This window comes from Etheostoma cragini, chromosome 24, assembly GCF_013103735.1.
Source record: "Etheostoma cragini isolate CJK2018 chromosome 24, CSU_Ecrag_1.0, whole genome shotgun sequence".
In the NCBI taxonomy this organism is placed as follows: domain Eukaryota; kingdom Metazoa; phylum Chordata; class Actinopteri; order Perciformes; family Percidae; genus Etheostoma; species Etheostoma cragini.
In genome coordinates, this window is record NC_048430.1 from 7,587,434 (window position 1) to 7,656,826 (window position 69,393).

The window sequence follows — 69,393 nt, forward strand, 5'->3', positions numbered from 1 at the left end:
ATTTCAAAATTGTATGTGAGGTATTATTACTTTTACTTAAGGATCTGAACACTTCTTGTACTTTCATTCCACTGGGATTATCTGACAGCTAGACTACGTTTTTATATGAAAAACAAAGTGCTCATAAAACGCATTGTTAGGGTTAGGCCGCCTCTCGCATTGCCAGAACTATCTCCACAGCGCTGCGGAGGAGGGTCTGGCCAGTCCACACAGCATTATGGGATGGGAGTAAAACATGCTCTGGTTTATTGGGATTTCTTTAAACCAATCACAATCATACGGTGCAACGGCACCTCTGCAAAAAAGCCTCGGGAAGAAGCTTGATTTTGTGGAACGTGTACGCTCCAAGGTTGTTTTAGTAGTGCAATAGAAAACCATAGTCCTCATATGTCCACCGGATTCCAAGGTTATGGACTTTCTGCCTAAATGAGACATTCAACAGCTTTTCCAGTTTCACCGGAGCAATCCCAGAAGTGGAACGTCGTGTATATAGACTAAGCTGGTGTGACAATTTCATTCTTCTGTTTCTTTGTAACCTTTTCTGATTTCACTGGTTTCTATGTTTACTCTTTCTATTGTATGATATGTGTTTTTTACTCTTGGTTTCTGATGTTAAGCACTTTGGATACCTGCTGGTTGCTGTAAAGTGCTATATAAATTCATTTTGATTGATTGGTGAGCCACCTACAATATGACAACTTGTTAAAGGCGTGTCTACATTTAACAACTGCTTATTTAGCCCACTTTTATCTGTGTAGAAACAGGACTTCAGATTTGGATAATGACATACATAACCTTCACTGTGCAAATGATATTTCCCAGAGTTTTAAAGGGACACAAGTTGGGGGACTTACACAAGATAGATAAAAGAATAGTTCTCATTTAAGCCCCCAACACAGTGGATCCTACATTTCCCATAACACAGCTCAATCTTATCTATTTAAAACATGAATGAGGCTTACTCATTGACAGATAAGCAATCCCTACGCTGATGATGTTGCCCGATAGCAACCACATACACACACACACACACACACACACACACACACACACACACACACACACACACACACACATACACACACACGCACACAGAGCAAACAAAGTGGACATTAAAGAGGCCACATCATCCCCATCTCCCCTTCAGCGCACCGTGCATCCTCTGAAACCGCACTGCTGTGCAGAAGGCCGCTCACGTTTGCAAGCTAGGCAGACGGTGGAGTTAAAAGAAAGGGAGAGAGGAGAGGAAGTCAGCTTGAAGAGGGTGAACCACAGACACTGCCAAGAAATGATGATGTCACTGTCAAGGTGCACAGACTGAAACAAGACTCAGAAATGAAAAACGAGGTGACGGAAGAGAGAAAGATTGTAGTAGAGCATTAGATCTTTGTCATTGCAGTGTTGTAGCCGGGTCAGCGCCTAAAACTGGGGGGAGGGGACCCCTGACCTGAGATGTTTTACTGCATTGGACCTGAAACATTTAGAGAAGCAAGACCACCCACGACCTTCACTCCCCTCCAGTGCGCTCACAGCCCCTCCTGTAAAAGGAAAAGAGGTAGAAGGGAGCGAGCAGAGAGTAGAAAGAGGAAGCAGCATGTTGCTATCTAAATCCAACCTCGGCTTCAGTACTTCTCGGTTTTGTTTAGCCATAAAACGATGTGCTCGGAGGAACATTTCTCACTTGGATTGGCTGTGACTGCGAGATGACTGGAGGTTTTCTGAGTGTTCCCATCATGAGGCCTCACCACTGCTGGACCGTCCTGCATGTGTCCATCTTGGCAGGGCTGCTTCTCACCTTAAACGCTGACAGTAGGTTATTATTGGTTTTGCATATTGTCCTGTCTCAGTATTTGTGTTAGCGTTACCTTTCCTCCCTCTGCAGGTCTGTTATGTGTTAAATCAGGACTTTGGACTTAAAAAAAACAGCCTGGTGACCATTATCCAAATACGCTGGTAAAGGTTGGAGGCCTGATTTCTGTATAGGTCATGAATTCTAAAACGCTGCAGGTACATGTCTACACAGGATTTAGATTCAAAATACAACTTATATGCAAAGTATGCAGGCAGCTTATAGAGTTTTAAAAGGACGAAGTTGGCGTGTACAGCAATCTCCCAAAGCCAACAAGTGGCTCAGTTTATTGTAAAAGTTGTAACCAACATTAGGTTATTCTTCTTTGAACAAGCCACATAATAATCTTATTATATAATTTACTTTGAAGGTATGTCAGATATACCTTGTTCAACTGACTAGTAAAACCCATTTCAAAATGTCGGTTTCAGGTGTTAAAACACTTTCGGTTAAAAGGAGGATGTATTTCGCGCGTGTGGGAGCTTGATGGAAACATTTAAGAGTTTTCAAACAAAAATGTAATTTTCAAAAACATGGAACAACAAAAAAACTATTTTTCTAGAGCTTACTCATTAGCTTCATCAGTCGTCTACCCACTTCATTTTCCTTGTTTCTATCCACATCAGCTTGCAATACGTCCTGGCAATAGGAGTGGCGTGATTTCTTATAGTAAAAAGCTACATGGCTGAGTGAATTACTTTATTTACTCTCACCAACCACAGTGTCATTCACATATTTGTCTACAAGGGTATGGTGTGGTTTCCTGTCTCTAATGTTTCTATGTGGTTTGGGGCCAGAGGACGTACAATATTATTTAATAGTGACTCATATTAATGTCAGTGAGCAACCAACATTTAAAAATGGACTTTCTTCATAGAAAAATCATAATCATCCATATAGTATTACCACTGTGCAACAGTATAGTTAACTTATCAAAAACGCCATTTCTTTGCAAACAAAGTCAAGAACAAGGCTGTTTTTGTTTTGCAGATACATATTTTTCATAGCGACAAACCCAGTTGTCATGGAGACATAGATGTTGAGTTTTTTCTGAGCATTTTAATATTGGGATGTGTGAAAGGTCCGGAACAGAGGTTGAACTGAACCGATTAATTGTTTTGTCGACTGCTGTTTTTAAAGGTTAAGAATGAACTCGAGCTCAACATTCATGAGCAGTGGAATATGTTGTGTTGCAGTTTTCAGGGATTTATGCAAAATAAATTGGGGATTATCAGGGTGAAATTCAGACATGTGGGTTTAAAGTTTCCCTCAAGACGCTGTGCTTTGGGTGGGAGTCACTCTCACTTCTTTCTCATGCAAATTGTGTTTCCATTTTAAGTTGACTTATCTCACATTATCACATATGATGCTACTTTTTCCATTTTAAATACTAATTATGTGTGTTTTAAATGTTTGGTGTCCTTTTCCAGTATAACAACTTACCTAGACTGTTCGCTTCAGGTCTTGCAAAGTCTTAAGAGCCCTAGAATGCATTAAACACCTTATTTATAATATATCAAATTTATTCAAAAGTCTTAAATGTTTTATCTTGCTTGCAGTGAAGAGTAATGCTAGTTGGTTCCTGGCAAAAAATGAATTAACTTAATTAATCAATTTTTCTTTGGATAACCCATCCATTTTCCTCTGCTTATCTGGGTTCAGGTTGTGTGAATATAATTGATTATATCTTTGGGATTTATTGTCACATGCTGCTGAAAAGTACAATAAAATGGGATATAAATGAGTTATTTTGGCCGGTGTGTACCAAACCAGTATGAAATTGTATTTCATGTGGTATTGAAAAGGCCTACACTGCTACACTGTTTTCAGTATCTAACGTCATATTCGTTCATCATTAGCTGGTATCAGATTCAATTGCCATTAATGCAATTGCCATTCCATTATAATAAAATTGTAAAGTTAAGATGAATTAACCCATGCTGTATGTGCTTTGTGTCATTTTCTTTTTGCAGGTAAGGATTCAGCTTGTGAATTAGAAATTAGAGTACACCATGGCAAGGTTTATGAAGCTGTCCCTGGGGAAGACTTTCGGATTCACTGCCCAGTTACTTTCTGCAACAGTTCCCCACCGACAGTCTCCTGGTATAAATATGAGACAACTAAACAGTTCTTTGTCCCTGTCGATGTCAGCAATAGCAGTCATATTAAAAAAGAGTGGACTCTTTCAAAGCCTTTAGAAGGGATATCGTATTTGATCTTCCAAAAAATACTCAGAAACGACTTGGGTGAGTATCAGTGTCGAGCTGGAGGCAGTATGAGTCATAACATCAACATCTCTGTCCATGGTAAGTGTAAAATTTTTCACAAATTTAACCCTCCTGTTGTCCTCGGCTCAAATTCGACACATTTTCAAAAAGTTTCTATTTCAAAAATATTTGGGATTTTTTCAAATAAATTGTCAGAAAAATAACATGGATGGTTCCCTACAACACTCTTCAAAAGTAAATTAACGGAAGAACGTTAAGAAAAGCTCAAGAAAACGCAGATAAAAACATTGGAAAAACTGACAAAAACCTTGTAAAAAGTAACAAAAGTATAAAAAAAGATGACCAAAACGTTGAAAAAACTGTTAATATTTTTAAATTTTGACCCAGAAACACAAAAATTTGCATGGTCGACGGTAAGACTGTACTAAAGTGATCCCAAAAAACCTGTGTTCGTATTGTACAGCTCATATTTCTAACTGCTATTAACAAAATGTCTATCTTTGTATCATTAAAACCTAATTCTGTATTATGTTATAGATGGTGAGAGTAATGGTACACGGAATGGCACAGGTAAGAAAAGCTTATACATAGTGTTGTGCTGGTATTCCACATGCTTCAAATGTCTTAATTTGAATCCTTTCCTTGAGTTTAATTGAGTCAAACTTCTTTTTATTACAGACACAATGCATTCATATCCTGAAAATCTATGGATGTACATGTACTTTGCAGCTGGGATTGTGCCATTTGTCATCATAGTGATCATTTTATCTGTTGTATCAATGCGAGGGTGTAAAGGTGAGATCTTGTACAAATATGCCATGTGCCACATGCCTGTGTCTTCAAAAACATAAACTAATTTCATCAAAATGCCATCATGCAGGGAAGCCAAAGAAAGAGTTGCAAACTGAAAATCAGGTAAGATGAGGATATATTTCAAACTTCCTGTCCATCCCATTTACCCCATCTTCAACACTTTAATGCAAAATGCTTATTTTGGGATGTTTTCAGTACATGGCGATGCCCATGGTGGAGCAACCCGTCCCACACGCCAGCCTCCAGCCCTCGCCAAGAGGAACCCCCTCTGCGCCGCAATCTCGGAGGTCCACCCGGAGGACTACACCGCCCTCACAACCCCATGAGCTGCCAACACCAAGAGACAATGAGGAAGAGGGGAGTTCTGTTGTGTATGCTGCTCTCAACCATCAGCTTCCAGCAAGGGCTGCTGCTCGGCCGCCACGGAGACAACAGCAGGAGACTTCAGAGTACGCGGCTATCCGGGTTCAAGACCCATCACCCAATATAAATTACTTCTAAGTGGACGACAGCTCACATTAGCCGGAGTAATGTGCGTCTTTGATGTTGGGGAGAGTGAATGGGGCGAGGACCATGTTTGATACTGGTGCATCCCAGAGGAGCTCATCAGAGTGATTAAAAGGAAATACAGAAAACTCGCCCTGGACAGTTTTTTCCAATTGCGTTTTTGTTAAAAAAAAACTGCTTTCTTATCACGAACATGCAGGGAATACATCTACCTGAGACTCTAGACATCCACCCTTTGCTAACAGCATCTCCAAAAAGACCTTGACCTCTGTCCAAGGTGAAGTTTGGCTAGGCGGAGCTGTGCTGGGACTTTGTGAGGTCATCATGTACCATAACGAATGGGTACGCCCTCAACATGCCAAATTAAAATGGAATGTAACCAAGTGGTCTCCACTCCATTTCAATTCAGCCAGAGGACCAAAGAACAAGGTACCTATACTGTGTTGCTATAACGTTGCCTTGTTTGCATGATCAAACAGTAAAACCTTTTACTTTTCCTTTCGTGGAAATGTTGCGGACATTATCCCGCTGGAGACATGTTGCAGGATTTCTCAAAATATGCGAAGCTGGGAGTGACCAAACTGCAGATGAGCTGTGTCACTCCCCGATGTTGAGTGCAGATTTGAGTCGCACATACATCACTAGCAACGAGTGAAGATGTGAGTTGCGCATGCGTTACTTTGCATCAAGCAGCATACAAGATGCTAACGACAGACTTCTGTAATGTCATACAGTGAAAATGGACCTACTTAATGAATTGGTTCACTGCTGGCTACAAGCTAGCATCAAACACAAAGGCTGTCAGTTGAATGGCGTTTTGAGCTAACTTTAGCATCAAACAACTATAGATAGCTAAAATGTTTTTAGAATGACTGCTAGCTTAGCTACAAGCTAGCAATCAAACACAACAAAGGTTGTCACTTTAATGGCATTTTGAGCTAACGTTAGCAATCAAACTACTACAGATAGCTAAAATGTTTTTCTAATGACTGCTAGCTAAGCTACAAGCTAGCAATCAAACACAACAAAGGCTGTCAGTTGAATGGCGTTTTGAGCTAACGTTAGCATTTAAACAACCATTGATAGCTACAACGTTTTTGAAATAATTCCCATCTTGTGTTATTGGTTGTAATGAGAAAAGTTTATGATGTCGTTTCACAAATTTCAGTATGACATGTTATGCTGTAAATTGTTTAAATCTGAGCATGCGTGACTCAAATGTGCACTCGACTCACTTCGGGGAGTGACAAGCTGATCCAACACTCGCGCTTATTATAAACAGACAACAGACAAGTTAAAGAGTAAGGCTGGGGATACTCTGGGTTTTTATTATTTTATAACAAATACCATCAAAATATTTAAAAAACACATACTCTCTCACTATCCAAAACTAATAGAACTTGTGCACATAACTTATATGAACTTCTAAAAACACATTGATGAACCTCACTTTTGCACTAGGTGACATGTTTCTTTACCATGAACACACTATTTATTTTGACTCCCACATATACTCACAAGAACACCAAGTATGTATTAATTAGCAGCTGAAAATAGTCTTAAAAAATTAACAAATCACCCTTTTTACTCCTGTGTGAGTAATGTCTGTTAAAACCTGCAGTGCCCAGCTGTTTTAGGAAATTACTTTTCCAAGTTTGAAGTTCAAATTTGTGCTTCATTCTTAAAGTTTTGTCTTCATAAGAACCAATCAGCTTGGGGTCAAGTGCCACAGACAGGATGGGGAGTCAGACAGTATTAAAATATAAACTAATGTGTTGGATTTTGGTATTTCATTGGATTTGTTGATTATAAGAAAGCCATAGACTTACACCAGCCTTATCCTCTAACATGCAACTGGGAATAGGGCTGTCACCAGGCTGAGAAGTCCTCTATCTCTAATTCTCCAACAGTAGAGGCTAAACGTAGCACCATCTCTTACCAAATGTGTTTTTTTAAGGAGAATTCGTTTGTGACCTTGGTTTGAATGTTTTGTGGCATACTCTCACTGACGGTTCAAACCGTGGCCTTGTGCCGCTCCACTTCCGAGACTTGACATCTCATCTGATAACAGTAATGGTTTTATGAGATTACAGGCTGTATACCACATCAACTATTGACCCACTTTCTGACTATGTGAATGACGAATGAGCTTCTGTAGTTTTGCTTTTCAAAACTTTTTGTAATTGTTAAATTTAACTTATGTGCAATCAAATACCATAATATGTAATCACAGAATATGTAACCACAACTGTTTGATTTGAATTAAGATTATGTGACACCATCACTGCTGAATCGCTTTTGTACTGTTTTTCATGTAAAACAACCTAATACAAAGGTAGCAAAACTGTTGAGAAGAACCCCCCCGAGTTTCAGTTGTGATGAGGTAAAAAAAAAAGTGTGTGTGTGTGTGTGTGTGTGTGTGTGTCTAAAATGTCCTTTTTGGGCTTTGATATGCATGTTGAGTGTAATGGGGGCATGCATATGCCAAAGACCGGGTAATAAGCAGGAAGTAAAGTACACCACTGTGATCATTAGAGCAGTCCTACAGTGACAGCTGCTCAACACAAGTGGGTACAGTAGCTGGTTTCCACCATGAGACTTAAATACTACCCGACCATCCTTCATGTGTCCATCTTAGCGGCGCTCCTTCTAACTTTGGATGCTGAGAGTAAGTTTTCGTTATTTTATCTATTGTAAATCACTCTCTGTCTTTGTTTCTCTTTTATTGATTAACATATTAAAAAATGGGAATAAGTTAAACAATGTTTTGCATGTTAAAGATGATCAAGACTGAAAAGGTTTTATATACATGTATTATACCTCACACAGACGTACAGACACTCAAAGACTCAAGAGCGCAGCATTAAAAACTTCAAACTTAAAAGTTGAATATGGATGTTAAAGAAAGTTAAAGACAAGAGTTTACTTTGTGAAAAAAAACAACCCCAAAAAACCAATGAATTCCTATTAAAACGTCAAAATCTGAAGAAATTGGGTATTTGATGTAAGTAACTTTAACTCATTGTTTGCACCTAAGGAGGATCTTCATGGAGTATCTTTAGATGTTGATGGGAAATATTAGCCATTCTTATCATACAACCATTCCAGCAAGTAACAATGACAAAGATTTAGCTTTTTCATGGTCCACCTGGGTCATTTTTATTCTGAGAATAACGATTACAAGTGAAAAGCAGGCTACATGTTGCATGGCCGAACAGCATTGTAATCAGGTAGAATCCCCATTAAAGGCATGGGAGGCAGGTCTTTTGCTGTGAAATTAAGCCTCTTGGTCACTGTTGTAGCTTTATACTTGCATCCCTTTCTCACAAGTTTCCCTTCCTCCATTGAGATTGGCAGACCCTGATCCCAACCATGGCTTCAACACCCCAAACTCGAACATTAAGTCAAGTAAACATCTTTAATTTAGATTTGTGGTTGCACAGAAAACCAACGCAAAAAAAAGTGCTTTAACCACAGAAATACCACCCATGATTTTGCTGACCTGAATTGGAAGTTTGATGGTTACAGCTGCAACATTTCAAACTTTTTTTCTATGCTCTAATTCTTTTCTTTACTACTCTTTGAAAATGTAACATAACTTTTCACTGCTTTCACATCAGCTGGTACCCGGTTGCCCCAGTCATTTCTAATCTTTTGTCATTTTTCTTATGCAGGTGAAGTTTCAAATTGTAGAGTTGAAATTAAAGTACGCAGCACAGATTTTGAAGCTCCCCTTGGAGAAGACCTGTGGATTAACTGCACAGTTGCGTTTTGCAACAATTCGCCACTGACAGTCACAGTCTGCTGTCACGTTCAAACCGAGTGTAAACCTGCAAAGCATTTAGAATGGACATTGTTTTTGGTCTTTGAAAAAATACACACAAGTGACTCAGGTGTGTGTCAGTGCAAAATGGTAGGCAGTATGAGTAACGAGAGCAGCGTCTCTGTCCATGGTAAGTGATCCTTCTGCACATCATGACTACACTGGACTGTACAGATGCTGATTTCACTCCCTCAGTGATATCTCCACTTTTACATGCATTGTATGGCTTACATTCTTGATTCTATTGATGCTGAGTCAAATGTCCTTCTATCTCGCAGAGAGCCCAGAAGATACTTTCTGGCCATATGTGTACCGTGGTGTCGGACTCACGGTGTTTGTCCTCATAATTCTATGTTTATGTGTTGCATCAAGATGCAGGTGTAAAGGTAAGGAGTTTTGATCTTTACATACAGTGATTGTTCAGCAGCAGAGGCACTCTGCAGACGTCCTTATGAAGGTCTAATCAAAAAAAAAAAACTGGAAAAAATGCCACAAAAGAATAAGAACCAATATATAATACAGGAAATATGCTATATAGATGACTATAATCATTCTGAGAACAGTAACTAATCTCTTCTGTTCTTAATCCGATCGTGCAGAAAATTCCAGGGACAAACCAGATCTGAGCTGCCAGCCCTCCCATGATGTATCGCCTCCCATGCATATCTATGAAAACGATGCATCGCCTCCCATGCATATCTATGAAAACGATGCATCGCCTCCCATGCATATCTGTGAAAACGATGCATTGCCTCCCATGCACGTCTATGAAAACAAGTAGTAGTCTCCATTTCTGTGCCTTGAAATCAACATGTTCTGCTAAAATGATTCATATTAAAACATTTCATAGTATTCATTTCAAGATTGTGTAACCTGCTTGTATCTCTTTTATTCACATTATTACTGATACTTGTTTATCAATGCTTGGCTTTGCTGTTATGTATTGTGTGTTTTATGTAATAGGCTTTGTAAATGATCAATTTGGTTGTCATGGCCTTAACATGGACACATCCATTTTTACATTGACCAAATTAAATCATGAATTGATACATTTTTGAAAATGTGTTGTGAATACTATTAAGTGTGATGGGGGTATGCATGCACCAAAGACCACGGAAAGCAGGAAGTAAAGTACACCAGTGCAGTTTCTAGAGCAGAAAGTGATAGCTGTTCTACACAAGTGGACACAGAAGCTGGTTTTTGAGTATTTCCACCATGAGACTTAAATACTACCCGACCATCCTTCATGTGTCCGTCCTAGCGGCGCTCCTCCTCACTTTGGATGCTGATAGTAAGTTTTTGTTATTTTATCTATTGTCCATCACTCACTCTCCATCTGAGCAGGTCTTTGTTTCTCTTTTGTTGAGTAACACATTTCCGAATAGGAATCATGTAAATAATGTTTTGCATGTTAAAGGTTATAGAGAGTGAAAAGGTTTCAAATACACGTGTTTTACCTTACAAAAATTCAGAACAGGCGTACGGACACACCCTAAGACTCAATGGCGCAGCATTAGAACTCGACAAGGAAGTAGAATGTAATTCCTATGTAGGAAAAAGTAAAAGACACGAGCAACCATGTCACCGTAAATACCTAACTGTGTAAAAAATGAAGAAAACAATTGACATAACTGTCTTTGTAAAATGGAAGTTGTAAAATGGGTCTGCTACTATAATGAGGATTGTGGTTCAATGTGTGCACCTTGACAGGATCTTTATAAAGTATGCATAGATGGTTGATGAAAAGGATTTTCTTACACGAAAGCATTCATAATTACATTATTTATTAACAAACTTTTTGATTTGGACGAGGTCGCACTGATCTAGAAAGTGCTTTCACCACAAAGATACCACGAATGACTTCTGACCTAAACTTCTGTTTGACGGCAGCAGCTGCAGCGTTTAAAAACTTCATCCGTGATCTCGTTATTTTCTGTCTCAATCCTATTGAAAATGTTGGATAACATTTAGCTGATTTTTGATTATGCCATCATCAGCTGGTTTTAGACTTTCCATCAAGCATGGATAAATGGTCCAATCTTTCCTAATCTGTATGTTTTTTGTCATTTTCCTTTTTGCAGGTAAGGATTATACTTGTGAATTAGAAATTAGAGTACACCATGGCACGGTTTATGAAGCTGTCCCTGGGGAAGACTTTCGGATTGGCTGCCCGGTTACTTTCTGTGACAATTCCCCACCGACAGTCTCCTGGTATAAATATGAGACAACTAAACAGTTCTTTGTCCCTGTCGATGTCAGCAATAGCAGTCACATTAAAACGGAGTGGACTCTTTCAAAGCCTTTAGAAGGGATATTGTATTTGATCTTCCAAAAAATACTCAGAATCGACTCGGGTGAGTATCACTGTCGAGCTGGAGGCAGTCTGAGTCATAACATCAACATCTCTGTCTATGGTGAGTGTGACCTTCTCAGTAGTTTAACACATCTACTGTATGCTGGACTTAACTGACCCAAGTAACCTGTGTACACATTGCACAGCTCGCATTTCTAACTGCTGCTGAATAAAAAGTGAATAAAATGTTCATCTTTGTATCTTCAAGAAATAAACTAGCCGATCTGTAGTGTGTTGATGTGAGCGTAATGTTACATTGAAGGTCATTCTTTCCAAATCTTAATATTAATCTGAATCCTGTTCTTTAACCATTTCTGTCCATGGTGAGCGAGGCTTTCTACACATCAGTATTACACCTAAACTGAACTGTACAGATGCAAAAACCTGTAATATTTCCCAAATTAATCAGACTGAACTTGATATTTCTGTGGCAAATAAACAATCTGAATGCTTTTCAGGTGAGGTCCCGCTCACCACTGTTACATGCACGACTTTGGAACCAGGTATGAAAACATAACTCGCTGTCTTACACCGATATTGTTGTGTCAGATGCATTGTACGGGTCAAAAGCTTCCAACAAACAAGATATTTTCATAAATCAACTTTTCATACATGCTCCTTTGATGCTGAATCCACTCTTTTATCTGGCAGAGAGCACAGAAGAGACTTCCTGGCCAAGTGTGTACTGTGTTGTTGGAATCATGGGGTTTGTTGTCATCGTGCTAACTGCATGGGTTGCTTCAAAATGTGTGTGTAAAGGTGAGAATTTCTTATTTATACATACAGTGATGGTTTTGCAGCAGAGGCACTCTGCAGATCCCAATGAGGGTGCAATCTGAAAAACAGAACAATAAGAAAACATGAGAAATGCCACATAACAACATGATTAAATATGTTATACAGGACCTACTGATTCAAAGCAGTCTGAGAACAGTAACTAATCTCTCCTGTTCTCAATCCAACCATGCAGGAGAATCCAGGGACACACCAGATCTGAGCCGCCAGCCTTCCCATGATGCATTGACTACCATCACTATCTATGAAAATGTTAAGTAGTATCAAGTGGCCTTGATATCAATCTGCTAAGTTGAACAAACAAAACATGTCATAGTATTCGGTTTAAGATTTGGTAACCTGCATTGTATTTGATTTCTTCAATTCTTTATCGATTTGTGTTCCTCACTGCTCGGCTTTGTTGTTACTTTTTTGTATTTTCACATAAAATGCTTTGTGAATTTTGGTTTTCATTGCCTTCAAATAAAACACATGTTCTTTTAGGGTACATTCCCACATTGTGATGTGTTTAGGTTGAAAATTGATGTTGTGCTCCTGTATTTCTGTAAATCAAGCTGTCATCACACAGAAGTGAAATTTCTCACATGAGAAACCGCTATTGTTAAGATGTACCAATGTGTGTGTGCAGTATGGAACACATTCAAGGGTAAATAGTTTTGTTTCCTGTACAGGCAACACTCTTGTGTTCACACGTCCTGTGCAGATACATTTCTTCAATGTGATTGTGTACTTGTGTGTGTGTGTGTCGGTGTGTGTGTGTGTGTGTCGGTGTGTGTTTGTGTACCTCTGTTTTTATGCTTTCTTTTGCTCAATCAAAGTAGTTTAACTTCTTTGGTACACTACCTGTTGTGCTTTTGTGAGCCGACAGACTCTGAACTGGCAAACAGGAGGCAAAATTACACACCAAGTCACATGAATGTATGTAAAAACAATAAAAGCGTGAATGTTGCTAACATATGCTAATTAAAGGGATGAGGATGATGCGAAGGCATTAGGTCAGCAGGTATTTGGTCATAAAATAAAGTAATGGAAGTGAGATTTGACCTGCTGCGTCATTAAGATACAAAATCCCATTTATAAAAAAAAAGATATTTTAGTCTGTACCAAAGCGGTAGACCGACCAACCTTAATTGCCATACTAGCATGGCCTACATTTGGAGTTAAGCTTTTAAAATAAGTCTTTAAATCATCTTTAACATTGATATAGGGATGTGTTGCGTATCAGCAGATAAATACAAAAAAATTGTGCTATTAGAGTTTTTTAGCAAGCAGATTCCACAAAGCCAATGCACAAAATTAGCAGTTTGATAAATGAAAATGCATAACAGGGAAGGCAAGTGCAATCAATACACTCTTAAACGTCGGAATATGCACATCAAAAATCATTATTTGTTCGATGCTGATGTTGTTGCATCACCTGAACATTTCCTTTGATTTTAACACTGAAGCTGTCATCCGACGTGCTCAATTCAGCAGAAGTGTTAAAAGACTTTTTAAGCAACGTGTTTGGAGCAGGCAGGCCAACACAGAGGGGAAAACCTCGTTCTTTTTCAGCCCGTCACCAGATTAACTCTCTCCACCCTGAATCCAGGAAATGAAACATTTCACTTCAGACTGAAACCAGCTACGGTGTTCATAAAAAACTGAACCAAAAGTCTCCACAGGCCTCCCCATGTGAAGTTCCACTGGAAAGGTCACTTTTACGACACAAATACTTTTTATAGAGAAAGAGAAAACATTAATTGTTGTATTTCTAAAGATGTTAGAGTAGTTGTTAAAATGTGTAGAAGAACAAAGCTGGAAATAATGGGGATTGCTGAATAAAAAATTCTGAGTATCTCAAAACATAAGCTCCTTTTAAAAAGTGGATTTAATGTTTTAGCTTCCATATGTAAAAAGCTTGACATTAAGCATGCCTTGGCATCACATTCGTATGCATGATTAACACTGCATGAGCAGCAACTTCATTTTAGAGTGTAAAGTTGTGATTTCGTGATACAAAGCTGTGACCACATCGACTGTCTGATGAGGTTTTAGCCTTTTCTAATTGACAAACGTTCTGTGGAGGAGAGCAGTTTGCAGCAGGCCAGTTTGTGGCCACAGCAACAATCCCCATTCAAAAGTGAGTGGTGGGGAGTTGGTCTCACAGGTCAGGGCTGCACGACGCGCCGCAAGCAGCGTGGCCTGTGGGATGTGCCACCTCTGTGGTTTGGAAAGTGCTAAAAGCTGTCACACACACACACTTGTTAAAGACCCCACCCAACGGGGCGGGCTCTAACTCACCCAGTAAGAGCGTCCGCCCCATGTAGACTGAGTCCTGCAGTGGCCCGGGTTTGAATCTCTCTCTCTCCCCCTTCAAATCTATCCACTCACTTCATATTAAAGGGAAAAGCCCCAAAAATAATCTTAAAAAAAAAAAAAGACCCCACCTAACACCCACGTGGAACATTGACTCTTTGCCCCTATGCTTTAGAGTTATAAACAAAGAAGTACAAAACCTTTGTGCATGTGGCTGTTTCCAGTTGTTATTACATTACATGCCAGCATCTTTAAGAGGGGTGTGTGTGTGTGTGTGTGTGTGTGTGTGTGTGTGTATAGGCTACCATCCAGTGGTGTCAAAGCAGAAAAGGGATCCAAATGTTGATTTGTAATTATTAAAGGTGCTCCCCAAACCAAGCTGATTTTTATTGTGAAGTCCACTCGAGCTCAGCACAGTTTCCTCCAGATAAGCCTCTGTGTTTTTATTAATTTTTGTTTTTGCTTTAATAACCTCACAGTTAACAATCAAAAAGAAAATATGTCAAATTTCTCGAGTCACAAAGGAGCTACTTACCCTTTCCTGTCTTTGTGAGGTTGGTGGAAACTGGAACTGTATTTCTGTGAAAGATGTTTGGGAAACCCTCGAACCCTGACCGCTGCGTCGAGGACCGAGCACCGAGCGGGACTACCTGACGCGCCTCGTGCGATACGTGATTTGGCGATTATCGCGAGACATCGCGATATCGCAAACATCCAGCTGCCGGGCTCGGTAATTGAGTTCATAAACAATTAAAATCCATTCAAGACCTATTTTTTTACATTCTATACTCAAGACTAGGCAACGTTTTCGCCCAGATAAACCGATTAACCCGAGCCTTTTTTTACCCTTTACCTAATACTGTTAATTCAACCATTTGTCCATTACTTGTATTGTTACTATCATAAAAAGGTGTGGGCCTATGTCATTATATTGTTATTTTAAGTGTTTACGTGTTACTTTTAACTTGTTACAAGGGTATTCCCATTAGTTCAACCTAAGTATTTTCCCATTACCTTTCACCATTTCCAAGTGTTTTCCCAATTTATTCTATTAAAATGTTTTCCTATTGCTTAAGCTAGATATTTTAATGGTTTTGCCCTTTACTTTAGCTACATCTTCTAAGATTTTCCTGCAGCAAAACAATTATGTGCTATCCTTTTTTTAAATTACTTAATCTTTCCTTTTGGCTATAGCAGAAGTACTGTACATAGTAGGTTGGGGATCCCACCATGAGCCTAACGGCTTTTTTAATATCATTTTGAGGAACAATGAAAGCATTAGCATCCTGTGGACTTTGAACTCACGGCTTTTTTAATTTCACGGCAACAATTATTTGACAACGTATTTTTCAAATGGTTATTTTGCCATGAAACTAAAATGTGGCCATGACTCACTCAAGTAACACCTAAAACAACTGTTGCGTGGGATGTGTGTTAATTTATGGGGTTTTTAAGCTTTAAATATTTGCATTGGTTCATCACAGATTTAAAAAAAAAAAAAAGCCATGAAACACGGTGTGTCACTCACAAGGTCTGAGGGAGAAATAGTGAAGTCACCGGAGTAGGCTGCGGAGGAAGTGAGTTTCCTACTGTAACGTTAGGGTGAGGTTTCTGCACCACCCACAGGCGTCACACGCTCACCCAACAACGTCTAAAGAGATGTCAAGGTGGCTCGGAGAGTTCAGTTACAAATGGGAGGTATGTGTGTCTTTGTATCTATCTGATATTCTTACTCAATATCTCAAAACACAGATAATTAAAAATCTTAACAAAAGCAGATAAAGTCTCCGGTTTTATTTCCACTTTCAATTCATCGCAGCACCTGTACAAGAAAGTAATGATCAACTCACACGGATACTAAAAAGGTGAACACTTAAAAAAAATAAGACACTAACACTTAAGACATTATTCAGCTGAAATAATTACAAAAACAGCAGGTTGTCAACTTAGCTACGCTTTTTAAAACTTCAATAAAAGGCATTTATTAACATTTAAACCTTATATACAGACAATTTAGTAGCTGGGTTCATTTGTTAATAGAAAAAATATATATATTTCCTGATAAACGGAGGTATAAATGATATTTTCAACAATTAGTTATACTGTGCTCAGCCCATAGGCCTGTATTCATATTTTCCCAAATAAAAAGTTATATTTAACACTGGTGGGCTAAAATATTGTACAACAATACAACACACACATACTGTATATGGAGGACACGCTCTAACTGGCTTTTCACACACACACCGTCACATCTCACACACACACACACACACACACAGTGATTCACAGCTGCAGGGTTGATCCACACAGGAATCGTTTGGGCGGTGTTAACCACCCAGCGCATGAAGGTCACAGGTCGACCACCCTTCTCTGTCCCGCACGACGCAGCAGCTATAAATAACAGACCTTTCATTCTTTCCAACTCAAACGCATCCTTTCAGTCTGAGTCACACCAGGGCCGGTTCACTAGCAGTCCCATTTTAACCTCCAGACCCCCTGCGTCTTTTGGATTTCCTGTAACTTCAGTCAAAAAAATTTGGCATGGCATCCTATCAATCATCTTTCTTTTCTAAGTTTACAAAAATGCATTGTGTCATTGACAACCACAAATACATGGTTTCCAGGTAACGATTGGAACTTAATCATTTTCCCACTGATAAATGGTGTTTTAATGTATTTCAATTTAGATTACATTAGTTGATTTTAACAAGCTACCCAACAAAGTCAAAAACATTTCAACTGAGAAAACTCTACTCAATCTCAATACATTAACCATAATTTAAAAAAAAAATATATACATTATTACAACATCTGAGAATTGACCTTATACACTGCAACACCACCGGACCGCCATGAAGCCATGACACAAGCGGTTCCAAATCCAAAACCCTCTTATTCATATTACACGGATCTCATCAATCATCAAAAAGCAACAATTCTAGTGTAAGTGTAATATCTAGCATTGAATAATGGGGTTTTAGTGCAGTTTACGTTGATGTAAAGGACATGAGGGATGTGTGTGTGTGTGTGTGTGCACTAGGGGGATCTTCCCGACCCGTGGAAGCAGAACGAGCAGCGTCGGTTCAGTTCTGTAAAAGCTCTGTTCCCTTCCTCTGCACGCCGAGCTGGAGGGCACGGTGCTGGGCAGCTAGGTCAGGCTCAGAGCTCCACTGGACCTTCATCAAAGCAGGCGGCATCCAAATCAGTCTGGACAGAGAGAGAGAGAGAGAGAGAGAGAGAGAAAGTTAGTTGGGTCAGCTTTGTCCCAAGAAACTTTCCACAACATTTTCTTTCTCACTGCTCAACCAAATCCTGTCCACCATTTTCCCACAGGTCACCTGATTTCATCTGTGAAAAAGGTTGTGCACTGAGTTTATAGGGGAACATCAGTGATTTATCCTTTAAGGCAAGCAATGGGAGTTTCAGAAAATACGCCACTGCTAAAACTATAGATGTGTTCGAAAAGCACAAATTCCATTTATTATAAAACAGGAAAAGTACATAATACTGTAAGATTCTTTATGATGAAACTTGAGTCTACAGTCCGGCTCTTTATTTTAAACTGTAGCTGAATGCTAACAGGACTGGCTCTACTCATGTTGACATCAAATCCTTTTCTACAAGTACTTATTTTCTTATGAGATAATGCCAATCTGCTACGATTGTTCAATAGAGTATATGAGGTGGAAGTAAGTGTTAAGGATGGCAGTAAGGGTTGGGAATCCCACTGTAGTTTCTCCAGTGTTGAATGAGTTTCCCCAAGTCAAAAACGCCATAACATCACAGGCAGAGGTATCATTTACTTGATATAAATCCAACCCAGGAATGCAAAAGTAAACACAGCAAGCACATACACGCGTGTAACCCCAAAACACCCACTCCCATCCAAAAAGACCACATGCACACAAATAATGAAACATTGCAGGAATTCCTTCGTCGTGAGCAAGTGACTGCCACGCCTCAATGTACATGTGGCAGCAATGGGAGTGATTTAGGGTTGGCTTATAGCGCTAAAGCTCAATCGACACATGTAGTCTAAAAGCCCGGTAGAGAGAGAGTATGAGAAGTTAAGCGTGTGGCATAGAGCTTGGAAAAAAAAAAATCAATCGACACAGCAGAGGTCAGGTGTTTTTAAAAAAGATGGCAGCTGGTGTCACTTTTATCACCTGAGGAACTCTGACCCGGAAGTTGTTCCGTCGCTTCTCGGTGAAGGCCGAGGTCAAAGTTTATTTCTATAGCACATTAATCTAACAGTCGCTACTGCCCCAAAGTGCTGTACAGATATAATTAACAAAATAATAGCATGATAAATAACCAGGAAAAACCATCTAAAAACAGAATAAAGCAAAAACAAACAAAAAAGACAGTTAACAACTTTGCTCAAATCCATAAGCATAAAATGTCACAGCTCAGCTTGTGTTAAAAGCCACTGCAAAAAGATGAGTTTTTAAAAACAGGGATTTAAAACTCTCAATAGAGCTGCTCTAATGTTGAGAGGGAGAGAGTTCCAGAGCTTAGGACCTTACTGAGAAAGCTCTGTCCCCTCTGGTTTTCAGTCTGGTTCTGGGACAGTCTAAAAGAAACTGGTCAGCTCTGACTAAGTGCTCTGACTCGATGTGTGCAAAATCAGCATATCAGATAAATATGATGGTGACAGCCCATTAAGAGACCGTCTCAAAGCTCCTATTTCTGCCCCGAGGAGCCAGCGTTGAGGAGCTATAGGCGAGGATACACGAGAGCAGCCTTCCCAGAAGCCTGGCAGCTGAAGGAGTTGCAAACTCCATCCGTACAGCTGACGAATTAATGCAATGCGTCAGAGGAAAGGACGTCTCATCCCTCTAAAAAACACATTTCCTCGTTTCCTCTCTGCACCGATGATTTCCTCCCGTGCCCCCTCAGTGGGAGGGACTAAGACGCAAGGAAGAGAGGCAAGTGGAGGAGTTAAGGAGGCAATGAGAAGCATGTCTGGAGTGCTGCTAAAGCCTATTTTTCTACGTCTAATCTCTAAGGAACAATCTGTTACCCTCAGTCCTGCCCTCATAACCGGATGTGGTCGCTCCCCCGTACTTCCTGTTGTGCTACAGATTAAAAGCTGCCACTGAAAACATTGGCTTTCATGAATAAATGGCTCTTATCTGAGGTGAACTCCCTGTCCTGTGCCCTGTAGCTGTGCCACCACTGCACCATATAGTCTGTACATCTCCAGCCGCTCACACCAAAAAAGAAAACATGGAAACACAGACACAAATAGCTAGCAGCATTTTACGGGAAGAACCTCAGTCGTTGGCCCTGCTTCCCAGCTGTGATTGAAGGCCGAGTAACGCCCACTGATCCAGAAGGAACCACAAAACACCATTTGTGGACGGCTCGCGGTACAACTTCAGCCGCAGACATCACAACTTTTCATGCCGTCCACAGTGCCGTCTCAGACACTTTCAATGCTCTGCGTCCCTCCAGAAATGGGACACTTCACCTTACTAACAAAGAATACATAAAAACATATTCCCTCTTACCTCTAGTGGTATCAACTGTAAGCAATGCACGTAGCTTTACAGTATATGTGCCAGTTTTAGATATTTAGCTGTGGTATTTGTAGATTAGTTTAGGAATTTTACATGAGAAACGTACGCATTTGTGTTTTTCCTCTGCTCGTCTTACAGGTTAGACACATAAAAACACTTTTTTGTCTCGATTGTTAGAATAGAAAAATAATTTCAGTGTAAGAGTTTTCAATGAGAATAATTCTTTGGTAGAAGGTAGTTCATAAATATCTCCCAAAAATAGAATAGAAAGCCTTTATTGTCATTTTACACAAGTGCAGTACCTGTGCAACGAAATGGATGCAACCCCTTTACAGTGTCAACACATGATATAAAAATATAGGTATTGCAGAAAAAAAGAGGGAGGGGGACCTGGTGCACAGTCCTGAGAGCAACTACATGCATATATAAAATCTTGGATGGTATAGATAATAGATTGTTTTACGTGTACTTTTTCAATGAATTCTTGGAGATGGTTATTTTGAAAAAAGGCAAGTGAAACCAAATTGATCTGCACTTTTATCAACTAAACGGAGGAAGTGAGAGAATATGTATTTTTGTAGCTCAGGTAACCCGATCCATTGATTGGATCCACCCTTTATTAATTGTGTATCACCGGTCATTGCATTAGTGTTAAATTTGATGCTAACGTTGATGTTGAGGTGGTACTGGTGCAGCGGATGTGACACATGCCTTTGGTGTGAGAGATCAAGGTTTGACTCCCACTGCGATACGTCAACCAACGTGTCCCTGAGCAAGACACTTAACCCCTAGAAGTGTCAGCTAAATGACACGTAATGTAGATGTACAAACTAGATCACTCCTATCCTGTGGGACCTGAGGTGTGAAACCCCATTGTAGTTGAGTGTGTGGGTAGTACTCACAAAATGTATGTATGTCTGTATGTATGATTTAATTAAAAAAGTTAAAAAAAAAAAAGAAATGACAACATGAATGAGGCCAGCTCCAAATAAGGACAAATGCATCACAGCTCTCTTCCCTTAAACTGCAATCTGAATCACATCACAGTAAACGCCTGTATTCCTGGCACATCTCAGCCAAGACTGGGAACTACAGTATGTTTGTGTGTGTGTGTGTGTGTGTGTGTGTGTGTGTCTGTACAGTCAAGTGTTGTCATCAGCTGGGCAGCCTCTCAACTTTGGCACTCTGTTCCTCCCTGTCACTGCTCCCTCCTCCAGGCCTCCGATGTCTTTCTAACGGTGAAGGATTAGACAGAGAAAGAGGGTCTTTTCTTCAGGCTGCTCCCTCGCAACAATAAGCCCAACCACTTGTTATTCTGCTCAGGATGCACATCAAGAAAGACCTTCAAGCAATGTGGAATGTCTCAAGCAAACAGGAGCTTTTTTTCCCGCCCTCTCTCCAGAGAAAAATCTATTTTTGCAGTGACCCAGCTGCCATGTATTCAAGATATCCCACAGATACTTGTGCAAGTTCTGGTTCCGACACCACGCCATCAATCACGTGCAAATACAGTGTTTAAGAGTGTCAAGACCGTCCCTGACTGTCAGGAGTTTAAGAAAAACACAAACACTCTTAAATCAACAGCATGATTGAGGCATTGTTGTGTGCAACCCATGTGGGCGAATGTTGGTTTTGGTGCTCGATGTATTAAAGTAGGAATTAAAAAGATGTGCCGTTGGGTTTCAGTCTTTAAAAGAAAATGCACATATGTGGCGTCTGCTTTCTTATCGCACAAGATAACAAAAGACAAGGAGAAGCTGAAGGGAAAAAGGAAACTCAAATGTTATTGAGGAAATGCTTTGCACAGAGCTGGAAGAATTTAGAAACCTTACAAGGGTCCATGCAGGTATGACAAAAATATAAAATACTATCGTGTGACTCTGGTTGGCTCATGCGTTACAAAGCTAAATTGTGCATTGCCAAATCGAGAGTGGCCGTGAGACCGTCCTGACCCGTCAGCGAAAACATTTGTTTTTCTTCCTTTACGACTTTTGTTGGCCGGCAGAAGCACCAACGTCAGCCAAAGCTTCTGTCGTGGCCGCGATAACTTTGGTTTCCCTGCCTCTTCTTGGTGGGCAGAGAATCTCTGATAAAAAAGTGGAAATGGGAAGCGGTCCACACCCCACATCACGTTGCCGCCACACCGTTTCCCTGACACCCAGCGAGGATTGTTGGAGAGGTGTTAACAGGAGTCAAGGGAGTGTTGATGACACTTCTGTAGGCATGTCACCTCTTTGTGGAAAGTCGCTGTGAGCCCTGCAATCTGACCTTTTTAGTGTGTGTTATCAGCAAAATGTGAAGTTTTTCCTGGTTTGATGACGCTCTCGGTCACTTGACCAAAATGCACCTGCACTATATTTACTTCCTGAGATTTCTTTCAAACATTACAAACTGTTTAAACAGCTGAATTTCCCATATTTCTCCAGAACAAACTAGTTAAAACAGAATATTCTTTTTTTATTTGTTTTCTGAAAGGCTCCAACTGTACATGTTTACATCAAGCAGATTTTAGCACTCACTTGGAGTTGTGTCTGTGTCCAATTAATGAATGTAAATGCAAACAACTCCCAAACTCCCAACAAAGATAGTTTAAAAGTGAGTGGTCGCACTCTGTAGCTAAAACAGAGACCCGAACACACAGGGTGAAAAGAGGATCTGCAGCAATGTGCAGTACAACAATAATTATGTAAACCATGTAGACCTATTCTGGCACAACCTCTAAATACAGTTATGAACCTGAAAATGGGCATAACATGGGCGCTCTAACTGTTTTTTTATTATTTAACATTGTTTTAGTCAGTTGGCTCACGATCCCTGATGTTCTTAGTATGCCAAGATGTTTATGTAACCAGTAGAAATGTGAAAATTCATCACAATCGCTCCACTGACAGGAGGCTCTCAAAACTTGGCCAGCACAGCAGGCCACAAAACAATCAGCAGTGTTTTTCTCCCATCATAGAGATCCAGTCAGATTGAAAATCCCACAGAAAAAGACTGATCCTGAAGTCCTCAGGCTTCTGCTGAATTCGGCTCAAAGTGCCCCTTATTCACTTTCTCCACCCACACTTTCCTGAACTGCTGGCAGCTTCAAAAGAAAATATCTACCTTCACATACTCATTACAGGAGTAACAGTATGTTGGTTACACTTCCCAGAATGCCTTTGGAAAACCACTAGAGAACCCTGTTGCACACAACTGCAGCAAACACCGGTTCTCAACCAGTGTTTTCCCGTTTTAGGTGGATTCAATGAAATCATAAACTAAATGTGGACAGAATATGTAAATACATTCCGTCGAGTCATTTAAGCGTCGGGACTCACCGTCAGTACAGATGAAGCACTTGCAGAGACACACACAGAGACACAGGAGGAGGACCGCGGCCACACCGCACACCGAGAGGAGGATGACCAAGGCAGGACCCACTGCAACACACACACACACACACTTACGTTAAAAGCAGTGTTTATGTTTGATGACATCTGGACTAAACATGTTAGGTAACGTGGTACCAGAATAACGACTTCCTTAGAGGAAAAATAATCCTTCACATATGCTGCAACATTACAGGATTCAGGAGCCCATCAAAGTAGCCATAATTACCCATGACTAGAATAGTTGAGAATACACACATGCTGAAAACAAAGATGCCACCTCAGCACCCAAGAATGGGAAATATTTTTGAAACAGTACTGATATATAATTGAATTCTGGCTTGTTTCTTGTGCTGCTGTAACAGCTTATCACAACCAAATCACTATGAAGTCCAGCTGGCTATCGGACGATTTTATTTGGGATTACACCTTATTTTTTATTACATTGTCTTTCACACACAGGGCCAGACAGCTACGATGTCGCAAGAACCGCTACAGGACATCGTTCCTTACCCTACCACAGGAAATGCAACTTTTTAACACTTTATCACAGAGTGTTTTACATGAAGACTCATATACATCACAATACTGCACTAAGTGAAAGTTGCACAAACATAGGTGTTACTTACATCTTTATAAATACTATTTATTCATTTTTATTCACCAATTTGCTTTTTTTTTTTAAATCATAATTATTTTTTTAAATCATAATTTTTTTTAACTTGCAGTGGTAGAAGAAGTACTTGGGTGCAAGTACTCACAAATATACCCCACTTAGTTCCTTTATTTGAGCATTGCACATGCGTTTAACAGTACCCTCACTTTTTATATGTGTTGAAATTGACCCATCCGGGTAAGTCTTTTCACATGTGATAAAACCCCACTGGAACAGGGTTTACGAGCTCCTCACCGTTCGTGTTGAGGGACACCGTCAGGGGTTGGTCCAAACCCGGGTGGTGCACGATGCACTTGACGGACAGGTCACTGAGTAGCGCTGATTGGAAGAGCAGCGTGCTCGTGACCACCGTCGTGCCGTCGCCCTGGTCGTAGGCGGAAGAAACGGGTGGTCCAAGCGTTCGGTTGTCCCCGCTGACGTTCCAAGTGATCTCTGCTGCGGGGCGGGACTGGGCCGTGCAGTTGGCCTCAGTGAGTCCCGACGACGAGGTCACATAACTCACTTCTGGTTTGGGTAAAACTGGGGAAAGAAAGTGGCTGCTTGTAAATAGTTTTCTTGTATTACTTGTTGGGGTAAAATTAGCATTTATGTGTTTTTTCTTTGTGACACTGCAGAGATTTGGTCCTTTGCTTTTATAATGGAGAGACAGACCACATCACCTGTCAATCTCTTTCCCCCCCCAGAGGACACAATGACACAAGTTGTCCTCTTACGGGCCGCCAGAAAACAGAGGCAAAGCAGCTTTTACTGACTCTGGGTGGTTGTGTGTCTGGGTCTTCTGTCAGTTGAGACAAAGCTTGTTTAGCAGAGCAAGAAGAAGGACGCGCACACACACACACACACACACACACGCACAAACAGGCCTTGTGTCTAGGGAAACAGTAAGCCACTCATCTCCCCTGGGCTTTCTACCAAATTAAATCACCACTTTCCCCTCAGTGACACCCCTCCCCCTGCATGCGCAAACAGAGAGAAAACAGGGTTAAATGGCGGCGAGGGACTCATTGCGCTGTCACCAAAACAGTAGTTTAATGACCCACTTGAGAAACTCTCACCTCCGGTTTGTTTATTCGCAGCGCTTCCCTTCCCTTTCCTGAGCTATGTCTGGGACTGGGACTGGGACTGGGACACACACACTTCCTCTTGGCCTACAGTGCATCTCCAGTACAATAAGTGTCAAGAACAGTTGGAAAATAATCCCTAAGGTGTACGGTCTGTGTATTGAGCCAGGAATGTGCAGTGTGTGCTTTAAAAGCTCCCTATAAATAAATACAAATGTTTTAATCTCATACAATGTAATATTGTGTTTTGTGCTGGTCTGTATGCATTTTCTTAACACTTTTTTCTGTCAATATTTTTCTGCATTTTACGTTTTTTTGACGTCTTTTCCCATGTTTTTGTCACTTTTTGATGTTTTTGTCATTTTTCCCCTACATTTTTTCAATGTTCTTTTATCAATTTTTCTTTCCATGCTATAAAATTGAATAAAAACACCCAAATTCATTGAAAGTAGTGAACCGATCATTCATTTAACTTGTGTAGAGCGTTGAATGGAACCATCCACGTCATTTTGCTTTAGAATTGGCTTGAAAGAAACCCACATTTATGATACAGAATCTTTTTGAAAATGGGTTAGATTTGACCCGAGAACAACAGGAGGAAGGAGTTCTGGTTCATATGCAGTGTGATTTCCCATGAGGACAGAGAGTCATGAGCTCCTCTATCTTTCCATGTGTGTGCATCCATGTCCCAGAAATGCTCTGGGGAGTTATTCCCCAGAGTCCTTATGTTCTTTTTTCCCCCCTGGCATGTTTCCTTGGATCAGGGAAGCACCAATATCACGGTTGCAGCTGTTGCTGTGGTCCTGCTACACGCCCTGCAATGCCCTGTTACATCATACTACGCCCTGCAATGCCCTGTTACATCATACTACGCTCTGCAGGGCCCGGTTAGGCCATGAACTACAACATACTACTATTTCTAGTCGCTGTTCCATTATCTTTTACTGTGACTGTTATTGTCCCTATTCATTAAACCCCCAACCGGCACCTTCACCGACACCGCCTACCAAGAGCCCGGGTCTGTCCCGGGTTTCTTCCTAAAAGAGTTTTTCCTCGTCACTGTTGCACTAGTTTCTTGCTCTTGGGGGAATTACTAGAACTGTTGGGTCCTTGTCAATTATATTGATTGTGTTCTAGATAGACTCTATCTGTTGTGTGTCTTGAGATAACTCTTGTTATGAATTTACACTATAAATAAAATGTTATTGAGATGGTACCCGGGTACTCACCATGAACAGAGAGGCAGGCCTTGTCCCGTCTGGTTCCGTCCGGGTACGTGTGGAACTCACAGGTGTAGCAGGCCTCGTCCTCCGTCCTGACCGCCTCGATGGTGAGTCGGGTGTCGCCCAGAGTCCGGCTCAAGCTAAACCGATCCTTGTACTGCTCCTCGACCAACCAGTGCCCACGCTTGGCGTAGGAGGCCACGGTGGTGGTGTCGCCCTGCTCGGCCGTCTTCCTCCACAGCACCTGGTGCACCCTCTCGGGGAGGCTGTACCAGCAGGACAGGGTGGCCGGCTTCCCGCTCACCGCCGTCTTGTTGCCCTCCAGGCGCACTTTACCTGGGACAAAAAGGAAATGCTCCTGTTGTTAATATCAAGACAGCGAAGATGATTTGGACGTCGGCTCTGTGTGGATTTATTTCTCTTGGCATCAAAATGTGCAATAAAAACATTTACAGGACTGCAGCTTGTGTGCAGGAGCCAGGGTAACGAGGGTAAAGAGGAGTCTGGGTGTAATAAAAATCTATGTGCACGAGTAATAGTAACAACAGGAAGTGCCAAGGCCTGCTGTGTGGGTGGGCTGTCTTCCCTGCAGGTCTGCAAGTTCAAACCACAGCCTGCTACTTCCTGTCTTATACTGTAAGGGGTCTAGTAACAACAAACTATGTGTGACCCTGATTTGTCTGAAAAAAGAACCAAAGTTCAGATGTTAGGTGTGAGCCACAGCCCTGGAAAATGCTTATTTAAGACACTTGTTCTTTAAGATAACAGGAGCTAGGGAGGAAAAACTGACCGGTAACGCTGATGCATGTGGTGCCTTCTAGCGGGCCGCTGGGGTAGACATCAAAGACGCAGCGGTAGCAGCCCTCGTCATCGGGCCCCACCCTCTGGAGGGTGATGTAGCTGGCGTCGTTGTGCGAGGCGGTGAGCTGCACGTTGGGCCCTTGGTGGCTGACGCGGATCGGCACGCTTTGTTCGTACGCCAGGAGGACCTTCCTGTGGCGGTCGAGCCAGCGCACTTGCCGGACGGTGTCGCCCGCTCCCGTGGTGACGTTGCAGCTAAGCAACAGGGAATGACCCACCTCTGCACTCAGACTGGCAGGAGCCATAACCTGACCTGAGATCAGAGACCATGTTACATTTCACTCTCATGCAGCTTCAAATATGTTAAGGTGGCAACAAAACAATGAGTTCAATACAAGTTTTACCCGGGATTGATTCATTACTATATTGTGAAATTAATACTCTCCACCCTGTATAGGTTAAAGTTAAATTTGAGAGGATGTGAGATGATTAATGAGAAAGGAAATAACAAAATTAGTCTGATACACAACTGTGTGTTCATTTTTCTAATCTCTATGCTTTTACTTTAATATGCAATAATTGTATCTCTTTGAGGCTCAAACATCTAAATATATATTTTCTTACTTTACTTGCCGTCTGTTTTGTTTATGTAAAATCTTGTCTAATCAAAAATGTGCAAGAGTAAAAAGTACAATATAGTGAAGTAGAGGTATACAGTAGAATTAAATGTAAAATGCAGCCATTGTTCTTTACTTAATAGATTTGTAACAAGTTATGCACTCCGTACCAAAAAGCAGTTACTGAATGCAGAACGTACCTTGCGTCCTGGAAACAGCCGTCGCTACGATCCAGAGCAGCAGACACAGGGGCGAGGCGGATCCACACATTGCACACTGAGGCTGGGTTATCATCTCACGCTGAGCCAGTAACACATCCAGGCTGCAGCCGCATACACAAACACCGTCAGAGAGCCTCAATCACAACCGAAAACTAGTATGAGGCTACACACAACTACAACATTATTAACAGAAACGAGTCGTGTGAATGAAGAGGCTTTGGTGCAGATGTACCCCAGTCAGCTGTTCACTGTTGGGACTTGTTGAGCTGCTGTCGGTCAGAACAGTTGTAGCTGCATCCTACGGACACACGGTCTGCTGCAATGGGAAACATGAAGCCAGAGGATGACATTAGCAGTGACAGCATCGTCTCAGCATCATAAGAGATCACACCCATTATTTACTTAAACATAGGGCTGGGTATTACCAAGGATTTTCCAAATTATTTCAATTCAATATCAATTAGATAAGATACTTCATCAGGTCATTGTACACAGATACTGAAACACTGGAACAAACCTGAGATGCCCAGAACTAAAAAGACTAAATTACAACAAATAAGTTAAATAGATAGTCACATATGATATGGAAATTGCAGTTGTACCCATATAAATAGATAGCAGGGACTAATGTGCACACAGGTTGGGGTGGTGGGGGGCAGAGGAGGTAGAGTGTGTTCATCAGGGGAACTAATGACATTGTAGTCATTGATAAGACATTAAACGATTTTAATTGGAGAATTCATTAGTTTAACACAGCCCTACTTGAAAACAATGTAGTAAAAGTGTGCACAACCTTTTTTTTTTGCCGCTTTGGGACATTTGTTGCCGATGGTAACGCAACGTGTAAGCATAAACAACAACAGCTGCTGACTCATGAAACATCACCTGGGGTGTAATGGGGGGGGGGTTTACATGATAGTCCTGACAGCATGCACACCCTGTCCTGTAAACCCGCAATCATCCGGCAGCAAAAACAAGCTGGCACACTTGGATGTCTAGACAGAGGCCGCCTCCGGATTTCAAAATCAGAACCTGAAATCCTCACCGGAAATTACAGCGGTCGGACGATGATGCAAGCAGGGATGAGGAAGCGTTAGTCAGTAAGGTGATCACGACATGAGCGATGTGGACGTAAAAAGGTGTGTGGAGGGTGCACGCACCAGCTAAGCTCAGCCATTAGCGGGCTGTCAAACATGATACATCACATAGTGTTTAGAAGACAATAGGACTTCTAGAATTCTACTCTCAGATCACTTCTCCACACCCTGGATAAAAAGGTGGGCAGAGCCGGGATCAGGCATGAACTGGCCTTTGATCGGACTTAAAAACCAAACCCCATAAAAAACCCACAAGGCAGACCTCCGAGCTTTATGGGCATTGTGTGCTCTTTTACAGTGCCAACCATCTGGCTTCAAACATGCAGCCTGCTCCTGTTGGGCAACAGTTAAATCACTTTTCAACTACAGAGAAAACAACCACTGATGTCTCACTGTGGGCTCTGGTAACATATCAGACTGAAATCTAGGCTTTTAATGTGAAACTAGCAGATAAAGCCCAAGGACGGTAGAAAGTGTCCCCATTCAGGACAGCTGAATACTTCATGCCCACCAAGATGGGGGCTGAGACAGGCTGGCAAACTGAATCCGCAAAACTTGCCCTACATCCAGATGTGCACTTGGCATTATTGCACAGCTGTGTCAGTCCCAGAGAACAAATGTTATGTGAGATTTATTCAACTGGCTGCTAAGAGAAAACCTGGAAACCACATTAGACATTTTTTCTCTCCGCATAATCAAACCAATTTTGTGGATGTAAATCTGTCTCGTGACTCGACAGGTGTACCACATGATAATCATCATAGATCGATACAATACAGACAAGTAACACATCACATGAAAATGGATTTCTACAGCCAGGATTACTTAGAAAAAATATCAACTGATTTAGAAATGTTTACTTCAAAAAAAAGGGGCAACCTGTATTGATTTAATGGCAATTAAGTAATTTATTTAAGTTTTAGTGTATGTTAAAGATTAAAGGAAGTTCATTGTAAAAAGGCACAAAACTACTTTTAAAGAAAAGGTAATTGCAACAATAATAATAAAAAACAATATTGGTTTTAAATCATCCTCATCAATTTAAAAGTATCCCACATCACCATGACGATAGAAGAACTCATTTAGGTGAGTGGACATTCCTCAAAAACTACAATAGGAACATTTCAAGTGATTCCGCATCCATTTAGCTGCAACTGCTTCCGTAATAAAAGACAATAAAACTTACCAGCTGACAGAGGAAAGTCCACAGAAGACAAAGTGAGCTCCCAGCAGTTCTTGCGGCGTCCCTGTCCTACAGGTAATGTGGATCAGGAGCAGAAGGATCCATGCTCCAGAGATCAGACCAGGACTGGCTGGACCGGGTTGAGTTTCCTGCTCCATGATCTCTTAATAGCATCAACTCTTCTTCGGCTACGTTTAATGGGAAAACAGGACCTCTAGTGGCCATGTTGTGCAACTACTGCTACCAATCTGAACCAGAACAAAATATTTTATTTAATACAACTTTATTACAAAAAAGTTAAAAGTTTCATTCAGCAAATCCATGTTGTCTAGGGAATGTTATGTTATTGGTGTATATGGGTTATTATTGTATTGGTGTATATGGGTTATTATTCTATTGGTGTCTAGGGGTTATTATTGTATTGGTGTCTAGGGGTTATTATTCTATTGGTGTCTAGGGGTTATTATTCTATTGGTGTCTAGGGGTTATTATTCTATTGGTGTCTAGTGGTGTCTAGGGGTTATTATTCTATTGGTGTCTAGGGGTTATTATTGTATTGGTGTTGTAGGAGCGGTCAGTAAAACAACGCGCATTCGTTCGTAGTGTCACAATAATCTGTTTCTTTATTCTAGAACTGCAACAGATACATAAATAAACTTGTCTTAAACAAAGAAATAAACGCTTGTCTCACAAAATGCGGTTGAAAAATCATTTTCCTTCCGCTCTCTTGTCACACGCACACACCTGGCTCAGGTGAGGTCTAAATAGGTTATTATTCTATTTGGTGTTTCTTGCTTTGTTGGAGGTGCAGTATATTCTTTTGATCATCACTTGGAGCATCCAAAAAGTAAGAGACTCTCCTTGCCATGAAACCTTTATTTTGTGAAATGTTCCTTTAAGAAAGTAATTATGTACATGATTTATATTCAGTGACTACAGTAGCCACATTTGTGCGTATTAGATGACACAAACGTTCATTTGGATTTGAGGTGTGTTTTGCAGACACATTTTTTATTTAGTTAAATGCTCTTTTACACAAGATTCCTTCACATTCTATGTTCATATTTCCATATTCCATAACCATATTTCAGTTGACACGAAAAACAAAACAAAAAGAATAAGTAGTGGATTTAGATATTAGTGCAAAACTATCAAATGAATTAGATTACAGATGTTACAAATAAAAACTTAGGTCAGAATGCTTTAAAGATAGTGGTAAAAAAAAAAAAGGACAAAAACATGAACGCCAAATCTACAGTATGCATGACTCTCTTTGATCTGCTGGAATCATCATTATGAACTGGGACAGACGTATTGGAAAATTGATTTTAAACATGTTTTCAGGCTTCAAGGCAGGTTTGTTCCAGTCCAACGGTCTTCCTTTAGGGACTCCGGCCTTGGGGGTGGTTCTGTGTCACTAAATAGCTTGACCCTTACTGTTGGAGATGGTACTTTAGAGTGGATGCGATGTTTTTTTCTTCCAGTAGACGTCCGCTGCCATAACTCATTCACTTCACTCATTAATGGTGTTTTGGGCCTTCGGATAAAAACAAGACATCAGTCAGCTGCCGAATCAGTCTGAACAACAGTGATGCAGACAAATATGCTTCCAATGAATACACAATAGTCCATGAGTCAAGGGCATCACTTTTGGTTTCATGAGTTAATAACTCATTAGTTAGGGAGGTAAAGATGCCAATACAAGTGGAAAATTGAAATAATAGACTTACTCATAAGCATCTTTAGTTGTTTTCTGTGGTGTCTTGTTCTCCTCAGAGTCCCTGTGTGGCAGACTGAAGCAACAAATATTCATTTATGGATTGTATCTGAAATAATCTCAATTAATTGTTACCAAATCAACTCTGAGACACACGTGTTACCACCAGACAGATGTTAATGTAAACGTTTGAAATTACCAGTAGCAATATTTTCTTATGAGCCAGACGATGATGATTGCAGCAACACAAACACCGGCCATCACCACGGACAACACAATGATCAAAGTGAAATCTGTGAGAGAAGAGAATTAAATTACCAAGACTTAACATTCATAAACCAACTACATATCAAAGGACTCGAGGCCACCTAAAGGTTAACTTTCTGGGACCAGAAGAATCAGCTTTATTTTTCTTTGGAGCATCGTTGCTCACAATGTGCTTACACACTCAAAACAACCAAAACAATATATACACATTAATATATACACAGGATATACATACTCTAAACAGAAACATTATAGAGGCATGAGTGCAATGAAGAGTTCAATAAAAAAATACTTAAATGTGGAGTATAGTGCAAGGGATACTGTGATAAATAGTATTATGTTATTATATTACAATATGAATAGTATGAACATTATGAACAGTTCTGAAATAGTAAATGAGAATGATTAATAAACAACAAAGAATAAGTGAGATATGAGAATGGGAATGATGAGTAAATCCCTGTTATTGAACCTAGATTTCGCCTCAAAAGCCCCAAAAAGACATGAGCAATAAAGTATGTATCAATCCATAAATCTGTCTCTTTAGAAGTGTTTCTCACCATCAGCGGACGGCTGTCGGAGCGCAGGAATCACGGTAAACACCTCGAACTGACGACCAGAGAGCACTCGCGCTGCACATCCAACCCGTGTGCGGTCGTCATGGAGACGAGGCAGCACAGCCGTGGAGGTGACAGTGACTGTGCCGTTGGGGTTGGTGACACTGGAAGAGTTGTGGTGAGGGACGGTCAGCGTAACCGTGGGAGCAGGGCGACCCGTGGCCGAGCAGGACACCACCGCCTCTCCAGGAGAGCTTGATTCTCCAACACGGAGGATGGCTTCGTGCAGCTCTGCAAAGATCCGATATATGAACCCTCAACTTGACCCGTTTTCCTATATCAGTGTTTTTAATTCTCCAAAATAACAGGATTGATGCCCAACGCTCTCTGGCAAGTACAAATCTCTACTTTCATTCATTTTGGGGCGTCTTATTGAAGTGGTTTAGAAATAGCATTGAGTAACAGTTGACATACTCCAGTCTGTGATCATCCATCAACGTCCATTCCTTTAATTTTAGTCTAAATAATTCCTAATTTCTGCTTTTATAACTCAAACATTAGGTGTAATTTTTTATAAAAGAGGTTTATTGACCCTAAATCCCCAAATCAACTGTAAAACTGAAGTTAATGAGGTAGTGTTACATAGTGTTGAAAATATCAAAAAAGTGGCAAACATTTTTAAGAAAGCGTCAAAAGTGTTGAAAAAAGGGACAAAAGCATAAGTAAAAAAAAAAAAAAAAATTGATAAAAAGCCACAACAAAAGTTGGTGATTTTGAAAGGAAGACAACCCAAGGATAAGCGGATGAAGATGGATGGATGGATGGACAACACAAGGGTTTAAAAATAGGAAGGATCACGTCAATGTCTTTATTAATGTAGATTGGGTTCTTACCATAGAGTTGGAGGCAGGTTGTAGCAGTGAGAGCACCTTCAGGGTAGGTGTTAAACAAACAGCGATAGCATCCTTCATCCTGCTCCGTCACCTTCCTGATAGCTATGGAGCTGTTCTGCAGTCCAGCACATTTAAACTCCACTTTCTCTTCAAAACCAGCATTCAATGTTTGACCAAAGTATTTGTTGTCCGTAGCTAGATTCTCTTCCCCCTCAGGTAATAGTCTCTGCCACGTGACCTGCACAACATCTTTAGATTGCATCAGCTGGCAGTTTAACTGAGCTTCTTCTCCCACTGCTGCCATCACAGTCTGCTGGCTCTCTATCACAGAGGTCAGACCTGCAGGAGATGACAGTATTAGAGGCATATTTCTTCACTTTAAATAATCCAAAAACAACTACAACAGGTTATATGGAACAAAGTCGTGAGACTGATCCTAAGTGCTGAATTTACACTTTTATGACGCTGCGTAAATCCATTTTTTTTCTCATTTGGAATGCATGTGTCGATCCTCTGGTGCGCTCAGAGCAGCAGCTGACCGTTTATCAAGTAGCCTACTGACTGCTGTTGTGTGTCATAGGACAGGATCTATCTGGAACATTACGCAGCTTTAATAACACGATGAATACAACAGTATAAAGTACACGTGCACCATGGGTATCCAGGTCACCCACCGTGCGCATGTTGAGGTTACTCGGCGTCCAGGTGAAGTCTCTTTTGTGTAGGCATTTCCTTTGCAAGATATGATAACGAATGTGATTTTTAGCGTTAAACAATGCAAACGGGACGCCCGGAAACCCCATAGGTAGACCAGGCTCGCATGTGCGGTCGGCTAGAACAAAAGGGGTTAAATGATATAGACAATTAAGGTTATCCTCTCTTTCTCACCTTTGTAAAAGACTCCCAACACACAAAGGGATTGTAAGACTGCACGGAGCGCCATCGTGTCTCATTTGAATCTACCGCTCAAATGTGTCAAAGTGAAATTGGCGCAGGTCTGAAGCGACTCCACCTTCTTGGCTGTGGCCCAATATCGACTGGAAATATTAAGGGCCCACCTGAGGCCGTACAGTGCACGAAGTGCGTGCACGTGGGCGCACAAACACGTCTGAATGTATCTGCTTCCTAAGAAAGGGACCACGTACATCTCGGCATTTAAAGAAAAGAATCAAAAAAATATAAAAGCATAGGAGTTTTTTTTGTTTTTTTTAAATATATCTGGTATTTTTGATACAGTAATTCACAGTTACCTGCATTGCCTTTTCCAGCTATTGTAACTCTTATTAAGAGGTGAAGGCATAGATAAGCAGTGCTCTGTTTGCTAGAATGGCAAGCTAGCTACATGCATTTCTTCAACTGTCTATGGCTAGCGTTATATACAGTGGAGGACCTCTATCAATTTCTATCAGTGAGATTTGGTGTTGCTCGCCCCCTGGTGGTGGAGTTAGAGCTATTTGTGTTGATAAAGTCTCCCATTTATGAAGTTATTTTGAGCTACTGCAAATGTTTTTCCGGATAAAACTTCTTCCTTTTTTAATAAATTAGGCTATACCACGTAATGTTAGGCTAGTGTAAGATATTCGCCACTGAACATTTCTATATAGAAACAACTCTGGTATTTAACGCTACTATTTTTAAAAGTTTGTAAATTGTCATTCTGGACATTCATTTATTGCACTTAATGGTTTAAACTGAATGCATTTTAGTTGCCTAGTTTTCATAAATAGTTGTTTTTGAAATGTTCTAGACGTGGTTGCTGTCTTGCAGTTTCCATGGATACCACAAACTTACTACGACGGAGCTGTGTAGTGTAACAAAACGTAGCTAGCTAGGCTAACTTATTTCACTAATTACGAAAAGTACTCGTTTAAACATCTTGTGCAGGTGAGGACATCTAAAAAAATACCTCAAAACCGACGATGTCTGGGAACTGGAATAACGGACTTCCATTTTTACCAGGATACTCTTTTTATGATGTTACGGTAAGAACTTCCTACAGGCTATAACGTTTTAAGTTACCGTTATAGTCAATTCATTTGTAAGCAAATTGCTCTTCTATTCTATATGTAATGCAAATGCATTCATACAGATAAATGCATTTGCATTACATATAGAATAGAAGAGCACTGTCGAAACTAGGCTGTATGAACTGATCATACAGTTTCGACAGTGCTCTTCAGGACTGACCGAGTTTCTAAAATCAATATTAAAATTAGCGATACAAAGTATTTCTGCTAAGGTTGTTTTTTACCGGCCACCCCTCTCTTTAAGTGGTATAATCCGTCTGCCCAGGGCAGTTCAAGATCTCCAATAGGTTAATAGTCCAATTAAGCCCAACAGTAGCAACATACAAGTGACAGTCGCAGTTGTATGCCTAACTGTTGTGTGCGTCCATTGAACTTAATTAGCCAACTTTAAGTCTCATATTAATACGGGTTTTTGTATACTCATCTCTTTTTTAGTAAGTTCCTGCTCTTCTCCACTTAGCACCTTGAGCAATAGAGTGGCTGCAGTATAACTTCCATAGAGCCTTAAAGCCTCTGTTTTGTAATTTCTCATTGTAAACACACAAGTAAGCCTGTAGTCACTGTATCTTATGGGTTCAAGCTATATAGCCTACATTTTAATGTTGATAGCTGGCCTGGCACCATTGTGGTTTTCATTGTGATTTACCAGAGCTAATGTATCCACCTGAATGATCTGTCCCTGCAGAAGTCAGTCTTCCATCGGCCCCAGACACTGGACTACAAGAATGGCTATGCTCTGCCCCGTCGCCCCACTGTGGGCATTGGACAGGATCCTCTTTACTCAGAGCAGTTAATCCAGCAGGAGCTCAGTAAACTGTATTCTGAGACGCCAGACATTACTTACGGCTCCTTTGACCAGAGTGTAGTAGAAGACTTCATCCCAGCTCATGTGGCCCTTGACAAGAAGGTAGATTAAGGTGTAGAAGACCAGTATTTGAAGATGGTTGTTTCTGTCCAGTTAAGTGTCTAATAAATTCCTTTTCTTTGTCTTTTCTTCACCCCCCTCCTGTCTAGTAGGTGCTGCGCTACTATGCATATTTTCAGGAAAATATCCTATTTTCCCCTGAAGAGGAGTGCCGCACACGCCCAGTGGTCATTTACTACTACCTTGAGGATGACAGCATGTGCATCATTGAGCCCGTGGTAGAGAATTCTGGGATGCCGCAGGGAAAACGGATCAAACGTCAGTGTCTGCCCAAGAATGAACGTGGAGATCATTACCAGTGGAAAGACCTGAATATTGGCATGGACCTGGAGGTGTACGGGGTCAAGTACCACATCACACTTTGCGATGCTTTTACAAAGGTACATCACTTACCTGGCTGTATGAATGCTCTCGCAGTGTTATGTTCTGTGCGTGTCTGACAAAAAGTTATGGATCTGTTGTTGTAAATACACTCTTTGTCTGTGTCTGTCTCTCATTCACCACATACAGGAATTCCTGGAGAGTGAGGGCATTGTTCTCAACGACCCGGAGCCGATGCCTTGCGTAAATCGTGACAAAAACCCTCGGCCTTCCTACATAACACCGTCCAAATTTGACAACAAGCAGCAGTTTCTCACCATGGATCGTAAGGTAAACGGAAATTCCGACCACTCAAAAACTCACTTTATCATTTTTATAAAGCCTAATCCAAAGCTATTAAAAAAGAAGAAGGACCACAGTAACCTCTCCTATTCAGTATAGGTCACCTAGTCTAACTAAAACCTTTTTATTGAATTTTTGGTGAAGCGCCTGTGTTTTCAATTTAATGTTGAGCCTATAGCAACAGTTACAAGTGAAGCCAATTTCATAGATTAATTGACACCTTTATGGAAGCTAAAACAAAGTGACATTCCAAACCACTGAAATGTTTTAAATAAGTGACCCTGCATAGGTAATTGGGTGTTTTTAATTGGAGATTTGCATTGGGCAAACCCATTCTAGTTTCATGCTTTTCAACCCCTTCTTGGTCAGGTGCTGCGTTTCTTTGCCCTGTGGGACGACGCTGACTCTCTGTTTGGGGAGACCCGGCCTGTAACCATGCAGTATTACCTAGTGGACGACACGGTGGAGATCAGAGAAATCCACAAACCCAACAGTGGCCGCGATCCCTTCCCTGTCCTGATGCGCAGACAGAAGCTGCCCAAGAAAATCAAACCAGAGTCGGGTGAGATGCAACGCTGTGTCACTTTTAGCTGCATTAGATCTAATAAAGTGCTTCGGTCGGGTGTCTCTTTGCATCCAGGGATGAACAGTCAAAATTGAAAGTGTCTTTAATATTACATCAGGACATCAACAACACAATGTATAGGATTTCCCACTGTAATTGAGCATTGTTTATGTTTTTGTTAACTATTTCTGCACTACAGAACAATCTGAATTGTTTTAAACAACATGAAATAGATTTAAAGACACATTAACACTCATTACAATACTCTTATTCCTATCCAGAGACCTTTCCCAGCTGTGTGCTGGAGGTCTCAACAGCAGAAGTAGATGAGTACTACTCGCCCAAAGACTTCCAGGTGGGTCAGAGGATTACCCTGCTGGGCCGTCACTTCCTGCTGTATGACTGTGATGGCTTCACTAAAGAGTATTACCAAAAGAACCACCCCGACATAAAGATGAATCCCTCAGAGGTACCAAAAAACACTGACCTGCTTCAGGAGAAGAAGAAGAAGGTGAGAAACCGATACTGATCTCTTTTGTTGTCCTTTACAAAACTATATCATCAGTATTGCCTGAGGGTTTGTGACTTAATGTTGTGATAGATTCATTAGCCTCCTCCTGTTCTTGTTTCCAGGAGGTTCCTCCCTATAATGGTTTTGGTTCACTTGAAGACTCTCTCCAGAATTGTTTCTATTTAATTCCCGAGCCCCCCAAAAAGAATGTGCTAAAGATGCTGGAAAACGACCACAAAGTGTTGCGCTACTGTGCCAGGCTGGTGAGTCCAACGTGTGTGAGAATGTGTCTGTGCTGCTTCTTTGACTAAACCTTCTGAATATATGTACAGAGTTACAAGAACCAAACTCAAAATTCAGAGTCATTAACAACAAAGCAGATCATTTCGCTCCGTACTTCAGCTGTCGTGTGTTACGGACATTTCAGGACTCCCCGAATCCCGGAGATGAGGGCCGACGCTTCATAATGTCCTACTTCCTGTCCAATGACATGATCAGTATTTATGAAAAGCCCAGTCGCAATTCTGGTATCATTGGTGGCCTGTTCCTGGAAAAGACCCGCGTCCCCAAGCCGGGCTCCACACTGGACAACCCTGATTTCTACTCACCTGCAGACTTTGCTATTGGAGCCACTGTGGAGGGTAACATTCTCAGTTATACAGCCTGTATTTCTTCTGTTATTATGTCTCAGTTTTCAAAAGGAATATTTTTTTTTGTCAGAAATGACCTCTTTTCTCCATGGAAAAATCTGCATTATATAACTCATGTTGCTACTGTATATGTCCTACTAGATACATTAAGCCGAATTGTAATGAAGTTAGAATTCAATTTCCAATACTTGTTTAATAGATAACCTAAAATCTCAGCTCACAGCATCTCTCTCCTCTCTCTCTCGTCTGTTTTTGTAGTTTTCAGCCGCCGCTTTGTGTTGACCGATGCTGACCACTATGTGCTGAGGTACCTGGAGTCCAACGCGAGCCAGATCCCATGTCAGACACTGGATTCTTTGCGACAGAAGCTCGGCGTGGGGACGACAAATAATCAACCAGCTGACCAAAATGGTAAAAATCTAATCAGCAAGTTCTCTGGATTTGTCTCTTAATTGTAGTGGGTTTTTCAGTAGACTCAGTCACGTTTTACATTCCTTAACTTATACTACAATTACTATTTTTAAATTCTTTATCAGGTGATGATGTAGGAGAGCCATCTACATGATGTCGGGGAAGGTCGGATCGCCTCAAGAGTTGTTCCCTCCCCCAATTAATTAGACCACAAAACAAATCCTGGACCTGCTGCCGAAAAAGACTAAAAAATTCTACAACTGTTGTTGGTGTGTGTGACTGACTTCAAAATATCCCTCTTCTTCTCTCCAAGGCCTAACCCTAAAATTGAATTGGCTACTTAAAAAACACAAAGTTATGTTAGATGCGGACAAATAAACAAGTACATTTCATCAAGAAAACTATGTTCCCTTAGCCGCATGATACTTACAAAAGGCCAACTCAGCTACATGTTTAGCATGCTTTCATTAACATTCAGCTAAAAGCATAGGTCACCATGCTTAGCTTCACCCTTGGTTAAGTCCACCCGGCCCACCCCGTTCAGAATCACCTAAACCCGCTGCTGTCTTACTTACTGAAGGAACACTGGAAATAAAAAAGAAATTCTGCAGAATTCGGCATGCATTTGTCTCCTTTACGGACTGGCAATGACTGCATTATTCATTGCAGCGAAAGAGAACATAAAGACCAAGAATTGAACGTTTTGTTGACAGATGTGTTAAGTGTATAAAAAGAAAATATAGAAAAAGGACTTCACTCACAACCTTGACAGTAACGGTTGCCCCGGACAACAAGGGGACCACAGTTTACATCGGTCCGGTTGCCCACGTTTGCAACCACTACTTCTGTGATCAAGAAATCAGAGTGCTGGTACCACACGTCATCATACATAATAGCACTACAATTAAAAGGGAACGTCAATGTCAATTTTTATTTCTATAGCACATTTAAAAACAACAACAGTTGACCAAAGTGCTGAACAGGGTTGATGTCAAATACATAAATAACAAGTGTAAAAATGACTCCAACCAAAGTGAATCCCAGGGAGACGAACAGCTACACTTTAAAACATCAGTGAAGGAAATAACTCCAAGATAAGGTACAAAGTCAAAGTAGAATGACTCGTACAACTACTGTTTATTCACATATACCTTTATATAATTAGTATAGGGAAGGGATTCAAAATGTTACAATGTATTTAAATTACATCACTTAAGTCTTTTCTGACAGGTTGGAGCAGTGTTAAGAGGAAGATAAAAAGGTTTTGTACCCTCATTCAAAAATTTCAAATATCCAGAGACATACATCACTGGACAAACACCACCTCACTTCCATATATGAATGGAATAAATATCAATACATCTTGTCCACTTCTATTGTTGTGAGGAGTCTCATTTTTTAATTTAACTAAACAGAATAAACATAAGTGAAATCACCTACCACACTAAAACATCATGGTTTCACCGACCAGACAAAATACAAATGAACATATGGAATGACAAAACACATCAACTTAAAGGTTAGATTGTCTTTATCTTGATCTCCATCGCAATTAACACCATACAGAGTGTGCATATGAGAAATAAATAACATTAGTACACAAACAATGAATGAAAATGCAAAATGACCAAAACGTATATATTATCATGTCTATTATTCAATATATTATCTCTTATTTAATTTATGTCTATCATTCAATATATTATCTCTTATTTAAATTATATATTTAGTATACATGCACACATACATATACATACACAATACACACATACTTTATATACATACTAATTTCAGCATACACTAATTTGGATTGCTTCACCTGTAAACTTTATAGAGGATTTCATTGAATAAATAAATTAGCTGTGCAAAAAATGAGCGTAGGCTACTGAAATCTTTACATTCCTGTTGTAACCGTCTTCTTCTTCCCCCTTTCTCTTTTTTCAACACTAGATGTCACTGCCAGAGGACATTTCCTTGTTTTCACCACAATACATGAGTTAGTTATGTGATGTGCCTACTGGATTACCTTAAAGCAAGGCTTATCAACGTTTTTTTAAGTCAAGGACTTAACCACATGTATTAGTAGAAAATGAAGTTGCATATTAGACAGGGCCTACAATAGGGCGGTCTAAAGCCTTAATACATACATTTTTAGTGAATAGAATAGTAAGCTGTTAAAATAGTATTGCATGATTTTATGAATCATGTACATGTAGAATGGTAAAACCTTTAGGATGAACGATATCTGTGGGTGGTTACCTTAGTGACTGCCTTACCTACAGGCCAGTAAGCATATGCATAATGGGTATTTTTTCCCTAATAACCTGAGTAATATTTGCACATCATATGTTGGATTCATGGTAAGACATTTTCATTTTTGAAAACACATTCAAAAATAAACAATCATTTGGTGCCCCCCCCCCTGCAGTCCCAGAGCCCCTGTTGAAGACCCATGCCTTAAAGCAAACCTTGACTACACCAGTGCACTAAGTTGCAATCATTGTAAACCCAATAAGAGGTTGAAAGTTCTGCATGGAATAAATTAAGCTCAACTGTAGATTCCTCGTCGGCTCACTATCAGCTCACATTTGTCATACACTGTAATAATCCAGAAAAACATTGGTCATTTTTACATTCTACAAAGCCTGAACAACTGCTTCGAGTGTAGCTCTATAAACTAAAATGTTAAAGTGCTAGGTTTGGAAATTGAAGAGAAATGGTATTTTTGAAAACTACCAGTGGAAAATGGATCGTGCAAAGCAGCTTTTTAACTTGACTCACAGTAAAGTGCAGATTTCTTTCATGATTGCATGCTTAAATGAGCCGTGGAAAAGTCCAAATGCTGATTAAACATGTTCATCTCTTCTGCTGCTCTTTAACCTGCCAGGAAAAGAGAAACAGTAAATACACTTTGCTCATGAGGAGACTTATACCACATTTACTAATACATTGTCTTGCATTGTGTCAAATATCTCACCTTTTTCGCTTAATTGCAACAGCCACAACAATTGCTAAAATACACATGACAGCAGTAATTGCAAGGGCAATCCATAATGAAGATAGTCCTTTCCCTGGAAACAAACAGCATAGGGTTAGTCTGCACGGTACTAAGGTAAACTACATTTCCCATGAGGAGGAAGGTGGGGAATTCTCAGGGTAACATTTGTACTTTTGCCGCCGAGAATGAACTTCCCTGGCCTGTGAGATGACGTCCGCATGGGAAAGCCAATGTCATGACTCATTACTGGGCCAGGGTTTTCTTCAAAATGAAAGCTTAGGAAGTGAAACCAAAGTGTTGGTATTTCAATGAGTCACTGCACAGCTGACTCTGTTACGGTCAATGGTGTCATACACAGCAAAAGACAACACAAGGAAATCATTAAGTGTGGCAATCAATGATAAGCACGTGGAATACACACAAAGTTCTCCGATCACAACTAAGGTGCCAGTTTTTTTCCCAAGTGCTAGTGCAATGAAATCCAGATGCATAAATACAGACACCTATATAAACCACCAAAAATCACAAAAACAAGTACAATTACAACTACAAACTACAAATCTAAACTAGTACCATAAATGGTGAGACTAAAATGGACCCTAATGCCCTGTGTACACATAGAGTAATACTACAGAAATAAAACTCCAACCAGTAAGTACTTTCATTCATTTACACGGTGCATTTGATGCACTTCCCATACTTCGTCACTGACTATTGAGTTCCTGGTTCAAGCGAGAAACGTCACAGAACTGGGACACAGCTAGGCACATCCTAATAATGATGTCACAACAATATATTTCTTGGGAAACCACAAAGTGAACTGAAATGAAAATGCTGATGCATAATCAGTGGCTTACTGGCACACCAAGACCAAATGTATAAACTTGTTATGATATGTCACACAGTGAGAGGACGGCGTCATTCAGAATGCTCAAGCTGACGGCTGGGAAGTGTAAGCTTTCCTTCTAGTAAACTACAACAGGGTTGTCTTTCTTGGCGGCTCTTCTTTTGACACACTGATCTCCTCTCTCTCTTTCCATCTGGATGCATTCATGTTCCAGGAATGCTCGTAACTAACTTATCTTCAGGGCGATGAACATGGCCCCGCTAAGCATGGCCCCGCTACGCATGGCCCCGCTACGCATGGCCCCGCTAAGCATCGCCCTGCTAAGCATGGCCCCGATAAGCATGGCCCCGCTAAGCATCGCCCTGCTAAGCAGCACCCTGCTAAGCAGCACCCCACTAAGCCTCGCCCTTCTATTCCCTGAACTGCTACAACTTTTATTTGTAGTCATAGTTCCACTATCTGTCTTACTAAAGATCATACTTCTCATCATTCCAACTGCTATCATATTATTAATCCTATTTCTCTACATCTATATCAGTGTATTTGTACATCTGTACAGTACAGTGAACATCTATCCCGGAGTTTGTGTCCAAACCGGTGACAAAGCCGAGAGATGGCGCCCTGGGTCTGTCCGCGGTTTCTACCTAAAGGGAAGTTTTTCCTCACCACTCAAAGTTTCTGTCTAAATGGAAGTTTTCCCACCACTGTCGCACCAAATGCTTGCTCGTGGAAAATTGTGTCTGTAAATTCTAGTGTGGTTTAGACTTAATCTATCTGTAAAGTGTCTTGAGATAACTCTTATCATTTGATACTGTGAATAAAATAGAAATAGACAGTTCACTTTCTAAGAGCAACACACTATGTTGCTATGTAAAAGGTCTATACAACATGATTGACAGGCCTACCTTCTTCCTCCTCCTCCTTCTTCTTAGGTAAAGAAAAGGGAATCCTCTCCCGCCTCTGTCCCGTTAACCCAGTGTTTAGCAGACAATACACATTTCCTTTCCAGTTGGGGGGTACTTGCAGGGTGATGTTGCTGCTGCTGGTAAAAGTCTGGTCACTGTTCCTTACTGAAGTGGTCTGTGGTTGGTCTGCCGGGGTGGCACTAGGTGAGAAGTCCCAATGAATGGTTGGAGCCGGTTTACCTGTAGCAGAGCACCTGAACACAACCTTCAAGTATTCTTTGTCCTCTTCACGGCTGGGACCTTGCACTTCTGTTTTAAACACGGATATCCCTACAAATAGATAATAAAAAGTGGTCATTTGTGAGAGCTGACAAAGAATTACAGAATAAAGACAAGTTAGAAATTAAACGGAACTCTTCAGAAAAAGTCTAATTTTTAGGCTATAACCAGAAAAAACAATGCTGGTATTACTTCTTTTTTTATTTTCATGTATTCCCAGAATTCCAATTTAGTTTCAGGACTTTTCCCACAGAATTCTTACGGGAATTTTCTGCAATTTACCTTGCACAGTGAGGCAAGTCTGCTTTCTTTGGGACCCATCGGGATACACGTTGAAAGAGCAAATATAGCAGCTTTCATCCCCCCACGTGACATTGGCCAGCGTGATTGACGTTGAGCTGAGAGACGCCTCTGTGAAGATCACTTTCTTTGTGTAAGGCTCGTTCACTTGCTGTCCAAACCGCTTGCTGTAGGTTGCCAAATTCTCAATGGACTCGTCTTTGAAAAGCCTCTGCCATGTCACCTGGCGCACACCTGTTGGGAAAGGTCCAACCAATATATTTACTCAAGTGCCAAAGTACAACAGTTGAGAAACGTGTACTTATAAGTAGTATTCTGCTAAATTTCAAAAGGGGAAAATTGCACTTTTTACTACATGATCATTTGAAACCTTTAAGTCACAAATTAAGATTTGACTTGTTGTATGTATTTAGCTACTTAATTTATACCAGCACATCTGAAATGATTAGTTAATTAATTGATTAGTCAATTGGGAGATAATTGGCAAATCTATAAAACCATACATATACTACATATATATAGCCTATTTTCATTTACAGTTTGTACAGTACAGTACAGTTTGGAATACTTCATACTGCACTAATGGTCACATCTTCACTATAAAAATGGCATTTAAAAAAATTACATTAAATAAAAAACGTTTGTACCTGAATGGTTGGCTACTGCGCACCTGTAACGTGCATCACTGCCATAGTCAGCTGTTGTGTTTCCATAACCGGTAATCTGCGACGTGCAGGCTGAAAATAAAAATAAAAACAGCAGACCTATGGTAAAATATCCATTTGTTGTGATGTTTAGTGTAAAAAAAATGCCTTGTTGAATAAACTTTGACTATGCATGTACAGAATATAAATATACTGTAGACTAAACATATGGGAACATGATAATATCAGACTACAAGAAAGGCTGGATTGTATTTTGTAATGTAACAAAACTACTACAGTATATACAGTATAGAAGAGCTTGCTGTCTCCTGTCAGTGTCACTTACCTTTTAATAGCCAACCAGCCAGTATGAGGAGCTGCAACATGATTATCCACAGCTGTACAGAGAACACTTTCAGTTTAGCCTCTGAGCTGGCTTTTAAAGCCCTTAAAATGAAACTGAAAGAGAGAAAGCAGGGGCTTTTTTTTGGAGCCTTGTGTTTTTACAATAAAGAGGTTATATGATCAGGGGATTAGGGAAATTAATTTATGAATGCTTTAAAGCAATTATCAACAAAAACAGAACTACTTACAGTACATATGGTTGGAGTTAAATACTACATTGTTAGGTTCAGCATTAGCTTTTAACTGGATCCACGATGCAGACACGTGAACACAAGGAGGTTGAATAAAAAGATGTAAAGACTTAAGTGCAGGAGGCTTGAGGCTTGATGTGGCTGGTCAGGTGAGTATGGCTGATCCGTTTGGCACAGAGGGAAAAAAGTTTAGGTAGGTTTCCAAAAATACAAGACTGAGCACACGAGTAGACCAGAGACCAAGTTGTTGCCACGGGAGAAAACACGACAAACTGGCAAAGGTTGGAGAGAAAGGACCGCTTTAAAACAGGTAGCAGACAATCTGAGAGGTGGTCCACAGGTGTACGGAGCAGCAGGTGTGTGTTGGAGCCACGCCCAGTGTCTCACACACACACACACACATACACACAAACACACAAACACACATACACAAGGGGAAAACAGACAGGAGATCAAGGGGTACTTGACAAAGTACTGCAGATCCTAACAGTTGCATGATATAAAAACTACATTCATGATGCTGGACTAACCCTTTGAATATTCATAAGATAGCTAATATTTTCTTAATAAAATCAATAATACTTCAGGTTATATAAGTGTTATTAAGTGTTATTGAGGGCGAGGTCCAATAAAGAAAGCCAGTTGGACTCGCTTCAAACTCATTTTGAAACTCACATTGCTTTTCTGTCATTAAGTCCAGTAAATCTTTAGAACAATTTACAACAAACACTAATCCCAAGTGGTCAAAAAAATCCCAGAGCAGAAGTAGAAGTTCCCCCCCAACAAATTGGTAACGCCATTTCCCTTTGAAGTATCTAATCATGTCCAAGTTGTCATAATAGTATGCATGATACCAAACATGTGATGCTTGACATTTAAGTTTTCCCTTAATTACATTTAGGGGAATCTTAATTAAATTAAGGGAAAATCCCCCCCCCCCCCATTGAGGCAAAAGCAGCACTGTAGTTCTGTGTAACGAGAGGACAATACTCATGAAATCTCTCTAAAATAGTATAAGAAGAATCTAAGTACTTTACTGTGTCATTCTTCAAAATTCATATTCAACAGATCTTGAAATAATTAAGTTAATATCCCATTTTGGCTCCATTACCATTTTCAATGCTAAACCAACCACTTTGCCCATCCTCAGTTATACTATATTGTGGGATTACTACAAATACAAAATACAAAATACAATCCTGTTGCATGTATAGTGTGGATTCAGTTCTTCGTCAACATGTTTTATGTTTCATATTTTCTGTAAATGACAGAATCTCATTCCATATCATTTTATGATGTCCTGTTCAGTCATCCTCATAAATTGCTATAACATTTAATTCAACATTAATATCCACATGCTTAAATGAGGCCTGAGGGTGTGTGTGTGTGTGTGAGTGAACCATGGAAGTTTTTTTATGCACCAACTCTTATGTTGCATCTTTCGTGGATTTTGCCACATTTAATCTCTTGAAAAATCTTGTTTACAAAAGAGGAAGTTACTGTGTAATTCATTTGAAGTGTTTACACATTCTTGGAAAGAACCTAACTGCTCTGTGTACATGTACAGCATGCCACAATGTGAACCCGCAGCCCCAAATCTGCATTTAATCAGCTGTCAACTGTCCAATGAATTCTCCTCAATCATCAATCATTTTCAACATCACATTTATTTATTCTGTGCTATGCCTGTAAAGTCATTAAGATCACACAACCCCACATTTTCTGTGCAAAGTTTCTGTTTAATTGTTCGCGCTGTAACTATAAAGGTGAGTTAAAATGGACTATATTATGTAATACCTGATGTGATTCATCAGTTGCAATTAAGTCCTCCCTGTGTGGCAATCAATTGTACTTTGGAAATTTAACACATAGGCCTGTAGCTTCCAAATTATTAATGACACCTGGGAAGTACCTGCGCTACCTGGAAGCCGACACCTGTAATATGAAACAAGGATGCGACGCCAAAGCATAGCCAGGTGTGATTTACCTCAACAACATCACCATATGCCAACATTAAAGCCCCAGCCCTATGATCTAGATTTGACCAGAAATTGTCCATTATTATTGTCACAAGTTCCTCTTCTCTGATTTTGAAACATATTGTGTGCAGCAGTAAGTCACACCCTGCCAGCCGGCAGAATAACTTCAGCTTTCTTGGAAAACGGAAGGGGGAATCATATTTTACATTCCAGGAGGGCCCAGCGCCACGCCAATCCCCCCCTTCTAGCCTTGCCCCTGGATTTCTCAGTTATTACACCATAAAGTGCACCAAAAGTTGGGAGAGCATTGCTATGGAAGCCAAGTATTCATGTTTGATGATACAAATATGTCAAGGGGATGTAGAACTGCATTAGAATCTCTCACCCAGTCAAAGAGCGGAATCTCATATGTCCCTTCAAGGTTTCCTGGTTTGATAGGCATCTGAATACCTAAGTATTCCAGTCACGGTTTATCTAATTTCTGCCAAAAGGTTCCCTTTCATGAGTCATATCCCTTGACATGATTTCAGTGTGAGTCTACACAAGACTATAGAGTCATCCGGTGGGCCCCCTCCCACTAACTTGCAATGAAACAGCCTTCCAGAAGTATGCAAATATTTGTGAAGCACCTGTCAAGAGCAGAACGTCATTCGATTAGATAAGATTACATTAGATTAGATTCAACTTTATTGCCTTTACATAGGTACAGGTACAAGGCAACGAAATGCAGTTTAGGTCAAACCAGAAGTACAATAGCAGTAAGTGCAGGATATAGAATGGTTCAGTGGTCAAAAAGTCCAACATCAGTTGCACATGGAGGTGTTGATGCCCAGGTCTCCAAGTTTGGCTATTAACTTAGCCGGGATGACAGTGGGAAATGCTCAGCGGAAGTCAACAAACAGCGTGCATGCATAAGTGTTCTTATCGTCCAGATGTGGGAGCACAGAGTGCACTGCCATGGAAACTGCATCCTCTGTGCTCCTATTGCTACGGTAGGCAAACCGGTGTGAGTGCAATGTGGATGGTAGCGAGTCTTTAAGGTGTGCCAGGACGAGCCGCTCAAAGCACATCATTACGATGGGCGTGAGTGCTGCAGGGCGGTAGTCGTTAAGGCACTTCGGGCTGGAGTGTTTTGGCACTGGCACAATGGAATTGCATTTAAAGCATGTTTGTACAGTCACAAAGTGAGTCACTAAATAAATAAATAAAGCAACTAAGATCAAAACACAATAAAATGAGTAAAACTGACACACTTTGAGGCTAAAATTAAAGTATTGTTGAAAATCATCAGCGTGGCAATGAAAGGGGAAGCCTGTACAAGGCAAACAGAATTAGAAGGGCTTAACCTTGGGGAACACCACAAAGTAGATTTTAAGAAGAGAAGCCGAGGTTGCCAACAGCAACTGAAAAACACCTGTCAGCCAACGAATAACATACTAGCATGTTGCCACATCCTGCTAGCCTGGAAATCCAGACCAAAATCCGAAAGATTAAGGGTCTGGTATCAAGTAATGAAAGTCGGCCATCTCGAGGGGCGGTACCAAGCGTGCGTCGGAAAATCTTACTGCGCCCAATTGGATAACACTACAACCAATCACAACAACACACGTGGTGACGTATCCAGAGCCCCACACGCTTAGCTACCAGCGGAGCTAATTGGTAGATTAAACTGTAACTTTAGCTCACCTCTGGCCCGCCTCTATCAGACACAGCGATGTGATTGGTGCAGCTCGCCTCTAGCCCTGCCTATATCAGATACAACGATGTGATTGGTGCAGCTTGGCTACAAGGGTATAGTTAATGAGCAGCATTACTCGATGCCAGAGTAACTGGTTCAGCACATTCAAATTGTGCTCTCGAGAGAACTCTGGTGATTTGCAAAAATACTGTACAGAAAAAACATTGAGAAAAGATTATAAATGATTTAGTGATCCTCTAAATGTAGCCTACTGTATACTTTCTGAGCAGCAGTGGTTAAAGAAGTATTCAGATTGAGTAATAGTAACAGACCCACACTGTAGAACCCCTTAGTTACAAGTCAAATTCTTGGATTCAAATCTTTACTTACAAAGTACAAAAGTAATGGGAACAAACCCACATTTTCTATGCAATGTTTCTGTTTGATTGTTCATGATGTAACTATAAAGGTGTGTTAAAATGCACTTTATTATGTAATACATGATGTGATTCAGCAATTGCAATCAAAATATTCCTGCGTAGCAAGCGATAGTACTTAGGAAATTTAAAACATAGGCCTGTAGATTCCAAAATATGAATGACACCTGGGAAGTACCTGCACTACCTGGAAGCCGACACCTGTAATATGACACAAGAATACAACGCCAAAGCATAGCCAGCGGCTTGTGATTTACCATATCAACATTACCTTGTGCCCATTACCATGTGCCCATTACCATGCCTGTTACCATTAAAGCCCCAGCCCTAGGATCTAGACTTGACCAGAAATTGTCCATTATTATTGGCCCGGCGCCACCCCATGCATTAAAACACCATAGAATGAGTAAAACTGACACACTCTGAGGCAAAAATGTAAGTATTGTTGAATATCATCAGCATGGCAATGAAAGGAAGCCTGTACAAGGCAAACAGAATTAGAAGGGCTTAACCTTGGGGAACACCACAAAGTAGATTTTCAGAAGAGAAGCCGAGGTTGCCAACAGCAACTGCTGTATTCCTTCTTAGCAGCAGTGGTTAGAGAAGTATTCAGATCGAGTGTAATCCTTAAGACTGTTAAAAGCTCACGTCTGTGCCTTAGTCTGCAAAGGAAGTAGTATCTGAAGCTGTCAGAGAAATGTAATGGAGCAAAAAGTACAATAGAAGAGGTTGCAATAGAAGTATAAAGTAGCATAAAGGGAGTACAAGCACAAAAATGTACTGCACTTGACCAAATGTACTCAGTTACTTTGTTCCATCTTTCGGAGATTACTTAAACGCAGTTCAAACTACAAAAATGTGTTTTTAAATCTGCAGCATGTGGTTCATCAGACATGTACAGTAAATTACAAAGTGACCGTCTTTTTTCAACATGACATGATGACTTCGCGTTAACGTACATGCCAACGTTCTTTCGCCACATCCCGTTTTATTGCAACAGGAAAGCGACTGTTAAGTTTAGGAAACATGACACGCTGGTTGGGCTTAGGAAACGAAGAACCGGTTTAGCTAACCCTCACTACAGCGTAACTTCACACACTTTAGCAGGGTAATGTAAGTCAATGGAGGCCAAATGGCGTTGATAACCCCGTGAAAAGCGACTAAGCGTCTTGATAACACGCCAATAACGGCATACGAATTGATGTGTCATACATATGCCATTTCATGAGAACAGTCTGCTTTTTTTGCTGATTGAATCCTTGATGCAAAAGTTAAGCTCTGTGCCTGAGAAAATGCTAAATTCACTTAATTTAAGCTGAATCATTATTGCTCTGTCTTCTTCAGTTCATTTCACTTAGAGCATCCCGCGTGGACGATGAATTTGCTTTTCCAATCAGGACAGCTGATTCATTTCCCTTATAATAGTGCTGAGGAACTCTATTATCTTGACCCTTAAGCCCGTCTCAAACTGGGATTTTTGCAAACAGCCAAAGAAAAAATGCTGAAAACTAGTCACACTTCCTCTGTAAAAGCAAAAAAAACTGACAGGGGAACACCAGAGCTTTAGGATTTCCGTGTTTTAGTGAAAAGGAAAAAACATCCTCCTCATTCTTTGTAACAAAAGAAGTCAAGGTGACACTGTGGGTTTGGATTGCTTAAAACAGTTGATTGAATATAGTTAATAAGGTCCATCTCTGATTTATGAAACAGATACAGACAAGATTTCCCATGATTTAAACAATATCTTAACAATGGTATAAATAACAGATGGTAACGGTCAGAATCCTTGATATTATTTCTTTATTTCATGTACTGTAGCTGAGTTTTTTTAAAGCAAACATTTCAATTTCACTACAATCCTTACTTTACCATAGCAATCATAAACATCTTGCTTGCCTTGGCAAAAAAAATGCATAACACAAAAAAAAAGGTATATTCTTATTGACAAAAGTTTACAATAAAAGCATCACTCCCGTGCTACAATGACTAACTAAAACTAACTAACTAAACCCTGCATTAGAAGGATGAATCTGGATTATTCTAATTGAAAAAGTGGCCCCATTGCCAACAGAGCCTTATTATGAAATGTGCACTTTGATGCAACTAATTATATTCTAAATCTGATTTAAAGAGAGAGGGGAATAAAGAAGAGAACAACTTAGTTTGAACAGTTTGTTCATAAGATCATTTGTTGATTCTTATGATAATAACTTACATATAATACCAATAGAAAGCTTTTAACATGCAAAACAGTGCCACCTGGTGGGCAACGGGTCCCCTTTCACTTAAGACAGTATAGGTCAGTAAATTCCCCTGCATGTGTCCTCTGTGGTTGACATGTTTGTATTATTAGTGGCATTAACAGGCATTTAACCTGACAGTTGAATAAAGTCCACTCTCTCTCTGCATGAAGGTGCTGTATGGCTCGATGTCTTCTGGCTCCTGCAGAAAGACACACGTGTTAAAGTTAAATGAACCACGTAAATGAAGATGTAAGATGTTTCATTACCGTGTTCAGATGACTGCTTAGCGGTTGTGGTTGTCTTCTGTCGGGTCAAACAATAATCGGTTAGTGATTAATCATAAAGTTTTGGAGTATTTTTATAGATAGGAGAGGAAATGAAAGGCAGTGTCTTCCTTTGTCAGTTCACATGAAACGGAAAGCCAAGAGAGCTTGATGCTGCATGTGAATCAACTAACATTTGTTCATCCCAATTGATGTAGTTATATTTTTTTAGAGTGTCCAACAGCATTAGGTTATAAAGCAGTCCTAAAAATATTGATGAACACTGCAGTAGTCTCTCACCCATGTCGTACACGTCTGTAGATACAGCTGAAGATAACTGCAGTTATAGTGATGACTATAGTTACAGCCATCAAGGAGCTTAGAATCAGCATTTGTGTTGAAGTGTCGGCATCTACATCCTCTAAAACATTGTAAAGAAAAATCTGAAAAATGACACCGGTTTTTGCCCTTAATCTGGCTAGTAATTGTATGCTTTCATTAAAGTTAACCAAAGTATGATGACAAATATATCTGCTTACCTTCTACAGTGATATTCAGATGGAGAATGTCTGTTCCACCAGGATGTGCACACTCACAGGTGTGGGTCCCACTATCCCCTGGTGTTAAACTGGTCAGGTGGAGAACCATATTCTGATTCAACCTCATGAGTGTGAATCTGGAGCTGCAGTTGTTCTCAAAGTCCCGTCCATATCGATACAGCAGAAGACACTCTTCCCCCCCGCTCATCTCTGTTCTGATCTTACACACCACGAGTGTGATGTGACTCGGTGTTGTAGTGTTGCACAATGGAGTAACATCTGGTTCTCTCCCGATGGATTTCACCAGAGTCACTGCAAACAACCGTCTGACTTAGTGATAGCCGTAGTTTTGCATTTTGTGAATATCAAATCACAGAACCACAGAAAATATTTAGTTCTCTTTTTTTTTTTACACCTAAGCCAGTTTAAAAATAGGGAACAGCCACCTGCATACATTTTACATTATGTAAACTAACTTCCGTACATTACCTTCGCTGTCAAAACACACAGTCAGGGGCAAAAGCAGAAACAAGCATGGTCTCCATTTTGGCATTCTGGTCAAGAAGTAACTGCTGCTGGCAGTGGACGGTGTCCTGTACTGAAGGGAGGAGGACACACTCATGCTACCTAAGACTCAGAACTCTCACAGAGGTAAGAGCTGGTGTGACTCTCTTACAAAGGAAGTGCTGCAGGAGCTCCCGCCTTCCTTTTTAGAGACTCTTAAAAAACTGTAATGGGCCTGTCCACAATAAGATGTACCATGATCAAGCATCAGCCAGTTTGAGCTGGATCCAACCAAGAAGTATTCTGTATATTGCCAAAACAATTTGATATAAATTCTCCTTCGTACCCTCTGCTATCTCTCTGCTTGACTCTGTAAAGAATAGGCAACGTCTGCACATAAGGCACACTTGGACTTAAACTTTGAATGTTGTGGTATTAATTTACCCATTTGGTCTGATCCTGTATTTTTAATCGATGTTGTCATGTACTGGGTGTGAACTTCTTTTCTACTGCAGCGAAACTAATCGCCCCTCTGGGACAAATAAAGGTCTTGAACTTGAACAGTGGTCTTGCAATTTGTACGGTTAGTGTGTTGTACGTCCCACAACATGCTAAAACTTACTTGTTGTGGTTATCACATTTATAGATCCTTGAGCTTGAGCTGTGAACAGAAGCTGCAGGGTCTCAGCAGCTCGTTTGTCTCTGGCCTCTTTCATGCATCGTCGTCATACAGCACAGCTGGAAGTGACAGAAACTCACATCATGCGAGTGAAATGAAGAAACAACAACCTGTCATCTAGTTTATATGATGGAAGTATTATAAGGTAGGAGGATATGGCATCTTCAGTTAGCAATTATACAGTTACGACTGGATTTTTTAGAAATTACAGAATATTTAACATTATACAAGAAGGGCTAAAGGGTCTCACACCTTTCTCTGTGTAGTTTTAAGGATGTGGTTTTGACATGATTGTGATAATGAGAAAGTCTTCAACTCAAAGCAATAAAACAGTCCTACAATAGGAGTTATATTTAGAAAACTTCCTTGCATTGACTTGTTGACCACTGCAATAGATAGATAGATAGATAGATGGATAGATAGATAGATTGATATTGATCCCACAAAATGGCAAAATAGGGTGTTATAGCAGCACACATTGTTTTATACAGAACATTCATGAACACATTTCAAGTGCCCAGCAACAACTTAAAATAACTAGGGGTGTTGAGGATTAATAATTTCAGAAAAAAAACTTTTCTTTTGATGGGTGATGCATGCGTTCATGATCCAGCATCTTAAAGAATGTGAGCAGAAAATGATTCTCTTTCAGTAAAGAAACAGGACACGGTGAAATATTGCATACATTCTTCACATAAAATTGTATAAATGGCAAAGGACCTTTTATATTAGATGTGCTTCCTAACCACCTGATTACCACAGATCATGTTTTATTAATGGTTGCAAGAAAAAGGATCACTATTAACTAGACGAAGCCTACCTGGAGTCCTGCCAGTCACAACGTATGGACATACTGTCTGAGTTTCTTCAGCAGGGTCCTGCACCTGGAGGGACGCCATGTCCACACGAGAAACACGCTATCTGGAAAAGTCAGATATCGTCAAAGCTGAAAGCCATCCGGACCAAGTATAGGTAGGCAGTGGATACCCACCGGCGGAGTGGAAATAGCGGGTAATCACTCTATATTTTGATTTATGTAATGAAATATGAGGTAGGTCCGCAGCCACCACAACAGTAGACGCTGGTGTTGAAACATCAGAAGTGACCAACACACACACACTTTTGTGGTTTTACCATTTAGGACCGTGGCGGTGGAGCGTTTCCACTCTGGAGGGTGGTTTCACTATTTTTGCGTTTTTAATCCCCCAAAACGTTGTCGCTATAGGAACAAAAGGCACATCTGATCAAATATTTTGGCGTTTTCACCTGCGAGCGTTGTCGTGTAAACAGGGCCTAAAAGTACTTATTTTAACCAGAAGGTGGGCACCAGGTACTGATAGTCTTGGTTGTGATCCCCGTACCTTTTAAACCTGATTTGTTTTTCATTTATCAGTATTATCATTATCCTATCTATTCATTACCAACCCTTCGCATAAACCTTACAGTGACAACAATATATAACTATATATAACTGTAGGTGTGCAGAGTAAAACTTCTCATTGTAAATTTACAGTTATACGCTGGTAGCAGATCACCAGTAACCCTCATGTTGTCCTCGGGTCAAATTGACCCGTTTTCCTATATCAAAGATCTTTATAATTCCCCAAAATAACATGATTAATTCCACACAACGCTCTTTGGCAAGTACAAATCTCTACTTTCATTCATTTTGGGGCGTCTTATTCCATTTTCTATTTATCTGAAAAAATAAAAACTGAAGTGTTTTTGAAATAGTACTGAGTAAAAGTTGACGTATTCCAGTCTGTGATTATCCATCATCACCAATTCCTTTAAGTTTAGTCTTAATAATTTCTAATTTCTGCTTTTTTAACTAAAGATTAGGTATAATTTCCTATTAATGAGGTTTATTGAACATAAAAAAAGCTAACTGTAAAAAAAAACTGTACTCAAGTTAATAAGTTAGTGTTACGTAGTGTTGAAAGCGTCAAAAAAGTGACAAACAATGAAAAAAAGTGTTAAAAGTGTTGAAAAACTGAAAAACAGGTTTTAGATTTGAAGGTACTTTACTGTAAATAGACAGTTAATATACAGTTAATATACTGGCTGCAGTGTAATTCCCACTTTTTCCTTTATTTTCCCAAGATGAATTGGTATTAGTAAAGACCTTTAATTTGTAATGTTTGCAGATAGTACTGTAATATTATATTTTTTCTTTTATGATGTTAGTTGCTTGTAATTATGTATTAAAGGCAAAAAAAAAGTAATAATTTGGATATTTCTCAGAACTGAAGGCCAATTACACTCAGTATTCTGTTACTCAGTAAGTCGTAAACATCCATTTATTACTAGTTTCTCTATCAGGATTCATTGAATACAATGTTTTCATAGATTTCGCAACATGGATCAGTCTCTTCCCCGTCTACATCCTGGTCATCCAAGCGGACCGTTGCTATCTTGCCTTGCCTGCAGTTTGAGATAGTTTGGTAGAGATCGCTCACTGGTTGCTGGAGGCTTGTGTAAGGGTCATCTTCATCCTGTAATACATAAATGAATCATGTTTTTAAAGTCTGGCTTCATTATTTCACTCCTGCGTGTCACTACATTTACTAAAAACCTCTTCATGAAAGGGTTCAAGGCACTGTCTTCTCACTCATTCTCAAATATATGAATACAATAGGAAATGTATACATTTGAACATGGGAAATCAAATTGCAAATATAATCTTAAATAATAAAAAAAAATAATAGAACTTCCTGTGTTTTAGGGTATTGTTTTCATTTTAAACACACTGTATATCTAAATACAATACACACACACTGTGGCTTAATCTAGCTATAAGATGTAAGACGTTTCATTACCTGTTTCAGATGACTGCTCAGCGGTTGTGGTTGTCTTCTGTCGGGTCAAACAACAATCTATTAGTGATTTATCATAAAGTTTCGGAGTATTTTTATAGATAGGACAGGAAATGAAAGGCACTTTGTTCCTTCACATGAAACGGAAAGCCAAGAAAGCTTGATGCTGCATGTAAATCAAGTAACATTTGTTCATCACAATTGATATTATTATATTGTTTTAGAGCGTCCAATGCCATTAGGTTATAAAACACTCCTAAAAATATTGATGAACACTGCAGTAGTCTCTCACCCATGTCGTACACGTCTGTAGATACAGCCGAAGATAACTGCAGTTATAGTGATGATTATAGTTACACCCATCAAGGAGCTCGAAATCAGCATTTGTGTTGAAGTGTCGGCATCTACATCCTCTAAAACATTGTAAAGAAAATAATCTTTGTTAGAAAAATGACACCTATATTTCCCCTTAATATGGCTAGTAATTGTATTCTTTTATTAAATGTAGCCAAAGTATGATGAAAAATATATCTGCTTACCTTCCACAGTGATATTCAGATGGAGAATGTCTGTTCCACCAGGATGTGCACACTCACAGGTGTGGGTCCCACTATCCCCTGGTGTTAAACTGGTCAGGTGGAGAACCATATTCTGATTCAACCTCATGAGTGTGAATCTGGAGCTGCAGTTGTTGTCAATGTCCCGTCCATATCGATACAGCAGAAGACACTCTTCCCCCCCGCTCATCTCTGTTCTGATCTTACACACCACGAGTGTGATGTGACTCGGTGTTGTATCGTTGCACAATGGAGTAACATCTGGTTCTCTCCCGATGGATTTCACCAGAGTCACTGCAAAAAAATTAAAGTTAGGAAACTTATTACAGGCTACACATTATTCTAGCGCACTGTGAAAGTAGCTGACTGGCGTGCGTTGCCTGTTATTAAAATCTCCTGTACATACCTTCAGAGTCAAAACCCAGACCCAGTGGCAGGAGCAGAACATAACACAGCGTCAACTGACCCATGAGGATAGAGGTCTGAGTAACAGTGCTGCAGTCGGGAAACCATACTGAAGAGGGGGGGGGGGGGGGGGGGGGGGGGGGGGGGGGGGGGGGGGGGGGGGGAGAGACAACACTGACCTCAAACTCCCTAAAATACCTTGAGCTGATGAAGTATATGAGCTCATGGAGGAAGTAAAAGAACTCTCCACTTTGAAGTTAAGACATGTGTATTTGAGCTTATGTAACATTTTTTTAATAAAGAAATACAACACATGTTACACTAACAACAATAGCATTATACCCAAAAGATCACATTCTATAATTTAACACATGGGGATTAACATTGACTAGATAGATAGATAGATAGATAGATAGAAAGATATTTATTTATCCCAAAAAATGGGAAATTATACTATTATGACTATATTTAATTAGAAAGGTTTTTGCAGCAAAAGTATTTCTCTGGGTTAATTTTTTTTACAGAGTAATAAATGATAAATTCACAATACAGTATTTTTCCCATTAATGTACAGTACAGTTATAACAATGAGCCTTTGTAAAATGACCTTCTCAATTAGCGACTTTATCTTATAATCCACAACAAGAATTAGAATAAAAGAATTAGAAGAATAAAAAAAAAAAAAAGGTCTCAACTTCTTTGTTGAGGATTTTGTACATGATTTATGACAACAAATGCGTGCAACTGTACAGCTGTGTTAAATTACTCTTTACATTGATCCTACAAGAGGAACAAAACACCATGCGACTTAGCATTTACATGCAGCTTCTCATTTGTCTTCACCAAAAATCATTTAACAAATGTAAGCGTTTCTTTAAAGCATGTTTGAACGTATAAAACAAGAGAAAGCATGTCAACATATAGTACAGTGATGTTGTGTGGATTTTGGATTCAGATGTTTCCATAGGTTTTGTTGCAGACCCTTAACTTTACATCACCCTTAAGATGTTGTGGTGGTCTTGTGGTTAAGACACACGCCACACCTCAACTGTGAGAGCAACATTTGCATATATGTTTCATACCATTTCCTGTCTGCATGTACCTATTTTTTTTTTAAATAAATTAAAAAGGCCTCCGCTAAACACCTCAAATGTTAAGGTATATGTATATGAATACACACATGAAAATAGCTACTTAATACATGTAAAGGTATAGTGGCTTACCAAAGATTAGGGGGTTTTCAAGACAGGTGCTCCTGACCTTGTATTGTGTCTGCAAATATGAAAAGACGTCAGTGTTAGAAGTGGAAAAAGAAAACTAACCGAACGACCTAATTCACAACTTACTGCTGTGAAAAGAGTACAACTTAAACTCTTTATTCAATATTAAAACTACATTACTTTACAAGATTTAAAGCTCTAACTCTGAAAAAAAAAAAAAATTCACCTGCAATGTTTTTTGTCACCACGCAACAACAGACACAACGAAGGATGCCAAACCAATCCCAGTGATCGCAATGAGCCGTATCCTGGGCTCTTCGCCTTCAAGAAGATTGGAAAGACAAAAAAATATCGTCCATTAAACACATTTACCTTCCACAGTGATACTGGAGCAGAATCTTTGTTCATCCACCATAAAGCCTATATTTAACATGTTAGTTCCAGAGTTAATACTCTAAAGTTGATCATGCTTTACTAAACTCCTTCACTCCACTCTGATCATGACAGAAACGCATTCAAATTGAAACAGAAGCAAGAAAATAAGAGATTTTGAGACGGAGCACAACTTTTTCTATAGGATATGGACACACACAGGTGTAGTTCCACTATCCACTGGTGTTAACTGGTCAGGTGGAGAAATCCAGTCTGATTCGCCCTCATTATTGTGAACCTAGAGTCACATGTTATAAGCAGAAACTCCTCTCAACCCGGTGGATACACCACAAAACTCCACTTCTCCGTTCTCTGCTACTCTTCCAAAGGATGAGTGTGCTGCTACGCCAGGAGTCGATATGGTGCATGGTGGAGCCACTCATGGATCTGTCCCTGTGGTTGTCACAAAAGTCACTGCAAACAATAGGGTAGAGATTTAAAATGACTTAGTTTTTGTTTTCATTCCACCCATCATTTTTTCTTCTTTGACTGCACTGGAATAGATGGATTAGAGTATAATAGAATAGAAAGATATAGACAAATCCAAACTGATATGTACTGAAAAGCTCCTGTATTGTACCTTCATTATCAGAAGACAAACACAGTGGGAGAAGAGGAACAAGCCAGAGTTTTTATTGATCCATAATCCCAGGACGCTGTCAGTAATCTATACTGGAGACAGGAAGACAAAGCAAGCATCCCTTTAGCAACCTTTAGAAATAAATGCCTCATAAGCTCATGGGTTGATGATGACATGTCCCTAAAAGGGACACTTTCTCTACTTTCACATTAAGACTCTCTGTGGGTGAATCTTTACTTTTGGTTTTCAATGAAAGCAGCGCTTAACAAATACATTAATTATATCAATATTATGTGGAGAGACAACCCCCAGGCTGATGTTTTCCATTTTCAGCTTTTCTTTGAAAGCAGGGGCTTCAAATTGAATTGAGCACACATTTAAGCTCAACAATTTGTATATGAGTCATTTGCTCAAGTGGCTGTTTTGAAGGAAGACCCGTTGTTGGAAGAACAACGTCCTCCGGTCTGGACACAGACAAAAAATCCAAGCATCACCTCCAGTAAATTTTAAATTGGATACCATTGTCTTTCTAAGTTTGTAATAATGTTTGGGTAAATCAGGGCTTGATTTGGACAACCGGTCAGGTGGAGAAATACAGTCCAATTGTCTTCCATAAGTGGGAATCTGCAGTCACATTGGTTCACCGGGTCGTCTCCATAAGACACAGTGGACGACACTCCCCTCCCCCGCTCATCTCTGTTCTCATCTTACACACTAGAAGTATGACGGGACTCCGTGTTATCGGAGTGACATCTGGTTCTCTTGCCTGATAGTTATTATTTTTTTCCTTTCACAAAACACACAAGTCGCTGCAATTATACGAGGCGATAGTGAAGTGTCCTTAACCCTCATGTTGTCCTCGGGTCAAATTGACCCGTTTTCCTATATCAATGTTCTTTTAACTACCCAAAATAACATTATTGATTCCACACAGCGCTCTTTGGCAAGTACAAATCTCTACTTTCATTCATTTTGGGGCATCTAATTCAATTTTATAGTATTTGAATAAGAAAATGTAAGTATTTTTGAAATAGTATTGAGTTAAAGTTGACATATTCCAGTCTGTGATCATCCATCAACATCCATTCCTTTGATTTTAATCTGAATAATTCCTAATTTCTAAACATTAGGTATAATATCCTATAAATGAGGTTTATTGACCATAAATTCCAAAAATAACTGTAAAACTAGTTGATAAATTAATGTTGACAACGTCAAAAGAAGTAACAAACATTGAAAACAATTGGTGAAAAATGGGACAAAAACATAAAAATTTAAAAAAAAACGTCAGTAAAAAGCGTCAACAAAAGAATTTTGAAGGGAAGACAACTCAGGGGTCCAAAAAACAACTGGATGTCAAATTTAAGCACTTCAATGTCTTTCAAGAACTCGTTTGAGGACGTCCAATGAATTAAAATTGGTTTGAAGGAAAGCTTCAACACATAAATATTACATGTGAAATGAGACCAGACAGCGATGCAACATCCAGAAGTTATTTTTCCGGGTTATGGAATTTATGAACGAGATAGATAGATGAGAAAGACTTTATTGTCCCCAGGAGGGAAATTAGTTTCCACAGAGTGAATGCATTATCTGTGCCTCCAGAGTATAGCTGCATCCATATAGACACACACACACACACACAGACACACACACTCACACTCACACGCACACACACTCACACGCACCCTCAGTTTTTAGCCGTGGTCCAGCGGTTCAAATTGCCAGCTGAGTAGTGGATGTACAGTGTGAAGCCCCACAAAGCCGTCAAGACCATGAGCAGGACCAGGACCATAACCACCTTCAGGGTCCAAAGGCAGCGCTCCAACTTCTGCTCCAGGCGACTGGTGCTGGCCATCACCTGCAGGAGCTGAGGGCGGCAGACAACACGTGGATTTAAGTCAACGTTGTATGACTTGAAAACGCATGTCAATATTGCGTAAGATAAGATAAGATAAGATAATTTGTTCATTAGTCCCCAATGGGCAAATTACTGCACTACACTCTGTGTACACACTTTTCTGTTCATGTTAGAAGGACTTATTAGTTGCATCCTGTGTCTGGTCTGAGGCACACAGGCACTCTAAAACTTGCCCTGTTAACTGCCGTTTCAGCTCAGTGGAAGCGTGGACACGTGGCTGCAGCTACTCAGTGTTGCCTGCACCGATTCAGGTCAGGGGTTTGTTCAATTGAAAGTTCTTGCATATTTATAGCGATCAAGATTTACATAGAAAATGGTCCGTAATTCTCCTTTAAGCATTAATGGGCTGTTGCTATGTACACCCAGATAAATAAAGCCGGTGCCGAGCACTCACCGTTGCGTGGATCCTTTGATGATCGCTGCTGGCTGCTGGGGTGTGGTAGCTGTTGGCCGGCGGTCTGAGGACGGGCTTCACATCCTGCAGGACCTGACCCTCGAGTCTGGAGAGAAAGAAAGAAGATCAATGTCAAAGAAGATCTTTATTCATTGAGCACTTTAAAAACAACTAAAGCTGACCAAAGTGCTGCACAGAAGAATAAATAAAAGACATAGAATAAATAACTCACATAGGCATACAATTAAAAGATAAAACAGGTTAAGAGACAAAAGAAGTCACAATAACAATAAAATCCAATTTGTCAATGTTTAAATGTTTAAAACCAGAGGCCTGACTAATTGTCAGAGGCAGATTGTTCCAGTTTAGGAGATTCATTTGTTCACAAAAATATAAATGCTTATGAACATTACAGGTATTTTCAAGATTGTGTCTTTGTTCTGCAGGACTAAACACATTTTTATACACATAACATATGCACAATGGATATTATAAACACAAGCTAACATTGTCATGTGTTAAACAGTTTATCATGAGTCTGACCTTCGCATTGGGGGGATCTCCTCCCAGAACAGGGCCAGGCCCCGGCTGCCATCAGTGGTCCTGGGCTCCATTTCAGCAGACGACTTAATGGCTTTAAATTAACGACGCACATATTAATTATGAGCTCTCAAAATGAAAGGAGTATCAACAAATTCAAGGTGAATGTTGCTGTGCATGGCTGAGTGAGAGCATGGTCCGGACCTACCTTCACACAGGAACACAATGGTTTCCACGGAGCTGCCAGCTGCTGTTGCCGGGCACTTTGTATTACTCTGAAGCTGAGGCTCTCACCTGAGACCCCCACCCCCCCACCCCACACACACACGCTTAAAAAACAACAAATGGACTTTGTTACAGGAATACAGAGGAATCAGATTAGATTTCCCCGAAAGTCTCTCTCCTACATCATTGTGTTAAATAATTTAATCAAGCGGTACCCCACCCATAACACACTTTTTTTTTTTTAAAGCTCCATACCTGTGTAAACCATCATCTAATCTACTACATGTCCAAATATCCGCATCACTATTTCATTTAAACTCATTTTTCCATAAACACATCTTTAAAACTTTTTTGAATATCATGTTTTATATATGATACATTATATATTTCAGAAAATGCATGTTCTGGAAAAGCGTAAGATACTTATTGTGTTAACTCATCCATTCAAACGTCAAAAGGAGGAAATGTGTTTTTGAAAAGGCACATCTGTCTTTTTGCATTTCCTCTGAAAGCTTTGCAGCCCCAAGCCAAAGCGTGACCCAGATGTACAGTCAAACATGTCTCACAGCGCTCAAACACTCCGAACTAATCTGCCCCCCCCCCCCCTCCCCACATCCTGAGTTAGTGGTTATGGGTTCTGCAAGTGTTCAGCCAGAGCAATCAGGAGATTTTGTCTACTGGAATTTTGAAGAAGATGCAAGGCACTAAAAATTTGATCATTAGATTCCCTTTTCAGATCTTAACTTCCCTCGGGAAAAAAATAGGTTTTAAGTCAAATTGAACTAAATTTAAACACACTTAGAGATTGAGATGAAAAGATTGAACTTCACCTTTGACCCTTGTGGCATATCACACACATCCATGTCCACGTCCTTAGCAGCTTCACCCTAAATCAGACAGAAAAATAAGACTCAGTTCATTTTGTGCATCAGAGGTAGGCCCTTATTACGAACAGTAGGCTACTGTAAGCTACAAATATGGATGAAGAAAACAAGGCCTATCATTTCAAAAGTCTTAAAATGATTGAATGCAAGATATTTAAACCGTACAATTAAATGGGCTGTATTTATATAGCGCTTTTCTAGTCTTAACAACAACTCAAAGCGCTTTTACATCATACAGGAACCATTCACCATTCACACACAGTCACACACCGTGGCCGGGGCTGCCGTACAAGGTGCCACCTGCTCATCAGATACACACTCACACACATTTACATTCCAATGAACCAGCATTGGGGGAGACTCGGGGCCCACGGACACTTCTACATTGGGACTGCAGGGCCAGGGATCACACCAGCAACCTTCCAATTGGCATAATCAAAAATAAACTCACATTGAAAAAGACAACTACTGCACACTTAAAGGGGAACTATGCCAGGGTTTTTTGGTACTCAATTCACCTTAACTGAATAGCTTTGGAGTGGTTATATGACTTTTTTTTAGTTGAATGGTGGTCGTCTTGCTAAAAAAAACCTGTGCAACTTTCAGCTGGCGGGATGCCGGACCCAGCATCAGGAAGTATCGCTGAATCAGGTCTCGCAACGTGACTTTTTCCTTGCTTTTTACTTCCCGGCACTGCACACATACGCCCAGTCAGGAACCGGATAACAAGGTAGCGATGGAGAGAAAGAGGAAACGGCAGATTAACCGAGGAGGAGTCAGACACAAGTACGGGAGCTCTACAGAGCTCTATAGAGAAACTTGCGAGCAAAAAGCGAGGAAACAGCGAAAAAAATGGCAAATTTCAAACTGCAAAGCGCCCCTTTAAAGGCCACCCAGGCAAATCTAGTGGCCTACGCCACTCTGATATCCAGAAGACAAGTGGAAGGAGGCTTCCCTTCCTGCCTTTGCACACTGGGTTTAAGAGGTTTTGCAGTCACTGAGATTAGAAAAGATCTGTTACACCATGAGAGAATCTACCTCAACATTTAACTTGACTTGTAGGCCCTTTTTAGACTTTATAGAGATCAACATACAATCTGACTTCAGTTGACCTTCCTACATCCTTTTGTTTTTCTTTTTTTTCTCTCTATCCATTAACTTTATAAGCAATTTATATTTTTATTCCTTTTATTTATTCTTATTCTTTCTCTTTTTGTTGCTGATGTGCGTGACCCTTGGTAATTCATATAACTTTCAACTGCCTGCTATCCGGGCGTGAGACGGGTGGAAGCAACTGATGAATGTTGCATAAACTGTGTTGTTCATAACTGAAAATGAATGAATTGAACCTTGATTTCAAAAAAAGAAAAAGACAATCACTGAACGCCAGGGTATTAATCTACTACTCCCATTTCATTTCAGTTTCCATGTCCAGATGTATTTGGAGGTCCTGCATGTGTGCACCGTGTCCACCAGGTGGCGCCAAGTAGCCACAACTTATTTTGCGCTGGCTCAAAGGCTGCTGGGTAATTTGTCTTTCAGGAAGCAGCATGAGCCACGGAATAAGTTTCCATAACACAGGTAAATGTCGCCTCGTGAGAGGCATTTAGCATGTAAAAACACTTCATATGTTACAGGTATGAACTGTATGTTTAGTCGATAGGTGTTTTTGGTGGTTTGGCGTCCATTTTTGGTTTCAACAGAGTGTTGCTTTCACTCCCCTTAACTCTTTAAGTTAACGTTAGCTTGCCGTTAGCTTAAGGCTAACTGTTGTATCACAGTCGCATAGCACTAGCTACAGCTCAGGTTAAACTCACTCCTTAGCGACTAACGTGCGTTATTATTAATAGTAGGTATTTTTTACTTCCAGAATTAACAGGTTGGAGGGCGGAATAAAGTTACCAGGAAGACTCCCTCACCTGCATGCATCTTCCATCATGGTAAGGCCGCCGAGAAGACAATATTTTTCCGTTTTTAACTTGCGTTTTGCCCCTTAAAGGTGTCCTGGGCATGGTGTTCTAGTAACGCACTCCTATTATCATCCTAAATGACTGCAACAGAGAGAGCAGCACATCCCCGTGTACTGCGCCCTTTAAGGACCAGCTGTGCGCAGGAAACTCAGGTGTTATGTCCACAGGAAGTGACACATTCCACATGAGTACGCCATGTGCAATTTAGTGACATCACATTAAATGATTTCTTTATACTGAGATATCAGTGTGCATCAAAGGGCCCTGTATACCTTGCTTAACTTTCTTAAAGACAGAGTACCATTAAAACAAAGCACCACTACTACTACTGATCTTTCTGATTAGCAGGAGGACATAAGCTCCGTGATGTCCTGGTTTTCCAGCCCAGTGTACAGCCGCTACTGGCAGCACTACCAGCAGGCTATGGCCTGGCACCAGAGACACAGGCGAGCCTACCGGAAGGCCTTGGAGGCTGCCTACGGCTACAGCCAGGAGCGGCGTCCCAGCAGCCACCAGCAGCGCTACGCTGACTGGAACGCAGGAGAGGGAGAAGACGGAGAGGACGAGGAGAGCGGCTCGGACGGTGAGATCGAGTGCGACGTCAGCAACATGGAGATCAGCGAGGAGCTTCGGCAGTACTTCGCCCAGACAGAGAAACACAGAGAGGACCTGAGTAAGAGAACTCCGTCGCCTTATCAGTACATCAGCTTTGCTTAGGGATGCGCATTTTGCATCGTACATCGTTGTCTGTTTTCTTGTCCTTGCAGAGAAGCAGCAGCAGTTGGAGGCCGAGGAGCACGACAGCTACGTGCCGGCCGACCAGGACATGCGCGGGGTCTCCTGGCGAAGTAGCAAGGCCCCTCCCTTGGACCGACCCGGCGAAAGACGCGGGGCTGAGATGAAGAAGCTGTACGGCAGCGACGCCCCCAAGATCCTGGCCATGGAGGCGGCGATGCAGCTCAATTTCGACAGAAACTGTGACCTCAAACAGCCCAAGTACTGGCCTGTTATTCCACTGAAACTGTGACGGTCGTGGGCTGTGAATGCTTCGATACGGAGGAAATCCATTCCCTGATCTCTTGGTGAGACGGCGGCTTTGTTGTCTAATGGATTGTGGCTGCTGATGGAGAACTAATGGTGTTCGCTTAGCGGAGGGTAACAACTTTAAGCTCAAAAGTTGCATAAATTAGCTGAGCTTTTGCTTAGACAGACGTGAATGTCACTGAGCGGTCAGTGGCTGCTCTATATGAAAAGCTATGATTTTTAATGCTACACACCACGTTGGATTTCTTTGTTGCTTTACATGTTTGCAGAAGTTAGTTTAACTTCGGATCAAGCGAGCAACACAAGCATTTATCCAAGAGACTGCATGGTTGTACGTGGTCCTTCCAAAGTGGTTTTTGACAGATTTTTGGGACAGAAACGGAAAAACACTAAGAATAAAAAATGAGTGTCAGCTGATGTTCGGAGGTACAGTAAAACGTCTCCTGTAGGTAAACATATTCAAACGTGTCTGTGTGTTTCATCCTAATCTGTTTGTGCGTACCCTCCAGCTTGGTGATGATGCATGCTGCAGGAGCTCCTCTGACGCATATCAACTTGGTTGAACCGCAAAACCGTTTCCAACCCCCTTTCCTCTGCTCAGATTTACAAGTGCTCCTGCACGGCTGCATCTGATGATGTACATTTCAACATACACAAAGAGGGATTTTGTTTTTGTTTCTAAACTGCGCCTCTCTGGTTAAGACGCGGGTTCATGTGGTTTCTCAGGAGGGACATTGACTATTCTTTTATCTTGTGCTTGCACCACCCAGCACCCCCTTTTTAAAATGAGGGATGGGTATTTTAATGATTGTTTAATAAAGTGTTCCCTGTGTGGATTATACCTGCTGTCTGTGGTGATTTCTTATTCACTTCTTTGTAATGGGAGTATGGCTCCTATATGTATCACTGCAATGTTGCGCTAAAGAAAGGAAGTGTGAAGGAAGGAGTACTTACATCCTACTTAAGTCCTCATTTCAAAAATCTACTGGAAAGGGAAGGTTGGAAACCATAGGCTTAATCTTTAACTACTATTTCTTATATTTTTTTAAATATAAGTTCCTGATCAGTAAATGGCTGCCTATAAATGTAAATTTAAGAAAATTGAAACACGGAACAGTACCTCAATGGTACTTAGTTACTCTCCACGTAAGGAGTTAGTTCTGTTAGTTTATTATTTTATAGAACACCTATAATAAAGTTAGTAGAGAGTTGTAATAAAATAATAGTTAATGCTAATTAGGTATAAATTCAGTGTAGCCTATTGCCGCTTTGCCAATGCACACAATGCAGAAAATACATTGTCACAATGGAATGCCTTGAAAAATAGTTTTTTAGCATTTTAGTACTGCCTTTTATGGAATAACACTTGGGAAACCTGCAAGGACACTTGGAGTGGATTGATGAGTCTGATCCATTTCTGGCTCCAGCCGTGACGTCACACGAGCTCCCCCTCCAACCCCTCTTTCCAAACGGGACGTCCCCCCTCCTAACCAACCTGTGGCCATCATCTGGGAGCTTTTTTTACAGTGTGTCTCAGGCCAGTCTCCAGGGAAGCTGAAACATGGGTAGGTGAACTATTATCTGTTGCTTCTTTTCTATGCGTCAGCTGTGCCAAACATCGGGTCCCTTATAGATCTGGGTCTTCTCTTCTTTCCTTTACGCGCACTATTCTGTTGGCGTTACGCATGACGCACCGTATTGGAAGTTTTACACGGGTCTTACTTTTGCGCCATTGTGCTCTCGTGCGCAACTATCCGCTTTGTTAGTGTGTGTAATATGTGTGTGCAAAAATTTCAACATTCAGTCATTTACTTCTAGATTATTCCAATACTGCATACATTTTCACGACTTTTCCTAAGGACTCATACATTTTTCATGTGAGGTTTA

At 40.4% G+C, this 69,393-nt stretch overlaps 8 protein-coding genes across 14 annotated transcripts; 4 read left to right on the forward strand and 4 right to left on the reverse strand.

Annotated features, from left to right (window-relative positions):
• Positions 1–1,224: 1,224 nt before the first annotated feature.
• On the forward strand, positions 1,225–6,000 carry LOC117939623 (B- and T-lymphocyte attenuator-like). The gene is made up of 6 exons (XM_034865090.1): positions 1,225–1,809; positions 3,823–4,157; positions 4,614–4,647; positions 4,756–4,872; positions 4,958–4,992; positions 5,086–6,000. The coding sequence occupies exons 1-6, from the start codon at positions 1,704–1,706 to the stop codon at positions 5,389–5,391; spliced, it is 933 nt and encodes a 310-aa protein (XP_034720981.1). The 5' UTR covers positions 1,225–1,703; the 3' UTR covers positions 5,392–6,000.
• A 1,903-nt stretch (positions 6,001–7,903) lies between these two features.
• On the forward strand, positions 7,904–13,279 carry LOC117939624 (B- and T-lymphocyte attenuator-like). 2 transcript variants are annotated; one of them, XM_034865092.1, is made up of 5 exons: positions 7,904–8,065; positions 11,302–11,634; positions 12,032–12,076; positions 12,225–12,332; positions 12,544–13,279. In XM_034865092.1, the coding sequence occupies exons 1-5, from the start codon at positions 7,990–7,992 to the stop codon at positions 12,627–12,629; spliced, it is 648 nt and encodes a 215-aa protein (XP_034720983.1). In that variant the 5' UTR covers positions 7,904–7,989; the 3' UTR covers positions 12,630–13,279. The 2 variants fall into 2 exon arrangements, with proteins under 2 accessions (XP_034720983.1, XP_034720982.1); XM_034865091.1 differs by lacking the exon at positions 7,904–8,065 and adding an exon at positions 9,999–10,511.
• Positions 13,280–17,375: 4,096 nt separating this feature from the next.
• Positions 17,376–30,647, reverse strand: LOC117939594 (OX-2 membrane glycoprotein-like). 2 transcript variants are annotated; one of them, XM_034865038.1, is made up of 8 exons: positions 30,445–30,647; positions 28,394–28,477; positions 28,141–28,268; positions 27,313–27,636; positions 26,529–26,858; positions 24,473–24,757; positions 23,512–23,613; positions 17,376–17,876 (listed from the first exon to the last, which is right to left on the reverse strand). In XM_034865038.1, the coding sequence occupies exons 3-8, from the start codon at positions 28,232–28,234 to the stop codon at positions 17,872–17,874; spliced, it is 1,140 nt and encodes a 379-aa protein (XP_034720929.1). In that variant the 5' UTR covers positions 28,235–28,268; positions 28,394–28,477; positions 30,445–30,647; the 3' UTR covers positions 17,376–17,871. The 2 variants fall into 2 exon arrangements, with proteins under 2 accessions (XP_034720929.1, XP_034720930.1); XM_034865039.1 differs by having other exon boundaries at positions 28,141–28,271.
• Positions 30,648–31,783: 1,136 nt separating this feature from the next.
• On the reverse strand, positions 31,784–46,053 carry LOC117939605. The gene is made up of 9 exons (XM_034865059.1): positions 45,947–46,053; positions 45,604–45,693; positions 44,939–45,190; positions 44,378–44,707; positions 33,876–34,214; positions 32,986–33,273; positions 32,358–32,451; positions 32,172–32,234; positions 31,784–31,978 (listed from the first exon to the last, which is right to left on the reverse strand). The coding sequence occupies exons 1-9, from the start codon at positions 45,984–45,986 to the stop codon at positions 31,789–31,791; spliced, it is 1,686 nt and encodes a 561-aa protein (XP_034720950.1). The 5' UTR covers positions 45,987–46,053; the 3' UTR covers positions 31,784–31,788.
• LOC117939606 (EF-hand domain-containing protein 1-like) lies at positions 35,641–39,849 on the forward strand. Of its 4 annotated transcripts, XM_034865064.1 has the most exons (11): positions 35,641–35,857; positions 36,588–36,809; positions 36,920–37,207; positions 37,338–37,478; positions 37,860–38,052; positions 38,337–38,566; positions 38,689–38,829; positions 38,994–39,207; positions 39,475–39,515; positions 39,561–39,627; positions 39,753–39,849. In XM_034865064.1, exons 1-11 carry the CDS (start codon positions 35,795–35,797, stop codon positions 39,779–39,781), a joined length of 1,629 nt encoding a protein of 542 aa, XP_034720955.1. In that variant the 5' UTR covers positions 35,641–35,794; the 3' UTR covers positions 39,782–39,849. The 4 variants fall into 4 exon arrangements, with proteins under 4 accessions (XP_034720955.1, XP_034720951.1, XP_034720952.1 ...); XM_034865060.1 differs by having other exon boundaries at positions 39,475–39,627; XM_034865061.1 differs by having other exon boundaries at positions 38,692–38,829; positions 39,475–39,627.
• A 6,390-nt stretch (positions 46,054–52,443) lies between the features above and the next one.
• LOC117939661 lies at positions 52,444–54,258 on the reverse strand. Its single transcript, XM_034865141.1, has 5 exons — positions 53,825–54,258; positions 53,336–53,647; positions 53,097–53,217; positions 52,800–52,836; positions 52,444–52,732 (listed from the first exon to the last, which is right to left on the reverse strand). The coding sequence occupies exons 1-5, from the start codon at positions 53,955–53,957 to the stop codon at positions 52,649–52,651; spliced, it is 687 nt and encodes a 228-aa protein (XP_034721032.1). The 5' UTR covers positions 53,958–54,258; the 3' UTR covers positions 52,444–52,648.
• A 2,270-nt stretch (positions 54,259–56,528) lies between these two features.
• On the reverse strand, positions 56,529–58,422 carry LOC117939660. The gene is made up of 5 exons (XM_034865140.1): positions 58,298–58,422; positions 57,874–58,185; positions 57,627–57,747; positions 57,338–57,374; positions 56,529–57,013 (listed from the first exon to the last, which is right to left on the reverse strand). The coding sequence occupies exons 1-5, from the start codon at positions 58,359–58,361 to the stop codon at positions 56,837–56,839; spliced, it is 711 nt and encodes a 236-aa protein (XP_034721031.1). The 5' UTR covers positions 58,362–58,422; the 3' UTR covers positions 56,529–56,836.
• Positions 58,423–65,995: 7,573 nt separating this feature from the next.
• Positions 65,996–67,632, forward strand: gemin8 (gem (nuclear organelle) associated protein 8). 2 transcript variants are annotated; one of them, XM_034865105.1, is made up of 4 exons: positions 65,996–66,073; positions 66,363–66,432; positions 66,808–67,135; positions 67,230–67,632. In XM_034865105.1, the coding sequence occupies exons 2-4, from the start codon at positions 66,430–66,432 to the stop codon at positions 67,487–67,489; spliced, it is 591 nt and encodes a 196-aa protein (XP_034720996.1). In that variant the 5' UTR covers positions 65,996–66,073; positions 66,363–66,429; the 3' UTR covers positions 67,490–67,632. The 2 variants fall into 2 exon arrangements, with proteins under 2 accessions (XP_034720996.1, XP_034720997.1); XM_034865106.1 differs by lacking the exon at positions 65,996–66,073 and having other exon boundaries at positions 66,811–67,135.
• Positions 67,633–69,393: the final 1,761 nt, after the last annotated feature.

Bases quoted from the DNA above. Each gene is read 5' to 3' on its own strand.
- LOC117939623 (XM_034865090.1), top strand. From the start codon at position 1,704: ATGACTGGAGGTTTTCTGAGTGTTCCCATCATGAGGCCTCACCACTGC. The intron at 4,158-4,613 runs AAGTGTAAAATT...TATTATGTTATA, and splicing joins TCAACATCTCTGTCCATGGT to GATGGTGAGAGTAATGGTAC. The intron at 4,873-4,957 runs GTGAGATCTTGT...GCCATCATGCAG, and splicing joins ATCAATGCGAGGGTGTAAAG to GGAAGCCAAAGAAAGAGTTG.
- LOC117939624 (XM_034865092.1), top strand. From the start codon at position 7,990: ATGAGACTTAAATACTACCCGACCATCCTTCATGTGTCCATCTTAGCG. The intron at 12,077-12,224 runs GTATGAAAACAT...TTTATCTGGCAG, and splicing joins ATGCACGACTTTGGAACCAG to AGAGCACAGAAGAGACTTCC. The intron at 12,333-12,543 runs GTGAGAATTTCT...CCAACCATGCAG, and splicing joins TTCAAAATGTGTGTGTAAAG to GAGAATCCAGGGACACACCA.
- LOC117939594 (XM_034865038.1), bottom strand. From the start codon at position 28,234: ATGATAACCCAGCCTCAGTGTGCAATGTGTGGATCCGCCTCGCCCCTG. The intron at 24,758-26,528 runs GTGAGTACCCGG...TTCTTTCCCCAG, and splicing joins GGCCTGCCTCTCTGTTCATG to TTTTACCCAAACCAGAAGTG. The intron at 23,614-24,472 runs GTGAGGAGCTCG...TGTGTGTTGCAG, and splicing joins GGTGTCCCTCAACACGAACG to TGGGTCCTGCCTTGGTCATC.
- LOC117939606 (XM_034865060.1), top strand. From the start codon at position 35,795: ATGTCTGGGAACTGGAATAACGGACTTCCATTTTTACCAGGATACTCT. The intron at 37,479-37,859 runs GTAAACGGAAAT...CTTCTTGGTCAG, and splicing joins TTCTCACCATGGATCGTAAG to GTGCTGCGTTTCTTTGCCCT. The intron at 39,208-39,474 runs GTAACATTCTCA...CTGTTTTTGTAG, and splicing joins TATTGGAGCCACTGTGGAGG to TTTTCAGCCGCCGCTTTGTG.
- LOC117939605 (XM_034865059.1), bottom strand. From the start codon at position 45,986: ATGTTGCAGCTCCTCATACTGGCTGGTTGGCTATTAAAAG. The intron at 44,708-44,938 runs GTAAATTGCAGA...ATCTATTTGTAG, and splicing joins GACTTGCCTCACTGTGCAAG to GGATATCCGTGTTTAAAACA. The intron at 31,979-32,171 runs GTAAGTCTATTA...TTTTATCCGAAG, and splicing joins ACAACTAAAGATGCTTATGA to GCCCAAAACACCATTAATGA.
- LOC117939661 (XM_034865141.1), bottom strand. From the start codon at position 53,957: ATGAGTGTGTCCTCCTCCCTTCAGTACAGGACACCGTCCACTGCCAGC. The intron at 53,218-53,335 runs GTAAGCAGATAT...ACAATGTTTTAG, and splicing joins TCTGAATATCACTGTAGAAG to AGGATGTAGATGCCGACACT. The intron at 52,733-52,799 runs GTAATGAAACAT...GTCTTTCTGCAG, and splicing joins TAAGCAGTCATCTGAACACG to GAGCCAGAAGACATCGAGCC.
- LOC117939660 (XM_034865140.1), bottom strand. From the start codon at position 58,361: ATGGGTCAGTTGACGCTGTGTTATGTTCTGCTCCTGCCACTGGGTCTG. The intron at 57,748-57,873 runs GTAAGCAGATAT...ACAATGTTTTAG, and splicing joins TCTGAATATCACTGTGGAAG to AGGATGTAGATGCCGACACT. The intron at 57,014-57,337 runs GTAATGAAACGT...TATGTATTACAG, and splicing joins TGAGCAGTCATCTGAAACAG to GATGAAGATGACCCTTACAC.
- gemin8 (XM_034865105.1), top strand. The intron at 67,136-67,229 runs GTAAGAGAACTC...TTGTCCTTGCAG, and splicing joins GAAACACAGAGAGGACCTGA to AGAAGCAGCAGCAGTTGGAG.